We start from the raw sequence: 68,030 nt of genomic DNA, 5'->3' as shown, positions 1-68,030 counted from the left end.
CTTCAAGCTGAAGTCAAAAGACCGATAGAAAAATAGAAAGATCTAGCTGACCTTATAATTGCTGGAAGGTTGTCTGTGTGTGTATCTATTTTTACATGATTCACTTTTTCAGAAGTTGCCTGTAAACCTACCTGGATAAGACAAACAGAATTTCGTCAGTCCATGAAGGCTTATTTATAAGAGAAGTGGCCCAAATGAAACAATGTGGAATAAATACTTTGACTTTGTTGGCAGCGTGGATACTGGTTATATTTAAATATGTTTAGCAAGCATTGAGAATTTCATCTTGTTCCCACTCCAGCATAAGGCATCCTATGGCTGCTTCTTGACAAATTCTTTTTCAGGCTACCCAGAAATTTCATTTATTGACATTGCTTAAGATATCTGGGAATTACCTGGGATTCTCATGTGTTCATGTCTTCTACATGATGGTTTTCCGTAACTTTAGCCTGTAATTTGTGGCAGACCAGCAGTTGCTGCCATAGCTGAACTAGCCTTACAATGGAGATAGAAACCTCTGAACAAGGGGCACACGTCCAGCTGTGAACAGCCACATGTGTAGCCACCGCAGCTTAATATGCCAGAGCCCAAAGAGAATAATAAACATCCACGAAGAGAAAGAAGACAAATGGCTATTGTACTTTAAATTCACACCTGGCTTATTTTGCAACGGCTTCTTCATATAGATGAACATGAATGGGACCCTCGCTAATTTTCTTTTGCTGGAGGAAGGAACCTTTTGCGCCTGGGGGTAGAATGGGTCTGTCTCCTTCAGCAGTTAAGAGCACTACATAAAGGTTTCTGTGATGTGAACCTCCCTTGCCTGTGACTCTTCTGTGCTCGATGTTCTTTAAGTTACATCACTTAAGGCCTTTGGAGGACAGGAACTGGATTTCTTCCTGAAGAAGTTTAACTGGAAATTGCACACCGGTGATTTTTCTAACACACCCTAAAGGTAATTGGAACATGTAATCTTTGGGCTGTTGAGAAAGAATACAGAAGTTGATCCTGTTATTATTTTGAATTGTGCTCCAGCATCATTTCCTCTTTTATCCTGAATAAGAGAAATACTAACACAAAGGTGAGCTTTTAAAGCTTTCCATTGCTGAGACTTCTATAGAGGAGCTAGGGTTTATTTTTTTCGCAATCTGAGAAACTTGATGAGGTTTTTGAAACTGTAAAGAGAAAGACTTTTCAAAATATCTGTGTCATTAGTATGGATGGTGTAAAGGACTTCTAAAAGAGCTACCTAAATCTCAGTGAGTCATTTTTAAAGGGAATTTATTTTTAAATAAATTACCCTTTACATTCTCTCCACTCTAGGGTATATGCTTAGCAACTGTAATACTTGTAATACTTGATATTTCAACTTACCATGCCATCTGTAAATGTCAGAAGACTCCTCTTCCTATAGAACCTGGCACCAAAATTAAGGCAACAAGCAAATGGATGTAGTCTGATGTCTTCTTGAGCTATTGTGGATTACTGAATTCACATGTGCTTGCTGGGATGTCTGTCATAAGCAGCTATCACATCTGACAGCAAATGCTTGCAAGTCTAAATTTGAATCTCTTCAACTTAGTGGCAAGGCTTGGGTCAATAAGCTTAGTAAGTGGTTTGAGTTCACTATTACTCTGCATATACTCTTTTTACAATAGTTTTACAAACACTCAGTTGGGTCTAAACCAGTGTAATCTGTCTTTCTTCTAATACAAAAACAGTAGTGGCCATTAGATCACATGTTGGCACCTGCTGTGTAAACATGCAAATCTTGTTGATAAATGGGCAAAAGAGCTGTGTAGTTGTGGAACTGGCTGTAATTCTAGCTGTAGGAATAGCAGTCAGTGTGATCAGAAGAATTATTTTCTCACATTAGTCCTTCACTGTTTCTTGTGTGATTTTGTAATTTCACATAAGTAGAAGTCTGACGTAAATTTCTTTCTAAACATACACTTACTGAATCCTTAAATAACGAGACCAGGACAGATTGAAAACAGAAGAGATTTGTTAACTGAATAAAGCTGAAAATAAAGCACCAATTTTTCAATCTTATTAATTGGCACAATACACCATCTTTTGTCATTAATGGAATTGTTTTCAATGTGGTCATATCTGCTATATGAACAATTTCCAAAGCTCAAAATGTGCATTACAGCCAATGTGCAAGACCCCACATTCAGGATCATGTAGTGGTGACAATGATGTATGGGAGGTATTCAACATTACTGTGGCCCCTACCTGGCTCCATCACCTCTTATACTGGCACAACAAATAGAGCTTGCCTAGCTATGTCTAGCATGTAGGTTATCAGCACGGAATGGTAGCACTGTGCTGTAAATTACTAAAATTTGGACACCAATGCAAGGAAATATGAGACAAAGACCCATTAAGTGAATGTCACACACAATCTAGAAAATCTGACAGGTCTGTGAATAAATTGAGGATCACAGCTACAGCTGGATTAGGGCAGACTGGGCTCTAGGTAGACTATAGCCCTAGGTCAAGTGCAATTACCCTCTTCAGAACAGTCCTTTGGGATTATTTCTGGGGAAAAATCAATTCATTAATTTTACCTGGTTCAGAATTTTAAAAAATTCTTAACAAAGAGCAAGACTGTGTTTTAAATGATATATTCTTGGAGAACATAAGACATTGGTATAATGCATCACCCTATGCCACAGGTAAACTGGCTCATAGCAACTCTTCCTTAACCTGTCCTGATCAGAATATCGCTTTTAAGGAAGGAGATTTCTTTAACACTATTCAAGTGGGAATTGAGTCCAGCTACATCACTTATTCTTTTTTTTTTCTTTTTTTTTTTAACTCAAGCAAATTGAGACATCTTCTTTCTGTCGAGACACACGCTTGTAGTCACTTGTGCACAGTTTACATGCTAAGGAAAAAAATGACCCTTTGCATCATACAGGGTGTTCTACTCTCTCAGAGGATCATTTATTGAAATCCTGAAGTTCCTCTTGCCAGATGCTTTTAATGTAGAGAAGAAACAAAGACACTTGTCTTTCAGCCACTCTGGCACAGTGTAGCCTCTACTGCAGTGTCACAGAGATCCTGTAATTCCCACGAGACCCTGCAAAATGTTGAGACAGCTCTTACCATTTTTGAATAGTCGAGAAAAATGCTACAGCCTGCTGAGAGACCCTTAAGGCAGAGTAAGGTAATGAAGAACTGGACTGTAAGTCAGTTTTTTGTTCTTCACAGAATCCCAGAATGGTTGAGGTTGGAAGAGACCTCCGGAGGCCATCTGGTTCAACACCCGTGCTCAGTCAGGACCACCTAGAGCCACTTGTCCACAAAAATGTCCAGTTGTGTTTTGAAGAATATTTCCACAGATGGAGACTCCACAACTTCTCTTGGCAATCTGTTCCATTGCTCAGTCATCAGCACTAAAATATGAAAAGAAAAAAAAAAGTATTTCTTGATGTTCAGATGGAACCTCCTGTGTCTCAGTTTGTGCCCATTGCCTCTTGTTCTGTCACTGGGCACCACTGTAAAGAGCATAGCTCCATCCTCTTTGCACCCTCCCTTCAAGTATTTATATACATCGATGAGATCCCCCTGAGCTTCCTCTTTTCTAGGCTAAAAAGTCCCAGCTTTCTCAGCCTTTCCTCCCAGGAGAGGTGCTCCTGTACCTTCATCATCTTTGTGGCCCTTCACTGGACTCTCTCTAGTATGCCTGTGTCTGTCTTGTACTGGGGGGCCCAGAACTGGGCCCAGCACTACAGATGTGACTTCTCCAGTGACAAGAAGTGGTTGAGTCACCATCTCTGGAGGTCTTTAAAAGACGTTTAGATGTAGAGCTTCGTGATATGGTTTAGTGGAGGACTTGTTAGTGTTAGGTCAGAGGTTGGACTAGGTGATCTTGGAGGTCTCTTCCAACCTAGATGATTCTGTGATTCTGTGAAGTAGAGGGGAAGAATCACTTCCCTTGACCTGTGGGCAACACTTTGCCAGATGCAGCCAAGAATGCTGTTAACCTTCTTTGGGACAAGGGCGCATTGCAGGCTCATGCTCAACACGGTGTCCACCAGGACCCTAGGTCCTTTTCTGCCAAGCTGTTACTATATGGTTCCTGGCTCCCAGTTCAAAATTTTAACTGCAAAATAATACTTCCTAAATGAAGGCTGTACCTTGATGTGGTAACTTTAGCCAAATATTGATATATTTTTTTAATTGACAAGTTTTGTTATACATGATGGTACATGATCTAATAAATCAGAAGAAAAGCAAAAATTAAAACTTACACTAAATATGTCTTCTTGGATTTCACCAGATTGATTTTAAGTCTATAGGCTAAGTAAAGATAATATCTATGAGACTGCTGTTTCACAAACATTGCTTGATTTATAATACTGAAACTGAATTGTAGTAGTTGCAAATTTCCGGCAAGCAAAAAGTGTAGATTTCTTGCAGGAGCCAACTACCGGTAAATGGGTAGTGACAAAGTAAATGCAGCACTTAGAGACAGAAAACATAACAGAGAAATATAACATTGCTTTAAAGCTCACAATGTGTTTAAAATAAGAAGAGGTACTAGAAGCCTGGTCTGTATTCAGAAAAAGAAAGTACTGTAAACTGATTTTTAATATCCTCTAAGAATTTAAGAAATAGGAACTGAGATGAGGAAAGGGGAACGTTCCCCCAAGAGGGGAAATATTAGGAATACATTTCAATCCAAGCAGCCAGTTAAACGATCAATTAGACAACATAGCAAGGGCAAACAGATCAATGGTTCTATCTTCCAATGAAAACAAATGTGTTTACTTACCATCATTTGCATCTTTGTTTAGGATAAGCGCAACATCCTTTCGTATTGGTCAAAACCCAAAGTCTTGTTGATGTTGCCTCTTTTTTCCCCTAAACAATTACTTTTGTATTCACCTCTTTTCTCCTTACCTGACTTTTCGTAGAGACGATGTCAGAAAGGAGTCAACAGTTGACACCATACAGCTCTCCTCAGAACATTTTACAGTAGGAGATTCACTGACAGAACTCATTCTCCTTCACCCTGAAGTCACAGATTCAAATCTATTCTAATTGAAATTAAATATAATTAATTTCTTGTGACTGCTCTTCAGTAGCTTCTTATGTGGTGGGGACAGTTTCTGATGGACCAGTGCCTGTGTTGCAGCAGCTCAGTCACTGACAGCATCTGCAGGTTGTTTTAGGAGTGGAAGGAGCCACCACATCCGCTAGGACTAATCCACCACCGTCACAGGAAATCCTGTGATACACCTGTACTTCAGGAGGTTCTGCAAATCATCTCACTTCATGTGCAACAGTAAAAGTTTGCTACGTGTAAAATAAAACTGAACTAGGCGTGAAGTAGAAGGTCAGAAAGCATAAGATCAGTCTTCTTAGGAAGGACGATTTCAGCATGGAATAGAAGTATCTCTTGCATTATCAAAGTACTTAATTCTCTGAAATAAAGGAGGAAGACCTCAGGAAAAGGGAATTGCACTGCCACTTGCTGAGCCACTTCCAGAATATAGTCAAAAAGGACCTACATTTAATATTAAGTCACCTGGTTCTTTTTCTGGTGAATTCCGCAGGAAACTCTCGGTCATAAAGCCTGTGCAATGTAGAGATCTTCTTAGCCTTGAGCTGTGCAAAGCAGGATTGAGCTGTGCAAAGCAGGCATAAAATGCTCTCATTCTGCCTGGTGTACAAGTAGGCAGTAACACGCTGTATTCAATAGACAAGAAAAAACAGGTATGTTGCTCCCAAGCTTGAGAAATCGTGGGAATGCTTCTTAAATTACACTTCTTGTGAAACAGAACTTGTTTCAAAAACAGTAGCTGGTGTGATTGGTAATGATGATGATATACCCTACAATACATTAACCCCCCTCAGAATCTTATTGGGCCATTAGTTTACCCCAGGGAAGAAAACCAGCTGGAGCCACAGCTGCACTGGCAGCAGATGTCACATCCATAATGCTCATTGCCTTTAGGTGTAAGACCTATGAAAAAAAGTATATTCACATGGAGAAGCAAGACAGTAGTATAGGGCTGTCTGAGCTACAGAAACTAGCTTTTGCTCTCTATAGCTGAAGGCCATATTAAATGCAACACAACTTCCTGGGCCTAATAAAAGTAATGGTAACTTTAGCACAAATAAAAGTAATGGTAACTTTAGCACAAAACCATTGGTTCTGCATAACACAAGTGAAAGTTTCAAAAAAAATAATAGTTAAAAAATCTTAATTTTCAAGATTCCGTCTTCCTATTAGTTTGGAAGAGCATAAACAGCATTCTTTGGGTATATAGCATTGTGAAAATACATGCCACTCCAAGTGAAAAATGCTGTCAGTCAGTGCCTCAGTGCTGGCATGCAGTTGCAATATATAGTCATTGGACAAAAATAAGCTTATTGCAAAATCATCCTAAATTCCATGTTCTACTCCTCACATAAAAAAAAAAAAAAAAAAAAGAAAAGAAAATGCCTTTGTTTAATCTTGAGTTCTGGTTTGCGAATTAGAAGTCACAAAGAAATCTACTTTTTTTTTTGTGTGTGTGGAACTTACCTGGCAGAGAAGTGCAAGAACACATATCATAAATTTTCTTGCTGCAAATATGTGGGTGTAAAGGTTAATGGCATGCAGCAGCGCTCTGAGTTCTGGGAAGAAAGGTCTGAGACTCAGCTCGCTGCAATTCAGAGCAGCTGTGGGGTGTGAGCGCTGGCATTCCCTCAGCTTGCTTTCACGTCTCAGAGTTTTTAGCTGCTTTGCAAACTCACAGTTTCAGTGATCGCTGTCCTCAGCTGTCCTTAGCTTTATGTCTTATTGACAAAGCGGCTAGGAAGGAGCCAGGCTCCCTGTTTCTGTCCGCAGCCGTATGGCCCAGGTCAGGGCTCAGAAGGCAAATCGGCTCGGCACTGACAGGAGCAGTATGCAGAGAGTTCATCACTCGCTGTGAGTCACCCGCCCAAGCTGCCAGAGAGAAAAAGATCTTTTGTATTTTCTGCCTGCTCCTGGCTCTTGTTACTGTTGGGAGACAGGAAAAATAAGGCATTCATTGACTCTATTTTTATTTTTAGACGTGTTTTCTCCTCTTCCGTTATTCAGTACTTGACGTCTAAAAAGCACTGAGATGCATCTGACTTTCCTGCTAATTTCAGACAAAGTAGTGTGTGAAAAGAACTTGTGGTCATCATCTGCCCCATCTCCTGCTTCAAGCAAAACTCTTCTGATACTAAATGAGACCAGCCGTGGCTTTGTCTAGCCCAGTCTGGAAAACTTCTGAGGATGAAGGTCCCGTAACCCCTCTGTAGTTACTGCGAGGTAACACAAATGGGAACAAGATCTGACCATTGACTTTCCTTTTTCACAAGTTTACTGCTTGGTAGGACTGCAAACAGCAGAAGTGAGACCGACTACATTGTCTTTCATATCATGGAGCCAATTCTGCAGCAGTTAACCTTGTTGATGCAAAATAAATCACGCTGTAGTGTGTTGCGTGGTTTTTGTTTTATGTTGATGATTTTCATGGAGCATCAACTTTTAGAATGATATCAACTAAGAATCTCATCCTGCTCTGCTTTATGCAGAAGTTTCTAGAGGTCTTGACTGCAGAGATGTAATTTAAAATGTAACTTCAGCATGCTCCCATATTCTGAATTAAATATCTTAGAACTAGACCTTGCCTTGGAGAAGAAAATGGCCACTTGCCACCAACAAAGAGTTTTCCAGCTTTCGGGGGATATTCAAGGGGAAGATGGAGATTGTAGAGTAGTGCTTCAGAGAGGTGTTTAAAAAAGAAGGGCACTAGAGCAGATGGGATTATAATAAAGAAGCAACTCTTGGTTCCACCCTCAGGTTTAATAAGTGGTAGATATACACCAAGTGTGTACCTTTTACACCTACCTTTCCATGATAGGTCTGGAGCCTCTGACACAGTTTTTTATTTTCTTCTCATTTTCTTCTCAGCCCACAGCAAAGCTTTTTTTGAAAAGTCATTATAGTAGGATTGGTGTGAGGTGGGAGTAAATGTACTTGTTTGCAGTGTGACTAGGGAGGATGGAGTTAGGAAAGCAGAAGAATATTTTGTTAGATTGTCTGAATTCTCAAAATTCTGGGTAAGGCCTCACTGAGACAGTTATTTTTATTTAAGGTCAGTTTGCTAATCATAAATTTTAAAATGCAGTAACGCAGAGAAAGACCTGAGGGTGATGGACAAATGAGACAGGAGTTCACAATGTGATGAAGTGGCAAAAAATGTGTACTGTACCATATGTATAAATACAGTATGCCTTTTCAGGATTGGAAAATAATTCTGCTTCATGCAGCTTCCCTTACACTTGGGAATGCCATGTCCAGGTTTAAAAGGATTTTGAAAATTTGATGGAATCCTAGACAGCTGACAGCAGTCCTAAAGTTTTAGGATATCATTTGTGTGGAGATAGCATAGGAATTTGAGTCCAGAAGGAAAAAGCTGAGGCTATGAGCAACTCCTCAGCCTGGAACAACCAATGTTATTTCAGTCATGAGACAATTGCTAGTATAAAGAAAAGGGCATGTCCTGAAATCAAAGTAGCTGTCCTATTATTTAATTCTAAATGAGCTTTTGGTGATTTACCCTGTTTCATGAATGACCTATGTACCATTATGGGCCAGTGACGCATTTCCTCCGTCACAGAAAATTGTCAGATGCATCAAAATCAGAGTGGTGGCAGGCACTAGGCTCCCCTATATCAGCTTGTCTGTCAGCATCTCTTAAAAGTACAAGTTACTCTGTCTTTTCCAGAATTTTACTGCGTGTGAGCTACTCCTGTAAATGGAAAATACTGTTTCTTTCCATGTATAGCCATGCATAGAAATATCAGTCAGAAGCATTTGTGATTTATCTAAAAGGTTGGGCCTAGAGACAAGTGTTAGTAGACTGGTAGGTTACTACGGACCAACTATGCTAGTGCAAGGTATCTGTTCATTATCTTAGTTTGGTAAGACATGAGTGTATTGAAGTTAAAACAGGCAAACAGATGATGATGTAATTAATTAGGAGTTGCCAGGTTGGATGTATCTACTAACTGCCATTGCAAGCAGCTTCAAAGTTTTCACAAGTCACTTGTTTTTTACAGTGCTTTTAGTATGTAGTTCATAAAAATGCTGGATTTGTTGATAAAGTGAGCCACCCCCAGCCCCAAACAGAATTCTTTTATTTAAGTATGTGTATGAATTGTTTAATATTTATATTTATCCAACTACTTTGCAACTATATTACAGGTTTGGGAAAAGCAGACTCTTACCTAGCCCAATCTCTGTCCTTGGATGTTACATCTCTAATTTATCTCCTGTAGATAGCAACATCTTGGATGTCAAATACCACCAGCATGTCAGGTACATTTTGATGCTGACAAATGCAGGAGTAGAGGCTGAGTGGCTAATGCCAAGAAAAAATAACGTTCTTTAAATTGCTTGGTATGATAACCCAAGAGGAGACAAAATGGCTGAAAGGGTTCATAAGTGAAAGTAAAACCTATTGCTTCTAGGGATAAGTAGTTACTAAATAATTATTTTTTATTATATATCCAATGTCGGAGATAAAAGACAATATTATACAGGTCTCTATATGACAAAAGCAGCATGTTTCTACAAAGCTGAAACAAAGTTGAAAAGCTGAACAAATTTTCAGTAGCTGACTGCTTCTTCTTCTGAGGTATTTTTTCATAGAAAACATATATTTATGAATATGATCCTAAGCTTTCTTTTATACTATTTGTAGAGAGAAGAAACATTAAGTTAGGCTAGATGTATTTGATTTTTACTGCCATCCTTTTCCCATCATTTCATCTGTTGCACACAAGGTACAATAAAGCCAGGGATAATGTCATGACATCCATTTCTAGTGATGTGAGTGGGAACTTGCAAAAAATGAAGAGTGTTGCTGCTGTTCAGTGTTTTGTGCCCTTGAGGTGCCTTTCTATCTCTGCTGACGAGACCCAGACAGTGGTGCCTTTTTTAATGCAAGTTGGGCTGATCTCCTGACTTCTTCAGTGCCGTCACAAATATGTCTCATCAAGTAAAGAAATTTCCATGAACACATGTGACCTGTCCTACCTTCACAGTCCTACCTCTCACTGCAAAATAAATATAATATTATGTTTAAGATCACCTTCCTCTTCATTAGTGGACATTTTATGGTATGCATCTGGGTTAAGATAGCAGCTGTCATCTCAGGTACAACGAACCTGACTATCTCACCTGAAGAGTCGATGCGTGAGGCAGAGCTCTCCTGGAGACTGATTCAGGTTCACTTCTGATCTCATTATTTTCCGTGCCACGTAAAAGAAGAACTCGAGGCCTGCCTTCATGTATAAAAACACATATACTTGATGATGAATGAACGCATATGCAACTTCTGTCCTTTCTCAGGTAAAGTAGGATGGGCTCTGTATGTGACAGATGCTGTTTCCCTTTCCCTTTCCCTTTCCCTTTCCCTTTCCCTTTCCCTTTCCCTTTCCCTCCCTCCCTCCCTCCCTCCCTCCCTCCCTCCCTCCCTCCCTCCCTTCCTTCCTTCCTTCCTTCCTTCCTTCCTTCCTTCCTTCCTTCCTTCCTTCCTTCCTTCCTTCCTTCATTTGAAAGCATTCATTGTGTGGCATGAAAACTGGCATAGAAACCCGAATGGTGCTGCATAGCTAGGGCTACTGTTAATGCAATTTTTTTTTTTTAAAGCCTGGTCCAGGCCTGAAGTAAAGGTTTTACACATGCGTATGTACAAAGATCTTCTATATATGTAGATGTATTTTTTCCCTTTTCAGTGTTCGCATCACGAGAGAGAAGACCTTGTGAGATCCCTGTGCCCTGGAAGGCCAATTCACATCAGTACTGCAAGGTTCTACTTCTTTGGCTTGGTGCCTTTTCTGATGTATTTTTTTCTGAACATTAGCCCAATAGTAATTTGTTGTCCTTTGGCACAAATGGTTTGCCAATAATTGGAGCTTCTGTCTTCTCCCTATTGACAGCAGAATTTGATCTTCCTTGGGTGTTTATTTGTTGCAACTTTGCTTATTTCCTGCAACACACCGTAGAAATGGACTCCCATGACCAACTTTTTAGTTGATTATTGCCAAGTCTGACTTTTGCACTGGTCCTGCACAACAGCAAGCATTTTATCTGCTCAGTATCAGTACAATTTGTGACACTTGCTGGGTTGCTTTTAGCCCTTTCAGTTCTCTCTGCCTCTAATAACAGAGCAAAAAACACATTTACCTCAGCCCATGGCCTTGCAATCAAATGAGGAATCAGAGAAGACTATTGACCTAACTGGCTTAACTGCTTACTGTACAGGCTTTAACCTTGGGCAGGAGTTTCTGTTTCAGGTGTCATCACACATGGGAATAGTTAATTACTCCTTCATTCAGTCTGAATGAGAGGTACTTACCAGACCTGTGTGAGTAATGGATTTTGTTGTGGGGCAGGCATAAAAATCAGATGTAAAATTGTTTGGATTTATTCCACATTAAATGTATCATTCTGACTTGAAAAGAAAATTTAATTTTGGAATGGAATGTGTTTTAATTAAAAAAGCATTAAAATTGTTCACTTAATTCAATGTGATTGTAATTCCTTCCAGATTTGTATTTGCTCAGCATAACTTCTGATCTCTGAAAATGTCTTCCACCTCTAGTTTTCAATATATCTGTTTACTTAACTGTACTGGTAAATTAGTGGCAGCCTTTTTTATTAAGACTAACACTAGACTTTGGAGGATCATAGCTTGGAAGTGTCTTTTTCTGTTGGAGGTTAATTTTCAAAGCCATTTTTATTTTTGGGGTTTATTTTCAGGTTTCTCCTTTCATTGACTGCTCTCTCCAAATACTGAACAGAGCAGAAAGCTGTCTAATGCTCTTTTCCCAGCACTTTATCCAAATGTGAAGGTCCTCATGTTTTCCTTTACTTGTATTTATCTGGTTACATTAGCGGCTCATCTTCTCTTACCACATGCTCAGACTTACTCCAGACCATGTTCAATATCATAGTCATTTCTGCATTATCGTTAATTTCTGCCCCGGTCCTAGACCTACTTTTTCATATATGTATTTAGTAAAGCTCTTCATAATCCTCTTACCCATTTGCCCAGCATTGCTAACATGGAATCCTTTTTTGATGTTCTTGCTCTTTCTGAATTCCTTGCAATTCACTTCCTGAAATATAGCCATTTACAGCTGAAAAAAGATCTTTTCATCTTATGCCAAGGAAACTATGATAATTGTTTCTTTAATTGGGATTAATTCTTCAGCAAGTTGGATTCTCCTGTCCTTGAAATCTTTGACTTCAGGATCATAAAATTGTAGCCTATGTAATTTAGTCTTTTCGAAGCTTTGTGCTAGCTTTGACTCATGACTCCAGAAAAACACACAGTTGAAGGACCAACATCTAGTGCCAACTTTCACAAATTTTAATGGAAAGATATGATTTTTAGATGTCTTGATAGATTAAATAGGGCTGTCTTGTGCAGTTAGGGCCTATGATGATTTGGTTATGTTTACTGTTTTCTGTTGATGGCTTATCAAGGGAGCCACAAAGGTTTTTTGGTATGCTGGTGAACTCCCTGTATTTTTCGTTTTGAAGCTTTACATTGTTTCTCTTTTTGTAAATGGTATGACTATATACTCTGAAGATTTAACTGGTACCTCTGCTTATGCACTCAGCAAGACAGGGTTTGGGTCACTTTGCATGTTAAATTCTGTATAATCTTAATGTACTCTATAAACAACTCATAATCTAAAAAGAATTGAGATGTATAACATTGATGTATAATTCATGCTTTCATTTATACAGGGTGCAATATGCACATACTAGCAGCTTCCTCTGGGGCCTGCAAACTGAACTGAAAATTGTTTTGACTTGTGTTCAGTGTAGTGTATAGAATAGTAATTTTACAAGATATATCTTAATTGTCAGAGGAAGAAGTGAATTACTATCCAAAGTAGAAAGTAGGACAAGAAATCTGTGTCATGTCACAGTCATTAGTCCAATCAGAATATGAGCAAAGGGGAGGAATCATGTAAGTGTTAACCTTGTCAGACATAAAGGAGAACAACCTCAAAATCGAGATTAATCTCATAGTGATTATTTAAATATTATGAATATCTTCTTTCATCAAGTGTTGTCAAATCTTAAGAGTGCTGTCTTACAAAATACATTATAAGGAGGGACTCTAATGGATGACTGGTTGGCAATAAGAAGGAATAAATTTTTTTTGTATCGAAATCCTATTAATTTAGTCTTCATGTCTGTGGAGCTAATGGGAGAAATGAATCACCATCCTATCCTAGACTTTATGTGGTACGTTTCCTAGGTTGCTTAGCATGAAGGATGCGTATATTATACCCATATTTGATTAATCAGGTCTTGTGATTTTGAAAGTACATTAGGAGTGGGCACAAAGAGTTAACAGGAAGAATAAATGGTACTGTTGTAGAAAAAAAAAAACTATTGTAAATGGGGACTTTTTATTTCTGATTTATTTCTGGTTTATTTCTGGTTTATTTCTGGTTTATCTGTGTGTGTGTTTTTTATTTATTTGTGTTGACTTTCCTCCTTTTTTTTTTTTTTAATATAATCTACTTTCTGAAAAGGATTTCGTTTTCTTGGCTCTTTTCCTTTCTTAGTTAATTTTGCAAACTTTTTCTTCGTGTCCCCTTTCTGTTTTTGCCTTTTCTTTCCGCTGTAGTTACTTTAACTGGAAAGGCCCTTGTCTCTGTAGTGTTGCCTCCTCAAGGTCGGAGATTACCATCATTTCTTCCTTTCCACTGCTCAATATTTGTAACAATTTAGAAATAATTCACTGATTTCCACTATGATTCACACCTTATCCACCAATGCTAAAGACAGTGGAACTGTGTAGGGTATGTATGACGGGGATTTACTCTATTTACACTGTGATGTAATTACCACGTCAGCACGATGCGGGCAGATACCTGTTTTATAGATGAGGACAGTGGGACAGGAATTTCATTGCTTCAAGTCAGGGGCAGGATCCAGCCAGAGCTGGGCTTGGCGCACAGCTCCCCGTTATTTACCTATCAGTTATTTACCTTTATTCCTTTAGACTGGGCAGTGTCTTACCCTTTCCTGGTCATGACAGAGGTCATGTACAGTCGCAAGCAGCTCCTGGCGGCTTTAGCAGGGAGCATGTGGTGGCACTAACAGCCCTGGAAATTTCCACATTTGGTTAAAGCTGCGTCCAAGAAAGCAGAGAAGTTGTAGCCATCCAGCTACCCTTCCAGCATAGCCTGGCTGCATGCAAGAAAATTAAAATGACAAATTTTCCAGAGGTGAAATGTCTTTGTTAAGTACAGAATATTATGAAGATACAACAATGTGCTCGGAGTGAATTTCAGCATTTCTAGCAACTCAACAACAGGAGAGCAATTGGATCCCAACGAGGGGCTCTGGAAGGAGCAGTCTGGCTTGGGGAGGCTTTGGGACACCATCCTCCCCTTGTGTGTGTGCGGATGCGGCCATGCTAATGCCACAGGCAGCAACCAGGTTTCCTACATTGCAACGGAGAGCAAAAGAACATATCTGAGTGCTTTGGAGATGTGTCTCTGGGGAGGTTTTGTCCCAGTTCTGCTTCTTGTCATTCTGGGTCATGTGAGCACAATCATTACAGTGAGCAAGGTGATAGTGTTTAAGAAAAAAGATCCCCTTGTATACTTTTCAAAAGGGTTTCTTTTGACCGCACGCTTTCTTCCTCCTGCTCACGACAGCACTGGCAGCATGAGACTACCGGTATTAGATAGATACGTTAGTACGGTGCATTAATTTTAATGAGATGGTGAATTTAGGGCAGCATATGACTACAGTAATTTAGATGAATTCCGAGATCTCAACCTCTTTGCTGGAGCCCTCTCTGAGGCTGTCACTGTGCCCGTGTTAGTCAAATGCATCCAGACTAAAGCCAGACCTGTGCTGGCTCCCGTCCAGCCATGTCAGCTCTGTGTCCTACACACTTCTGCCTCTGGGGCAAGCACGGGGGAAGTAAATGCAGATCTGCCCGTGCTCGTCAGAGCAGGAACAGTCTAAGTGAGCCCCTGGTTGGACAAACTGTCCTTTAAAACCTACACTGAGACTGGTCCACAAACCCTGCTCTGGTCTGAAGGGGGGCATCTGAGTCATCTCCCCTTGATGGTGGGTGGTAAAAACAGGTATTTCATAGCTATAAATATGATTCAAACAACATAAATTCACCACCCTGTCCCATAAAGGAAACAGTTTTTGTGTAAAATGAGGCACAACACAGCAATAAAACATTTAGATAGCAGGGAGCACTATTTGGCACGATGGACATAGACGCTACCATCAGTGAAATCAGCTGCTCATCTGGGTCCTGCGGGCTTCGCTGAGGAGGAGAAGTTGTAGGAGGTTGGAAGCCTTTGTAACTTTTATCCTGAAATGTGTTTCACCGAGGAGAATTTTCAGAGGATTTCTGAAGGCTTGGCAGACTTTTATACTGAAATCCACTTGTGCATGAAGGAGGCAGGGGAAAAAAAAAAAAAGCTACATGAACGTGAGACAGAACCATAGAAACACTGCTTACAGAGTTAGGAAAGGGGAGGAAATAAACCCTAGGCGCAGTGATAGAGCAGAGGGGTTCAAGAATTTAGCATGGGAAGAATGTTAAATAGGGGAAGAGCTGGTATTAAATCATCACTTGTCATCTGCCTCTGCCACCAGGAAGGCAGCAGGATGCCAGCCCTTGGCTGCCCGAGGTGCCCTGCAGGTATGCTATGGACCAGCGGAGGAGCGGGCAGGTGGCAGAGTGCCACATTTCTTCCCTCTCCTCCCCTGTGCTGCCTGTGATCTCTGCGGTGAGGACTCAGCCAGCTCTGCACAATGCTCCCACCCCTACTTGCCTTTTTTCACGGTGTGCAGCCAGGATAAGGACCCCAGCACCTGGGGAGGCTTTGGCAGGGTATTTTTCCACTGTTTGCAGCTCTATCTCCAGTCGCAGTTATTGGGCACTCTCTTGCCCCTTTTGTGATCCCTCATTCCTCCCTGCAGAGTGATGTGAAACACTGTCAAGCAGAAAAGCACTTTATACCCACTTTACCCAGATGTAGTGACTGCGCGAAGTCCACAGAAGCAGAGAACAAGTACACCGTGTTCTGAAAAGTAATTAGTCACTGTATGCGAAATATCAGTGAAGCCTTTGAGGGAGAAATTGCTAAATGAATCAGTCTTAAAAAAGTACACCCTTTTAATCAAGTGGATTTAAAAATCAATCTGGTTCATCTGGTGCAAATCTCTAATGTAGATTTCTGTTAATCCTTTTAACCCTTGTCTATATCAATTTTGCTTGTGTCAGTAAGTTACTGACTGAGAGCAGATAAAATAAAGGGCTTAGCACACATGTATTAAGTGCTCCAGTGCCCAAATCCTGAGTGTTTGGTACCTGGAGTAAAATGCAATCAAACAGTAAAGCATACAGGCTCCCTAGACAGAGAATGGGATGAATTAATGGACTGAGGGAGGTTTTGGACCAGCCCTTGCACAACACAAATCTCCTCCATGTTAGAGGCAGGGGATGTTGAGCACAAGGGTGTATTTGGGTGTTTGCCCCTTTTGGGAGCTTTTGTGTCACCTCTGTGAAAGTGCAGGCCTCACATAGTGCAGGTCCATCTCTGTGAACCTGTATCAAAAGATCAACCTCCCATTTTTGGATGTCTTCAAACATTCACAATTTTAGAAATCTTGCCTTCTGTCTGATAGTGCCTCCTGCCTTTTGTATAATAGCTCAGCAGACGGGGCCTGTGTCTAGGGCACGGAGCAAATTCGGGCCCTTGGCTTACCTCAGCCTGGGAACCTGCTTCTGGTGGCTGTCCATTTCACCAGAGGAGGTACTGTACCTCCTGTCCCCTCTGCAGATGTGGGGCTACCAGGCAGCAAAGAGCACAGTTACCACACATCTGAAGAGCAGAAAAGTGGAACCTGGTGTAGTAGCAGGGAAAGTTTTGTTCCATAGCAAAGTATGTTTTTTCAGCCAGTGGTAGTAAAACAGCATGCAACACATGATGTTTTCAGGGAAGAGGGTGTCTGGACGGTGCTTTGGAGACACCTGCCTTTCCCCATGTACTGCACTGATGTCCCTGTGCCTTATCCTACACTGCCTTTTGCAGGCAAAGAGGCTAAGGATTTTGTTTTAATGTGGCCCCGAGTTTCTTCATTTGGATGGAGCTTGGACGGAGCCTTGTCCATGCAGATTTTTGGAGCTGCCCTTTCATATATCTCTTCATGTTGTGCTTCCTATACGTAAAGTCAAGCCCCATCTTTGGTTCTGGCAGCCAAGAGGAAGGGAGTGTGCAGGAAAGGAAACACGGATTGCTGCTACCTGATCTCTTGTTCACCATGTGTGTGTCTGAAGCTCACTGTCAGGAAAAAAAGGTAGGTCTGAAAGGAAAGAAGGCAAGAACAAGGTCAAACTCACACTACACTAGGCAGATCTGCAGAATTTCTGGGTCAGAATGGGTGCGGCATCCAAGTGCCGAGCTGAGCAGTTTATGGGATAAACAACTATGCAGCATTTGGCCTTCGAGGAGAAAGTATAATTCTTTTGATTATTGTAGGCATGCACTACCTGACCTCAGCAAAGCAGTCCGAATTGTGTTTTCGTCAATCTCACGAAGGCTTTTGCTAAGAAGCCTGCTTGGAGAAAGCTAGGTTAGGCTGATGTCTAATTGAGTTACCTGAGTCTAATTCTGTTGTCATAATTGCCCAGGGGAAGCAGAAAGGGCTGGTTACCAATTAAGATTTTAATGTTTTTAATTTAAGAGAGTTTGAAGGGTATATGCAGTCTAAGAAATCTATCTAATTGATAGGAAAACAAGTTAAATATCATACTGCCTCAAACTCTAGCTGTGTTCTCTGTCCAGGGAGTTCAGTTTTCTATTTTTACGTTTGAAAGGTCAGGTCTTCACAGCCTGCGGGAGGTCTGGAATAGCCATGTCATGTGAAGCTGAAATCCTAGCTGCAGCTCTGCCTCCCTACAATGAGGGCCCAAGTGATGAATGGGGAGACACCCTTTTCTGCAGAAGAACAGCTGTAACTCATGTTTCAGACTGATGTGACATCAGTGTTTCAGTCTTCCAAAGATCTAGCTGATGTCTTCTGGCACAAAGGTTAACAGAAGAAGAAAACAACCTACCAGAAATGAACAGTAAGGACCAAAAGATTGGGTTTTGCTTCACTGCTCCTTGCTGATATGAGATCCTAGGAATCCGATGAGAAATACTATGCAAAAGGCTTGATACGAGCTTGCATCCTGTTCATCTTTGTGAACTGCAGCTTGCAACAGAACTGAAATACAGAGAACTGCGTAGTTACACAGAGCACAGCTAAAATCTGGCAACCCTCTCCCCTCTGACAGATGCAGACTGGTAACGATCTGAATGGTTGCTGTAAGATAACACCCAAGATGTAAGCAGTAATGGGGAAAAAAAAAGTAATTAAACATTAAGCAATCTCTTATTAATCCTTTTTAAAAATTCTCTTAAACCTTTTACATGAGAGAGAGAGCATTTTGAACATTTTGAATGACTGCTGAGGTTGTAAACTTATCTCTGAAGTTATATAAGGTGCAATTAGCCTATTAGGTCGTTTGCCGCCTGCGCTAGCTTTCCAGATGCTATGGCTCACTCCAGTAAGTTAGCAGTGACTTTCTAAGGACCAAAATGGCAATTTAGAAGAGAAGCTACGGAGTTCAATTTCCCAGAGTCTCACATAGTGCAGGTCCATCTCTGTGATCCAGAGGACTCTGCTCGTGTGACCCGAAGGGCAGGCCATCATCCACCTGTCTTCAAGAGCACGGCAGTGGCATCAAAGCAGAACTCTGCTTCCTTATGGGCTCTTTGAAGCTGCAGTGGCAGAGAAGGCGAAGCTTCCTTCTCTCCTGAAGAAAAGCCAGCACAGCATGGTTCTCCAGAAGTGACATATATAAACGTAGATAAATGAAACATGATTTTATGGAATATGCTGCCCTTGGTGAGTTCCTGTTTCTGCTGAGTGACCTTATTTGTCATTGAAGTTTTAATTGTAAATCTGTGCTCTGCTTTTGATGATGCTTTTCTTGACTGCAGGTGGAGAAATCTTGTGCCACCTCCTCCACCACTTCAGTCCTTGTGTAGTAACTTGTACAAGCAGAAATTGGTACCTCCTTGGTGTTCACGTAAAAGAATACACAACATGAAAACAATTGAGAAAACAGTGAGTAAAGATGGGATGAGGCTTTAGCTCTCCAATTTGTTATGAAGCTCATTTAGGCTATATTCGTATTCTTGGTGGTCACATTCTGCAAAGATAACAAATTAGCTATTACAAGCGGCTGTCAAAATGGAGATTAACTGAATATTGCAAAATATTGGTGAAGCATAATACTGAATTCTTGTCTTGACGTAGGCAAATGTGTTGTCTGATTTACGACAGTGCAATCAAGTGGAAAGAAAGCCCAGTAAAGACACATGATCAATCTACTGAAACAATTCAATACTGATTTAATGTAGAAATACTTTGATTGTTCAAAATAATTCTTTTGGTTACATTTATACCTGCAGACTTAAGGCTGGTTGAGCTAATGTTTGCTCGTGCTATAATGGTGCAAGTTGTATAAAGGTCTGGAAAATAGATCCTAGCTTGACCTGGAACCAGATTTGTAAGGCTATCCTTTCAATTAACAGCCAAAGCACATTAACAGCCTTTGGAAATTCGACTAGCTGCCCACTGCAATCATAAGCACTCAAAGTTTGCTTTGAATAGGATATTTATACGCCAATAAGGTATATATTATTTCTGTGCTTTTCATAGCTTCATATAGGAGGAGAGTGATGCACCAGGATACTCTATTTCAGACTGGAGTGCTAATGTTCATGACGATGTAGCCCACGCTTAGAAAATACTGAAATTTGATGATGAAAGCGGTGGCAGGTAGGTACCTTGGAGTCACTTGCTTTGTGGGATTCACTTTCATTTAAGCACCGAGGTTTCTTGAACAGTTGCCTCAGGAAAGATACACAAGAGACAGGCCTAAATCTTCCAGTTAAAAAATTACATTTGTTTTTTTTTTTTCTTTCATCTTTGTCTTGGAGGACTTCATGTCATTTAGTTCTCTTATGGTGGGAGGGTCCTGCATCTCCAATCTGTGTGGCAGGGTTAAAAGCAGCTTTGGTCTGTCAGCCAGCACAAGCCTGGCCTTAATCACGATTTGGCTTCTTCCTTGGCCTTCATCTGTCATTGCTCCAGGAGCCATAAGTGCTGTCTGTACCGCCCCATCAGAGACAGAGCAGCTGTCATTACTGCCTGTAATCCGGGTCCTGTGGCAGGACATCCCCAAGTCCGGAGCAGGGATGACGGGGCATGGGGAGGCGCGGTGGGACATGCATACACTTTCTCCAACGTGGGGGCTGTTGGCTCAAACCCTGTAAGATCTTTTGGCTCATGTATAGTTTTTAGACCATCTCTGTGATTTGAGTAATTTCATATATTTTGATATGGCATTAGAAATCCTTAAGCCAGCTTGATCAGTAAGCTGCAGCCTGACTTTGCCCTCCTGTACAGAGCCTGGGCATTGACTTCAGGGCCATTAACAGAGCAAGAAACCCAGCTCATGACCCTACACCTAAAAATAAGGTGCTATCTTATCTATCCTTTTGTGGATTCAGTGCCCTAGAGTCCTAGCTTTTCCTTCACCAATGAAGACTGAATGTAAAATAAACCTACTCTAATTATTTGGTAATGTTACGCTTTTTTTTTTTTTTTCTTTTAATACATCTAATTGTGAACTGAAAACCAAACCTACTTGTAATTTTCTTGGGCTTTTGTAATTTGTTATTGGCTTTTATAGATTATTCAGTAAACTCAAATTGCTTTTTGTCTTAATAGGGTCTTGTCTGCATTCTGCACTGGCCAATTTTCAGCCTATCATCTAAATTGCTTTGTGCCCTAATAAGATTGACTAGTTGATACGAGGAAGTATGACATTTATTTTACACCTCATATTCCCCTCAGCTTGTGTAGAAAAATCATTTTAGAATTAACAAATTTTGCAGTTGATTCTTGTGGATGCCAGTTTTCCAGAGCTAAATATAACAGGGAGAACATTTTTTGGTCAGACTGTTCCTTCTAAAGTTTATCTTTTTAGCTATCACCCATGTCACAGAGAACTTTTCTGAAATCAGCTTTTGGAATTTTAAAGCTTTTCTCAAGCTTGAATCGAGCTTGCCCCTTTTGCAGACAGGGGTGGGTTTTGTTGGCATAGAAATCAGAGGTTGCAGGTGTTTAATGTTTCTGTTTACTGAGCACTTAAACAAGCGTTCAAATATATCTTCAGCTCATTCCTCTCCCAGTCCTGGGTCTGTGTTGCTGGTTTATGATGCAGTTAATTAATTTCATATATTATATTAAAAGTAAATGTTATATAGTGGGTGATTGATAGACATTTTAGATAGTCCTTTTCAATGGTGATAAACCTGCTGATCCTTTTTCTAAAATGGCTGTACTCTCATTTCTACCTTCTTACAGTTCATAAGATATATTAATGTGAAACTCAAAAAGATGTCAAAGTTTCTGTATATGATTTTTTTTCTGGTTCCATTTGATTTCCATAGAAAATATCCAGAGATAATTTGTGTGTGTGACACATAAGAGGTAAGGCATTAGACTATTAAAATTATTATTTACTTGCTCTCAATCATCCTAAAAATATTGTGAGAGTTGTTTTTTTTTTGTTTGTTTTGCAAATGAAGTAAAACTGTAAGTTTACATCATAAATTAATGTTAAAAATAATATCTATATTTATGGGACGAGAGGGGGTGAGAGGTGGATTACACACTGTGGGCTCTGGGGAGGTGGCTTACCTGTTCTGCTTGGTTGCCTCCAGTCAAGTTCAGGTTATCTCCACAGGCACTATGTGCATAAAGGGCTGGTTTTAAATAGGCAGGGTGGGTTTCTCCAGCACCAGCCAGCTGACGTACAGGGCAGCTTAAGCCACGCTGATACCTGCTTGGCAAGGGAAAAACTACAACATCCCCCCCGCTCCAATTTTACTGTGCATGAAGAGGCCCGTACAGCAGGTCCTGCTGCCTGGGACAGAGCACAGCACATCTTGCAGCCCACCACCCCAATGTCACTGCACAAAAAACCAGCTGTCTTTTCCGAGTGTGATCTTATGGGGGATCTGGAGACTGTGCTGAAATTTTCTGTTGTTTCCTGTTTGGCAGCAATTCTGTTCTAGAGGGTAGGATAATCAATGTCACCTGTGGTTTCTACCTCCTGACACATCCTATTAGCTGGGCATGATCTGAGCCTTTACTGGGTCTTTCAGTTCAATAGAAATCTGCATGTGAAATCTTTCTTTTTTTCCAGCTGTGATTACATGGTAATGATCAGATATCTGTCCTGACATCACCTTTCCTGCTTACTTGTGGGTGTCAGGTTCTCCTTTCTCACTTTGTTTCAGCTATTAAACTGTCAGAAAAAGCTAGTGCTTTGTTACTGTAATGAAGTCATATTGGGGGTTTTGTGTGAATGTGTTTGTGTTTTGCTTAACTGTTAAAATTGCAACATTTATCTTTCGATTTCCTTTGCAGTATCTTTTACTACAAATTAGTTGGTGGTTGCATGGCTGCATTCTTCCACAACCTTGTTAGGAAACATGAAAAATTGAAAATCTTGCAGTAATAGTTCATTAAATCTAGACTCTAATTAAGAGTGAGAAATGAATATGTAATATTCATAGTACTATCAGCACCACACATTCATGAACTAAGAATATATACATTTTTAAATTGGTGCACACAATGTACATTTTTTTTCCTGTTTATATATCCCTACAGTAACAAAATGAAGCGTGGAAAGTAACATTATTAATGACCTGTAGGCAAGTATAAAGGTTATATTTGTATGGCCCAGAAACAGGATTAAAAAGGAGACCTAATTTTATAGTGCTGATATGGAAGAAACTCTCATCTATTTTTCTATGGCAGTATACCATCTTTATGTAGATTCATTATGAAGTTATTAAAACAACGCTATCTTATCGAAAAACCTTCAAACTAAGGAAACGTCTAGGCTTTATAATTACTACCAGCCACTTTAATAGAATATAAATATCATATACAATGTCATCATGGTACACAAAGCCAACCATCCTATAAACCACGGTAATATACCAGGGAATTACATCTGCGTATTTTATAGGAATTGTCATATGAAAGCTTAAATTAAAACAACTTGTCTTTCTACAATTAATATGTCAAAGTATGTGAGAAACTGAAGTGCAACTGTAAGAGCAGAATTTAAAATAATATTCTAAATTTCTGTTACTGTTCTGAGAAAAAATATTTCATGAAAATGTTGTTTTTAAGTCTCTCCACATCCCTTGTTTTCCTTTTTTCCATTCTAGTCCTAGAAGGAACAGCTATTTTTGATTTTATTTCTTGTGTTATTATGGATTTTTTGTAAATATGGATTCATCTTCTTCCACGTTGTAGGAAATTTGCACTAGTGTAGTATGGAGATATTTGAAGAGCATAAGGATTGTCTGATGGTGTTTTCCTTACCCTTTTATGCAAGTACTAGGCACATATATAAAAACAAGATGCCCTGACCTGGAAGAAGTGTTGATTAGATGATGAAAAACAATGGACCATATTTCTCCTTCTAGTTCAAACTAATTCTAAAACTTCATGTTAGAACATACTGAAAATATGGTTTTCCCTTTGAGGAAGCAGAGATTAGATGTGGTGCTGAACAGGCTGCTTTGTGACCTTGAAATTACAAGAAGCTTCAGTATTCCTGAGGAAAACATGCTTTTACCCTTGTATGTGTTGTACCTGTGAAGGGGATTTTTCCCAGCCTGGACTTCTAAATTCCTTTTTCAGACAGTTTTGTTACAGAGTTAAAGCTGATATCACTATGCAGAACCTTCCTGTTAACAATGAGCTATGTAAAGGCTCTGCATGAGAGGGTGAACCTATTTGAACAGCTTAAATTGCAGCTATTTGTTACCATTCAGATTTTGCAGAGAAGCCTGTCGTTTTGACCAGACCTGTGTTTCTGCTTGGCTCCTGTGCATGTGAGAGAGGTGCCCCCACACTGGGGCTTCTCCCATTTCCACTTTCCAGCTTTAGCTCATGCTGTTACAATGCCTTGCTTCATACATCAGACATGAAACAGCATAGCACGTAACTATCTATCTGGTATTTTAATCCCAGATTTAGCTGTGCTGTGCTTAGAGGAGCGTTCCAGACCCATCAAGTGACAGCAGCACACACTCAAGCTTGTTTTGCCCCTGCCTTCTCAGCATGTATACTCTTGCCTGGACACTCTTGTTTTTGAGATTCATTTAGTTTTGAAGTTGACTTGCAGCTTTTGCAAGTATATCTGTCTTTTCTGTTACTTTGCTTGTCCAGTTTTCCTCTGGTATTTTTGGCCTGTGCTATAAAAAGAAGACAAGTTTTGAGCTATTTAATTAACTGTTGATCATGAATGGTAAGATAATTTTGTTTGGCTAAGCATTACCTCTTGCTAAACATTCTCTGTTTTTCAAATGTGAAACTAGGTGCTGTGTGTTTTGTTTTATTATTTTTTTTAAAAGAAAGCAGAAATCTTTTCTGTGGGTAAAGTAACACCTGTTAGTGTCTTACCCTGGGATTTATCATTACAAATAAGTAGAACACTTATTCCCTTGTTCCCTGTTAGCAAACTTCAGCTCTGTCACCCAGCTTCCTTAATCGTATAATACTTGCTTGGTACAAAATGAGTGTGGCTCTACTACTGAAGCCATGCAAAAAATCTGCCCTATTTAATAGCTGTTCTCTGGATATTATTTTTATTGTGCGCTGAATGAAGAGGCACTCCCTTGCTGCTTATTCACATCATTCTTTATTTCTGATTGAATTGCTTCTGTCCTCTGAGCTTCATAAAGGATTGAACAAAATTCAAATATCAATTGCATCTAAGGTGTATATAAAGTATTTGAATAAAAACAAACAAAAAGTGTAGAAATAAATACTGTAGGAGCTACCAAATTTCTGTAGGGAATTTTTGTAAAGGATCTATTTTTCAATTGAAGATTACAATACAGTTTTAGCTAATCATCCTCAGACATCTTTTTTATTATCTCCTCTACTTAATGACAGCAAGTGCAGCTGTGTGTGACAGTGTTAATTCTCCCTTTATTCCTGTGACTCTCAAGCTTACCGACTTTTTCTGGCTTTCATCCATTTTTTTGGTATTCTGGAACTTCTTCAGTCCAAGCTCTCAAATGAAAGGTTGTTTGTCGGCTCCTGAGGATGGCAATATAATAAATATTGGGCATGGAGGCTGTGAAAGCCTGACAGATCCCGTTCTTTGATCTGCTCAAACTTCTATTGACTTCTCATCCTTCTCCTGCCTGACAAACAGCTGAGGGTAGAGAGAAGCCACTGAAACAGAAGTAGGAAGGCAGGAGTTTATACTGCCCTAAATTGAAATGTACAGAAGTATAAGGATACACTTTTTTTTTTAGAGGTAGCAATTAAGGAAAGAAAATAACTTTCAGAAAAATAAAAGGAAAGGCTAAATAAGTGATCAAGGGGGAAACCTGTTAAATGACTGATGTGCTGCAAACAGCAGAGGTCTTTGAAAGAAGTTACAAGAATGCTTGCTTGTCTTGCTTGAGGTTTTGTGCTTGTACACCTTGTTGTATCATGTTGAATTCCAATAAAATTGTTTTGTTCAATTGATTTTTTTTGCACTATTATGTCTTGTTTTACCAATAAATTAAACAGAAAATAGCTGGGATTTTAAGAAGTGCACATCTCTCTGTGAGCAACTAGAGCAGAAAATCTTTGTAGTAATTGACCTGCTGAGACTAATTCAAATATTCAGTGCCTCTAATGTGATCTGCCTTACTTCACCAAAGCCTGAATACAACACTCTTCAGGAGTAACTACAGGAACTTCTCCTTTTTCCAGGCAATTATTTTTGGGTGAAGGTAGGGAGGGAGGAATGAGAGGCAGGAAAAATGTTGTACTTGAGCAGAAAGAACCCATTTTCAAGCTTGTTTTTGTTACAGAGCTCTGGGGCAAATCTGTTTTGTGTTGAAGAGCGGCTGTTACATTTGCGTTACCACAACTTCCTTTGTAAGAGGAAAAACCGTGCTGGAGCGCTTCATCTGGGATGGTGTGTTTTTGGCTGCTGCTATAAATTGTTTCTGTACCTGCTTTTATGACTTTTTGCAAACCCTGAATAGAGCAAGATTTTTAACTGTTTCTTAAGGCCTGAAGCCAGTTATATTTTTCTCCGTGACCAATTTCTCTTTCTAAGGAAATTGCAATTTAACGTATTCATTGCTCTCTCTCCTGACATGGTCGATGGTCAAACTGGGGGCCCTGAGTCCCCTGGGAGTTGGTTTCCCAGAGGCAGGCATGGAGGCCTGAGGCCCCTCCTGCTGGCATGTCACCCCTTGAGCTGTGAGGCACCGCGGTCCCTCAGCAGGGAGGTGGTGGAGAAGGGGAGCTCTGCCTGCCATGTGTCACCTGAAAAAGCCCTGCGGAGGAGCCCTCAGCTGTCCCCGCAGGGCCATCTGTGGCTTCATGTCAGTGTCCCATCAGCACAACGCTGTCACTGGTGGTAGCAGGGGCTGACTGCCACCTCCAAAAGCGTGTGTGAAGCGTTTATGACAAGAGCAGCTGACAAGACCTTCATTAGCTCTTGTCAGTGGCCTCATTATGCTGAGCTCAGTGAGTGCTGGACCTGTCCCTAAGCACAGCCCCCTGTCCTGCTTATCCTAGGGTGCTGCTGCTAGCCAAACCGAGTGTATCAGTGAGTGGTTCGGTACACCTCGTGGGAGTGTGGGCCCAAAACTGTCCCTGTTGCAGCTATAGCGTGTGTGGGACCTGAGGGTGTGCTGCCGAACCCACGCAGGGTCCCCAGGCTGCCTCCAACATGTGCTGGCCTTGGCTCCTGCCCTTCTGTGGGTTTTCTGCTCCTGCCTGAACCCCTGCGTCCCTCCTATCCTGTCTGCAGCAATTTCTAACATCACTCCTTAGTCTTTGACCTCCAAATTGTTCATTTTGAGGTCTTATCAGCCACTGAATGCACAGGCCGCGTTTGGAAGAGTGACTCAGACCCTTTAAATGCCTGAACCAATCTTCATCTTCAAGTGCCCCTTCAAGACTCAATTTTTCAAGGTTTAGGTTCAAGGCACTGGTTTGATAGGGCCTGCAAGGCAGAGGAGCTTTTGCTAAGGTTGCCAGATACCAGAGAACAAGTAAGATTTCTTGTACTGCATGTTTGAATACCATGCGCTGTGTGAGAAGCATACGGGACATGGGACATTTCCCTTTACTTCTGTAGTTGCAAGGCAGAAAAGGAGCTTTTGTACAAGTGCAGCTAGGTGACCTTGTACTACATACATAAATTAGTTTTGCCTAACCATGGCTGATCTGTGTGCCAGCAATAGTGGCTCTTCCAGCTTTATACAATAAATCACAGGTCTGTGAGGGACTGTCCCAGGCTGTCCCATATTATCTATGTCCCAAGACAGCAACTCCCAATTTGCTAAGTATTCGCTGCTCCAACAGATTACAGACAAACCAACCTTTGGTAAGTAATGTACAAATTTATACTATTCACCACAAGCTTTCTTTGAGATCTCCAAATTCCAGCTTGTGTCCCAGACAAATCTGGACGTTGGGAGGCACACGGTCCTGACAAATTTCAGGTGGGATTTTCCAAATTCTTCCTGCTTGATATCAGACACTACACAAAGAGCAAGTGTTTTCATCATGCAAAGGACCATGAAATGAATAGAAGAAGGGATAGAGGTGATGTAGTTATTTGAGTGACATGGAACAGCTGGCTGATTTTGCACTGATTCAGCTGTAATTGTAATGAACTTCTCTTTCCTATGTGTAATTTTAATCTCTGGTTCTGTGTTTTTATCCCCACTTCATATGATGTTCTCTGCTTACCTTGGCTCCCCCGAACCATCTTTTGATCCAGTGCATCAGCATTAGCCATACTTGACAGTGTGGTATTTTTACAGGATTTAAAGTTCCTAGAGTGGGCCAGCACACAATATGCTTTGCTTGAAAAGCTTTCCCCTTCCTGGTCTGAGCAGAGCAGAGCAGTTCTCCTTGTCTCATGTTGGACACACAGGGACAGAAGGTCCTCAGTGTCTCGGTATCTATACACCCCCAGCCATCCCACCCTCCATCATACTGAAGTGTTGCAAGTGAGAGGTTTAATCACAGAATAATAAAATGGCTGAGGTTGGAAGGGACCTCTGGAGATCATGTAGTCCAACCCCAAAGCCAAGCAGGATCACCTAGAGCATGTTGCACAGGATCGCATCCAGGTGGGTTTGGAATATCTCTGGAGGAGACCCCACGGCCTCTCTGGGCAACTTGTCCCAGTGCTCTGTCACCCTCACAGCAAAGAAATGTTTTCTCATATTCAGTTGGAACTTCCTGTGTTTCAGTTTGTGTCCTTTGCCTCTTGTCCTGTTGCTGGGCACCAATGAAAATAGTCTGGGCCCAGCCTCTTTATACCCTACCTTCAGATATTTAACAGAGAAGAAGACACAGAAAGAAGCTAATAGAATTCAGTTGTGAGACAAAAACAAAAAAAAAAAAAGGAAAAAAAAAGACAGCCATTCACTCTGCTGCTTATAAATGGTTTCTTTTCATTTCCCCTTATAAAAAAACTCACTTCATTTTTTATTGTCTTCCCCAGCTCCTTGTGAAACTCACAGACACAGTAATCGTTCCTTGTTTCCTCCTGTCAAACAGAAGGTGACATACTGAACAGTTGAGGGGTTTTGTTCATAATAAGCTGCAATGTCTAAAATAAGAGAAAAAGACTCAATTTTAAAGTAGTCTGGAGAGTAAGAGGACAGTTTTCTGTCTCAAAGAAACCCAGTCTTAATTTGTGTTAAAGTAGAAGCTTTTTTGTTAGGACTTTGAAATAAATTGTACCACTCATGGCTTCTGATTTTCAGTATTAACACTTGCTGTGGGATCTAATCTAATCTAATCTACTTTCTATTGTCCCAACCTGAAATAATTAGTGATATATCATTAGCTAAGACTTTTCTTTTTTTAATATTGAAAAACCCATCCTCAATGAATACAACCCTTTTTCAATGAGCTGAGTCTCAATAGCACCCTGGTTCAGCCTGCCTGCACCTTGTGCCATTCTAAAACCAATTATAAAGCTGTCATCAGGAGACAGGCTGTGAAACAAATCTACACGTGTCCTGGTAATTTTCTGCACCTTGATACATCTTGTAGCACTGGCTGCTTCAAAAACTCCCATGCCTGACCTGAAAGGCCAGTTTTGCTTATTGTTCACTTGACTTCAAGTTTCAAACAGCTCAACACAGTGGTAACAGCTTAAATGAAGTTATATATAGGAAATAATATTCCATTGAATAGATTAGTTATAATATGTTTTCCAGCTCCATTATGAATATTTTGAGGCTCTTTTTTTTTTTTCCTCAATTTGAGCATGAAAGGTGAAAAATCACTAAACTTGAAGTAACCTTGTGTGAATGGCAGATGAGATGCAAGTTAAACATGTTGCAATAAATAAATATACACTTTAGGTTCTATAATTTTCCATTGCATTAATTTGTCTGAATATATTTAGATCAGTAATTTAGACTGGAAATTAAGGCTGTTTATGGCAACTGCTGTATGTCGATGGAAATGTCGTTTGATGTGCTATATTTTAAAACCATGTCATTGACTTTTGAAAAGTGCTTCAAAGTTAAACACACAAAATTACTTTGACAAAACACTATTTTACCATACAATTAAAACGTAAAAGATTAAAAGTTAAAGGTCTTGCATATTTTATGTATAACATTTAATTTTTCTAAGAGCAATTTAACTGACCTGGAATTACTTCTATAGAAAGACATTGTCTGATGTAGTCAGACTATCTTATACAAATCTTTCTTTCTCTCTTTAGTTTTTAATTCTGCATTTATTAATATATGCACTAACTTAATGTTTGGCATTTTAATTTTTCAGAGCCTAGTTGAACTGTCCTATGGTGACAGAACGAAAGTGGAAATTTCAGGAAACTCAACGGGATCCCTGAATTAATATTCCTTTCCTAGGAGAACGTGCTGAAATTGCAGGTTTTACTTCATAGCATCCATAGGCCACTTATGAACGAGAGCATCCTTTGCCTGTGTGCCTGTAGGTGGGTGTCCTTCGTTCTCCCAGCTAGCTGCCCAGTTTTTGGTGAGCAAGCCCAAAACCTACACAAAGTCTTTACTTTCCAGAGGGGCCAGTGTTAGTGCCAGAAATAACATCAAGGATATGAGTCAAGCTTTGCCAGTTTTGGGTGTCCAGAGCAACCAAAAGAAACAAGTGAGAACTTCCTACGAGGATATCTTACCTCAAGAATGATTGCCCAACTTCAGGAGAAGAAATACATGTTTTGCATGCTTCTAGAGATGTGTACTGGTGGGGGGAAGTGAGGAGGCATGTAGCAGGGATGATTGTTCCTCCTGGTCTTTGTGCTGGAAACCAGCAGGCTCCAAACATTGCCTACAGGGGCAAAAGGATGATTCTGGCAGGGAGGATGGGACTGTCTTCAAAGGGAAGAGCAAGAGGATGGGTATATGAGAATAGGGAAGAAAATTTAGCACAGGTAGTTGGGAAAGAAGGCCAATAATAGGAATAATAAAACACTCAAAATGAAACTATAATAGTTGTAAAATTGAAGGCAGTTTTTAAATTAACAAGTAAAGCTTTGACACACATAAAAATTCCATTTCACTCGGAAAGAAAAGAAGAATGGAGAAAGTAAACTTCCATTAAATACAGAGAGAGCTTTCATTCTGTATTTTCTATTGTTGTCTCTGAAGGGGTGCTTGGATGAAAATGAAAACCTGGATGACTATGTGAATGCTTACTGAATCCACCTCTCCTCTTTCTAATTGAAAACCATGCATGACAAAGCCCCTGTCTGACTGGCAACATTTTGAGAAGCAAACACTGACTCTGCGTGTCCCTGTTGTTGATTGCCTATTCTGATATGCTTTACACTGTGCAATGACAATAAGTAAGTAAACAGGCATGACTGGTAACTTGCTTGTAGATCCATAAGCTGCAATTGCATGACCATTGCGCTGTTTGTAGACAGTGGCTTTCAACATTTCCATCCAGTTCAAGCTTAACAGAGACATTCCTCATCCTAAATGTTTCCTCAATTTTTTTTTGACAGTGAGAAGTGAGAACTCTTTTTTCCCCTCTTTTTACATTTAAAGGTACTTAAAAATGAGTTGAGCCTGTTTAAAATACAGCTTGTTTGTAATAAAATGGAGATCCTACATTAATGCTTTGAAAATCTTTAGGAATTAAAGGCCTTCAAACAGATTAAACTGTCAGATTCTGTCCACTGTGCTTAAAAGCACCCATATTATAAAATTCCTTCCTTGAACTGCATTTTAAAAGCTTCCTTAAGCTATGATATTCCCGTGGAAAGACTGTTCCAAAACTTCAGTTTGGTTTAGGTCTTTCTTCCAGTCCTTAAATGTGTGTCTACATCTTCTTTCTAATTTCAAGGGTGTGAGCAAGCACTACTCGCTTGTTTCTGTGTCAGTTTGTTTTGTGGCTTGGTATTTCTTTTCCCTTCCTGTTGTTTATCCCTGAGTCATATCCTTTGGTCTAATTACCAAACCAATTTTTTCTGATATGATAAACTGGGCTTCCCTAATCATCCAGGCACTCTTCAGACACACATCCATCTGGTGGTGCTGAGGACCCAGTGCCCATACATTCAGGAGGTCTTCATTTGGATTTAATTTAGTCCTTTTCTATGAACTGAATGCCCATGAGCAGTCGGTGCACTCTAAATGTGCCTGTGGAGCTTATTTTCCAGTTTAGATTTTCCTGAAATGAATCTGGCGTGTATGCTCTATGACCAGTGTATAGTGTGAATCAAGGCATCATGAGCAGTGATTCACCTAAAAAGCACCCTCCTCATCCGGACTAAAATGCTGCTGTAGACAAACCCTGATAAACTCCACACTTCCTCACTTCCTTGAGGAACTGGGATTTATTCCAATGTCCTTTTCCAAAATTCTTTTCATTTTCTTTATACCAAGGGTCATGCAGGACAATTGGTTGATGTCCTCCATTGTTGTCCATTAAAATAAACACTAAAATTTTTTAAGAAAGCTAAAACAGAGAGTACTGTAGGCAATTAAAAGATATGCTACTTCTTTCTATTCCAAATGTCTTGATATGATTTTTTTCTTGTAGGATAAGACAATTAAAAGAAAATACATTTTTTATTATGAAATAATTTTAAAATGCAAGTACTAAAAATAGTGATCATTTATACACTTCAAATAAATGTGCTTCTGTGTTTCTGTTTTAACGGCTTCTTTTTTTTTTTTTTTTTTTGGCTATTCCAAAATGGCATGATTTTACTAGGATCTAAATGTGTTGAAAGGCACATTAACCAAGAGAGGGGAAAAAAAGGAGCTATATATAGTTTTACTGTCCCTTTAGGGAACCATTGCTTGAGCTTCATTAATATGCATTTTAGCACAATCTAATTTACTCATATGGCTGGCCCCAGGTGTTTGGAAAGGCAACCAGAGGAAAATCAGATCATACTAAAATTAGAGACAAGAAATATTGAATGCCTTCCCTTTTAGGTCCTTGAAAGGCACATATTAATTATAACTGGATGAATTTATGAAAACTAATACTATGAACAGCTCCAATAGCAATTATTTTTGAAAAATGATATCTACCAATATGTGTATTCAGATCAAAGTGCAGAGAAAATGCTCTGTTAAAGAAAATATGTATACACTGCCCCCTCAAAACATTAAATATTTAGTGCAGTGCCCCCGTGTCACTCTTTTGATGTAGATTTATTCACTGAAAACCACAACACAGAGCCTCATATCTTATGTGATGTTTCTTGCACAGCTTTCAATGGGGCAGAGCATTAGATCTTGATGGATTTGCCCAATCCTCCTAAAGAGCATATCTCTGCTGGGTTACAGAAAAACAAGGCCAATGACACTGGTGAGCAAAAAGCCACAAGGTGTGGGGAAAAAAGGTTAAAAAACTGTGCTCCGCGCTATCACTGTGTCAATAGGAGGGTTTGGCAAGCAAGCGTTCACAGCTGGTCTCTGAACTGCTAACAGGATGTAGTGGTGCGATAAAGGGGCTTTATATATTAATTTCCTAAGTGTCTTCTTGATTTGCAGCAGGAAGCATAAGCAAAACAATGTCAAACAAATTAGCCCTGAAGGTGCCTTTGGAGCAGCGCTCAGCGATCTACCCTTGCCCGGGCGCTCTGAACTCTTCAACCAGGGAGATGCTTGCCCAGGGAAAAGACTATTTCAGAATACATCTTTAGGGCTGAAACAGCCTGAATTACAGCAGTGGCAAGCTACTGAAGACTGCATATGTTATGGAAACACTTAGTCATCTCCAGTGAGATTCTAATTTGAAATATCTGACCTTCCTAGGTTTCAAAAATAGTGAGACTTTGGCACAGAGAAAGGTAACAACGCACGTAGTAGGACAGGGACCTGTATTGCCTGGGCTTGGAGGATTGCTCGGGTCTTTCCAGGCTTTGTGAAGACTGTGCAAAAGAACCAGGAGGGTATCTCCCACTCAAGAGCTCAAAATAATTTTAGTCTTCTTACCAGAAATTTAGTGAGAGATCTTGCTATTTCAGCTTGGAGCCAAATCTACTTCTTCCAAAAGAAGCCAAGTTAATGCTGCTTCAGAAGGGTTTAATTTCAGAAGAAACCACACTGAAGCATACTCACATGCAAATCATCTGATGTTTGTCAGATATACTCTTCATTATACCTCAGTGAAGCACCACAGACAAACATTACTTTGATGTGATAAGCAGGGTGATATTAAAGGTGAATACTAGAGTGTGCTATTAAGATGGAGTTTTAAAAATGTACTTACTGAAAGGAATAAAGTCTCCACAGAGGGTGCCTTTTAAGAATAGTCCATCTAAAGAATATTCTCCTAAAGCAAAACATCAAAGAGAGGATAGAAAATATGTTTTAGGCCAGGATTCTTGAAAGAAATCAAAGACATACGAATTTCATTAAATCACCAAGGAGTTTAGGAGAAGTGGATTCAAAATCTACATGAAAAATATTGCAGCAAGTGAAGAGGGAAAATAAAATATCCAGCAATCTGAGAAAAAAATATAATCTGAGAAAAAAATGGAAATAGAATAATTCAGAAATACCTTAGAGAAAGTTACACTGATAAATGGAAAAACATACGAGATACAGATTTTGATCGGACCACAAAACAAAACAAAACAAAAAAAATAAGCAAAGACCATTTCCAGAACCAACCTGTACATAAACATGATCCTTCAACCTTGAGAAACTGATTATGAAACCTTCTACAAAGGAAAAAAGGGATGGTTGAAGCCTTCTTCTCATTGTATCTCCTAGACTGAAACAACGAGCAAGTTCATAGGAATGAAAATATTGCCTTTAATCATTTAACTACCTGTTAGCAAAAGTACATGCTTTTGCAATATGGCAGTAAATCCTCCTCCTCTGAGTGTCTCAATAACATTGCCACATGGGCAGGAATGACCATGGACCTTAATGAGACGATGTTTTGCTCTGCCCTGGCAGTCCAGGAGCCACTGTGACATTGTGTACAGGAGCAGCTGAGGCTCATGGAGTTAAAAATCAGCAGCAAAAAGGATCAGAGGGAACAAAATAAGTGCCTTGTAAACATTTTTGAACTCATGGGCTTCCGGCAAGCAGTAACTTGAGCAGCGGCATTGTAACGTGGTTTCCACTTTATCTCCTGTTCAGTTCATTCCTTTATCATTTAAATTACTTCCTTTATATCGCAGGTTTGAATGCTTATTTGCCTGTTCTTTGAGTCAGAAGTTCGTTTCACCTTGGTTGAAAGTGGGGAGTATTTTGTACTGGCAGTGCTCTAGCTAATGCTTCTGCAAGGCTCCTCAGAGGTGTGGGGGGACCCCACGGAGAGAGAAGAGCCAGGCTGCTGCTTCCTGGCTAAGCTGTTCAGGCTCCTTCAGTGCCTTTTTGTTAAACAGTGCCAGTTAAGGTGCTGTGAATGCTGTACAAAAATACATGAGCAATGTTAATTATATCTATTCCACATGACATTTTGATGAATGAAATCATAGAAAACCAAGGGTATCATCCAAATGATATTCTATGTGTCTTCATTACAGTTAGTTATACAGTGCCACTGATAAACGTGTTTCTGTACATAAAATTAGATCCACTAATAAGTACTTTTACCTGAGAGTGTGTCAACAGCTAATGGGTCAGGGACTTGTGTACATAAAAACCCCGATGAATTGGACTGTGGATGCTTATGCCGGACGGTTAAGTGTATGTAATCCTGATACTGTAGTTTAGCTAAGGATGCACCATCAAAGTAAACTGTGATTAAAAATAGGGATATTTAAGGAAGTCATGACATGGACAGTAAAGAGGGAGAGTTTCGATTCATTCAGGGACAACTTCAGAAAGGAGCTGCCTCTGAAACAGGATAGAAGAGCAGACCGGGAAGATAAGGTAAAACAGATAGGATTTGGGTATTTGTGTTACTCAAATGTGGAAAAGAGATTGTGCCTGAATTATACCATATTTAAACCTGAGTTGTTCACATTTAAATTGTTGTGCAGGCTTGGGTAAGACATTATCTGTTTATAATTAACTGTGTTTCTTGGCATACATAACTGCACAATTTTGCTGCAGAGCTGGGAAAAGAAAATGTGTTGAGTTCTTGACCTTACTGACCCTGAGGAACCTATGCAAATTTATGCCCATAAATAAACTGTGCAATTGTTATTATTAGCTAGTTGCACTTCACTGAAGTCTAAAATTCCCTGCTTGTCACATGCCAATATGCTGTGAATGATATTACCGTGCTCTGCTGTAAACTCTGTGTCCAATAAACCTTTGCAGAAGTGTCTCTGTCCTTGCGATATCCTGGAGATGTTTGTGAGGTCTGTCTGAAAGTTCCTTGGGCATCTAAATACAAGAAGCATCTTCACTTGGGCATGTGCAGAAGCTATTTCCTGATGAACAGCTGTTGTAACACAGAATTTGAATGCTTTTCCACCTCAGAGGTTCACCCCTTATGTGTGCTCTGAGAATCCTAATATCACTAAAAGTGAGGGCTGGGGGTCATCTAACCCTCTGCTAGGCTGGACGAGTCTGTGGCTGCATCCCACCTGTCACTTAAGGCTTCTGGTGATGGAGTTTGTACCTTCTCCTCAGGTGGGCTGTTCCGGTGCAAGAAAATGCACCTTAGTATCTAGCTTAGATATGCTTTCTTTGATTAAAGGCTACTATTTCTTGTCTTATCACCACAGGCATGGATAACAGATCCTTCTTTCTTAGCAAGAGCCAGTCTTTTAGCTGTACACATTTCTGATCATGTCCTCTACCAACAACACTAACTCTTCCATAACGTTCCCTTAAGTTACGGGTTTTAGACCTTGCACCATTCCCACTGATACTTTGTTTTCTCTGTTTGGTTCCTGTCATCCATAGAGTGTGGTGTCAGCAACTTGACACTGCACAGAATAACTCAGCTTAGGCCTCCCTGATATTGAATACTTGAGATTGAATCCAGAGGCCTTGCAAAAAACATTGCTGTTTAATTTATTAACTAATGTGGTTCTACTTAGAGCTGACATTTGGGAGCACCTACCCAGGAACAGGACACTCTGATGTCTACCCTTCCCTGAGCCTCTGAGTGTTTGGATCCACACTGCCCCTGTGCCAGGAGAATGCCCTGGTTTCTAGGTGATGTGGGGAGCTCTGCCATCAGCTCCAGTTGATCTGCTCTGCAGCTAGAAAAAGATTTGCTTAGGCAGAGAAAAAAAATATCAGGAGGGAGAAATGCAACCAAATGGTTATGGCACTGAGATGGGAATGGCCTCTGGTGTTAATTGTTTTTTATGCTTGATAGTCCTCACTCTTTTATATTTTCATTGCCAGTCTACTTGAAGGAACTATAATATAGGGCAAACCCAAACAGAAGAATAAAATAAAAATTATAAGGGTTTGCTCTTCTTTGACAGACAGAGACAAGATTGGTGTGCTTAGGTTCAATTTGCACCATTATTCTTATTCCACATCACTGAGATGATGCCTCCATTTCCTAGAACCCACAATAGGTATGGTTCATGTATAAAAATAAAATTCAAACATAAAAAAAAACCATGCATAAGTACTTACAGGGTAAAGACCTGAGCCTTGGCCATAATGAATTCACTAGGAAATACCTTTCTGCAGAAGAACAGCCTTGGAATAACAAATCACCAAATAAAAATGTCTGTTCAAAGCAATGGAAAATTATATCACTTATACTGTGTACATATATACAGGCAGGAAGGCGTGTATGTCTGAAAGAGAGACCTGAATTCTAACCTGAATTAAAATGTTAAAAATAGTAGGATCCTGTTGAGCAGAGGTGACATAAGAGGCCTCCTTAGTCTCCTAGTCACCCAGTAGAGCACATCATTCTTTATTGGAAGACTCCTCTATTTTGATCACCAGTACATCATCATACATTACAGTGCTTCATATCTGAATCTTCATTGATTCCTCAGACATCCCACTGCATTATTGTACATTCTGGGACAGTCATGCTGCTTTTGCACATCATCCATAGATACTCAGCTAAGATGATTTATTCATGCCGAGATAAGGAATTGCATGTTCAGGGTGGGCATGGAGTGTGACTTACCAATACAGTGCCCGTGTGCAACTCGGTGTTACTCATCTGTGTAATGTAGCAAATAAATCAAAGTCAGTCTGATGTCAGGACAAACAGAAATTTTCATCTTCCCTTCTTTCATCTTGAAAGTTTGCTGATGGTTAGATTTTCTTTAAAATCTGTGATTTCTCTTGCTCAATATTTTAGCTAGGATGGCATTGTGTGATGAAAGTGAGGTCAGGTGTGCATAAGAAAGGACAAACCATACATGAAAAAAAATTGCAATGCAATGCTTATGTAGAAGCTTAACCGTCACTAAAATGTCTGAAGTATGTGAGATATTTTTGGTGCCAACCAGGTTTCATAGAGTTGGGTGATTGGACGGCAATGCCCTGGGGGCCTTCTATCATCAAATTCCTACCACATTTGCCAGGATGTTGGATACACAGACTATCGGGCTCTGTTGTTATGTGTCTAGGAAGCATAAAAATGCTCTGGTAAGGATGGCAGCTGATACATAATGCTGTCTCCAACAGTGGGAGAAGAAAGCCCTTGAAAGCAAAAGTGAGTTTGTAGACTTAAAGGTCCCTTTATATAACCAGGTGGTGTAAATTGCCCTAGGTAAGAAGAAAATTAAGGTTTCATTTTTGTAATATGCCACTGACTTACTTGGAGACAAATTGGGACTATTTTTGAGGTGTTTCTGTAGCGGTGTGCTACATAAAAGGGAAATATATGAATAGGGAATGTTATATCTTTTGCAAAAATGTGTATTTAACATTTTTTTCAGTGGTCTTTTCAATGTTATGCAGATTTAACAGTAGTTTGTTTATCCAGTTGAATTGGTATACATATAATTACTAGAAAAAGAGATATTGTTGCTCAAACAAAAACTTTAAGAGCATATTCGCTGTCCAGATGAGCTGAGAATCCACCAGCATATCTGTAACTCATGTGCAACATCAAAAAACTCAACCAACCAACCAACCAAGCAAACAAAAAAGCAAGATCGCGCTTGGCATGGAGATGTTAGCCACCAGAGGGAGTCGTGTGAATACAGTACAAGTGGTTGCACTGGCACAGAAAAGGTCATTAGATATTCCAGAGGTAAGGCTCAAGGATCAAACATTTCTCTTTGTCCACAGCTAATTCCATAACAAATCAACATGCAATTAAAATCAGCTTAAAATTTTGGCTTTTGGCTAAACGTGCCTGGGTGAAAAATTTACTCGGCAGAAAAGCTGTCTTGATGTTTCATACTTAACCTTCCTAATTTGTGCAAAGTATGTGTTTGCTCAATAAAACAAAATTGCTAAGTAAGCTATCCAAATTTTATGCTTGAAAATACAACTCTGGGACTGAAAATCAAGATGTGCTTTAAATACCACGGACACTTTCACTGAATTAGTATAAAAATCTCAGTAATCTGAAATTTTCCTGGCAACTGCTTTGCTGGTGATAAAGCAGATTACTTCTGATTGCTGTAATGGCTCTGCATTGCTGACAGCAGACTGAGCTGGAGAGCATCATGCGATGAATACTTTGGCTCTGGAGTTGAATAGAAGGTGGAAGAAATACAGTGTTGTTTTTACAGAATTATTCTTTTGATCAGATCCAAAGTTTAAAGAGGTATGGGATCTATTCCAAACAATACTGAAGACTTTTGTCCTGCCAATGTGGTATAAAAGTGCCTTACAACAAACAAGAACAGAAGTTGATATGATCTGATGCTACAGCAAGAAAAAGAAGTCCTCTGGAGAAGTTAGTGCCTTGTTTGGTTTTACTTACTGCACTTTAATTCACATTAAATCTGATAGGTACTTTAATATGGAAATGCATGTGCATCCCTCCCTAAAGTAACAAACATATTAAAGGTTTAGGAAGCTTTTCATCACTCACTGAAAACCAGGCTCTTGTTAAGCATAACTGCATAGGGTTAGACACTGCATGTCAGGAGTAGGAAGAAGCAGGAGAATGAAAGCACTGAAATAGATGAGAAGTTGCAATTCCAAGCCCTGGGGATGTCATAGATCCCCCACAATGTTATGTGGAAGGTAAAGGGTAGTATTAGGACATATAGCATAACATAACGTAACATAACATAACATAACATAACATAACAACATATATTTCTATCCATATTTTTTCCTTTGCTTTTCCCTACCTGCCACCTATTCCCCCTTCCTAGTAACCCACTCACTGCGACCCCTCTATAGCACCTACACAGTTTTTCTGCATGTTTTTGTCCAGAACAAAGTGCATTTTAAGGCTAAAATGTGTCACTGAAGGGTGACGCTGAGTCTTTACATACTCTACTTTTTCTATGTGGGTGAATTTAAGAACTTACAGATTTCCTGCCTTTTGGGAACTGTGACATTTTTCATTCTACAGACCTAACATCCTTATGACCTTTAAAATTTCCATACTCCCATTTCCCTTAAACCTACAATAAACCTAAGATATAAAACTTGCAAAAGTCAAATCCAGACCATGAGGATCTTGCTTTCTAGCTTCCTTCTCATACACAGCAGAGAATTACATCAGAGAAAGGAGCTCCTGTGGCAGTAACCTAGTAATTTTTTACTTTAAATTATTGCACACATAGAACACCATCTGTTCAGAAACACAAACATAATAATTAGGTTAAAATGTTTATAAAATTTTTTTACATTGTTTAACATTTTGCAACTTTCATACTTTAAGGCAATTTTTTAAAGTAATTAGAAAAAAATTAATTTAGAAAAAGATAAAATGTAATATATAGTTTAGTTCAGCTAGGTTATTGCACATATTTGAGACTATTGACACTATCCTCGTTCATTTTTATGGGGTGCAAACATGGAATTTCATCACAATTTACAGACATGGCTGTGAATCTGCTTTGCTCCTGATACTACACTATAACTCAAGCAAACTTTGTAGGTGTTGTTTTGCTAGCACTTCAGACTGGAGAATGACAGAATCTGCAAAGATTCATTGATCCTGCTGTATATTCATCTCTATTTTTCTTTTCATGTTTCACCCCAGAAAACTGTCATGGGATTTTTCTCTATATCACAACTCCTGTGCTTGGTGTTTGTGAGTGCTCTTATATGATATGTAGTGGAGCTGCAGTGTTGTGCCTTCTGGAGCCCTGGGAGGCACAGATATTTGTAGAGGGAAGGAAAATATCTTGTCTTTTTCTTTAAAATCAATTAAAATCAATTCAACATATCCAACAATGCTTACATTTACCATAAAACAATGGTAAATACAATTAGTACCTTTACATGTCCCTTTGGAAGAAGAGAGGTGCAGTCACACAGTTTTAAATTGTCCACAAGCAAAATTGTGTCCTTTTTCAATTTACAAGTTTTAAATATATGCTGAACTGCCTGGTGGAGTGGGTATTTCAATGACTATTTTACTTTAAAATTGTTCAGAAAGATTATTGGCTAAATTTCTGGCTACAGTTTTATTCACTTTTAAGTGTTAGTAAAACAAGTTTCTCCATTTTTAACAGATATTTTATTTGAATTGATTACATTTAATTAAGTACTAGAAAAGAAAAAATGTCTCATTTTTAATGAGATAAAGTTCTTAGTTCAACAAAGATTTTGATTCACTCTAAACTTCAGTGCTAGAGTATCAGATTGGATATGATATTGTTTCGTATATACTTTAAAAAATCCTTATATAAAATATTGTGTTCAAATATTAAAAAAATCATCGTACTTCAGCATAAATACAATTCCAATTTCACATTCTTATCCCAGTTTGGAGATAAGTATTTTGAAATATTAGTTTTTCTGCAGAAATGAACATTCTCTTTTCTTACAGGTTGTATTTTACTTGCTTTAGGAATACTGCTACAAACAGTTCAAGCATGAAAACTAATGCATATAACAAACAAGAAATTCATAATGATGTGCTTGCTGCCACGTTAGCTTGGAGACATTGAATCAGATTCTGTAAAATGCTTAGATTTGTAAAAAGTTCTTAAAAACATGACTAGGCCAAATCCTTTATCTTTCGTAATATTTTAGGCAACAGAAGAAACTCAGCAATTAAAATGTTGTTCCCAAAGCTAGTTATTTCCCCAAGTCAAATGAGAAATATATGGATTAATTTTTTTGTGCATTTCCTTCTAATTTAGCAAGGAAAACAATGCGGAAGATGGGACATCTTCAGAGCTGATTAAAGAAACCTCTGATGTCAGGGAGTACAGAGCTCTTTTAAGAATAGAAAGAATATTAAGCAGCTTTTGAGCAGCACAGCAATGTGACATTTTTACAAGGGACTCATCTGGAAACAAAGTAAAGAGATACTCAGAAGAGACTGAGAAGAATGGTGCTGTTTTGCTTTCATACCATTGAAGATGGCAATGACTTATCCAATGGCAAGTCTCATCCTCAGGAAAGTATCCTTCAGTAAAACCAAATCTCAGAAAAATGGGGAGTGTAGATACTGTCTGATGTGACTGTCTTCTTAATTCTCTCCCCTTCTTAAAGTAACATCTGTGATTTCTAGGGCCTTGATTCTAATCTTGGAAAATTAACCAAGACGTTAACAGGTGAGAAGATACGAATGCTCATGTGAGGAAACAGGAGCACAGTCACAGATCCACTCACAAACAGTTCTTGGATACGAAGGAGCGATTTCCACAGGCAACAAGTTGAACACCAGTATATCAAACATTTTTATGAGAGAAAAGCCTCTGTAATATTTCAAAAGTATTTCTACCCAAAAGGCTACCTGAAAAAAAAAAAAAAAAGTCTCCACAAAGCTCTTAAGGGCTTCATTGCTGGTCTTTCCTATGGGTGCTGCTCTGAGCATCCAGAGGAACCGACCCCGATTCTGGCAGGTCTGTTGGGATGTGCAACATTCAGTGGAGAGATGGTGACCTTCCCTAGGCCCCAAGACTGGGGCTTCCTCCCCCACTGAAATGCTGCTGTCACCCCTGAGAGAAGCTCCTCTTGATCCCACCTCCTAAGAGAAGGACCTAAGAGAAGAACAGACCCATCTGTCCTTCTCCTCCCCTCCCTCCGTTGCAATACCTCCCTTACTCCGACTGATATGTGGATGTATAATGAATATAAAGCAGCTGCGTAGGATGCCCTGAAAAGCACGCCTGTTTTCAGCAGTGTGGAAAGCAGAGCAGTTTATTTGGATTCATCACTGCTGTGTGAAATCATGGGTTTTGATTCTCATTCAGGGTGCTCTGAGGTGAAATCCCACTGGAATCCTTTTGAAAACTGGGTAAATGCGAGAAGAATCAGGCTCATTTTATACAGTTATTCCCTGAATGTAGATAAATGCAGATCACCTCAACTCTTTATAAATTGCTTTATTCAGCTGATGTATAACTCCCTTGTGGAAAGCCACAGCCTGCTGAAGTGAGTCTAGATCCAGACTCAGCTGTTTTAATTTGCCTTGCATCTGTTTATTTGCAAAGATATTAAAGGACAAAGTTTTATGAACCTCAACCTATACATGATGGCTTAAGGAAGAAAACCGTCTCTGGGTCTATTTGCCAACTGAACTGGTAACATTTTCCCTATGCACACCTTGAGAGCATTATGATGGGGAAATTGCCATCCCTACTCAGAAAGTAAACCTTCTTCTAGTTAGGTACAACCAAGGCTACTCATGGCTACATTTCTTCCCTTTGTTTTCTTATTTCGTGTCCTCTCTGTTGTGACAGGCTGCACTATCTGAGCAATGAGCCGTGAAACTGCATTTGTTCACAAAATGAAGCTAAAGTGATTTGGTCCCAATGCAGCAGAAATTCAGCCATTCGTCTTTACCTGTAAAAGAAGCTTTGTCCCAAGACTTACACAGTGAGATAAAAATAAACAACAAACAAATACAAGTGCCAAAGACCTGGAATCCCTCTGTGGTGTACAGTAGGGATCTGTAAATCTTTATTTGTTCAAACAAACAAACAAACAAAAATGCAAAAGAAGATGAACTCTGAATTTTGTGGCGCACCTCTAAGTGCAAATAATAAAATCATTTCAATAATTATAGCCATATAAGAACTGCTGGAAATCCAGAAATAGCTTGTTTTCCATATGAGGAAAAAGACTATGACAGAACCCCAATTAACAGAGGCTTGGAGCAGAACTGGTCAATATCTTCTTTGAGGTGAGCACACCAACATATCAGAAGGCTCCCAGCCTTCTGCCATAAAATGGTAAATGAAGGAGGCAGATTAAATACAAAGGTTTGAAAACAAGTCTTCCAGCATCCTTGTGGGACAAGTCTTTTCTTCCAGAAGAAGCAGCTTCTTGTTTTCCAATCCAGCAGCTTTCAGTGGCTCCCTTTGTGGGGGCTCCTCAGAGTTCCCTGGAAAGCTTCTTGCTTTCCACAACCCTTGAGGTTGACACCATTCCTGTGGCCCGCTCCTTTCAAGCATCTCCTTCAGCTGAACAAGCACAGCTGCATTTGAGGAAAGCACAGTGTTGTTGTGTTTGTTTGTTTGTTTGTTTTTTTCTTCTTCTTCTTTCTTCCCTTTCTCTGATTCTTCCTCACCTTCTGGTGCTTTATCCTCTGCCACGTAGCCACTGTATTATTTTAGATAAAACATACACTGTACAGTACCATTCACTGTAAACAAACAAACAAACAATAAACCCAAAACACTAATAACACACAAATCAAACAGTCATAGCCTCCACCACATGGGACAGAAAACAGGACAGGGGAACCCTATGCACCATTGTGAACTGCCAAATATCCTGCTCCTGTGGAAGAAGGGAGTGTGGAGGCACTTAAAATGAACAGGCGTTTGATGGAAAAGAATCCTCTTTTCCTCTTGTGGAGTTTCCCAATGCCTGGCCACATTCCTCAGCTGGATGCACAAAAGACGTTTGCCTTAGGGAGATAAAACAAAGAAATGTTATGGAGACACCACATTAATGGAATTTAAAGGTTAAGACTGAAATAGCTTTCATTCTAATCCATTTAGTCCCTTTAATTTTCTGAGAAAATTTTGCATTTTAGCCCAATTGTGTTTCCAGGCAAGCCAAACGAGTTTGCTGTTTGATCTACGAAGACAAAGGTAAACCATGTGGAAGCCTCTTGCATCCTCCCAGATACCCACCAAGTGCTGTGCTCTTTCAGGGTCACCAAGCAAAGGCATGCAGTAGTTGTGGCAACCTGATGCAGGTCACTGACTCTGCGCACGATGCTCCTGCATTTTCTTTACTTTGAAAGTAGGGGGGTGTTTGGAATTACTTTCACCTGCAGAAGATTTCTTCTGGGAATGGGACAGTTTGTTCTGTATCAGAACAACATCTTCGCTTAGCACTGGGAGCAAGCCTACCCTCCAACCTCATTCTGAGAAAGGGGAGAGACACAAGATGATATTTGCAAAGCTGGATGTCAAAGAAAAAAAAACCAGACCTCTGAGTAAAAACAACCCAAATGACCCAGCTTTCATAATAACGAGGAAGCTACACCTCTGATTGCCTCTGGGGTTTTATTTAGTAAACAATCCCTGGCAAAAGCCTGACCAGTGCCTTCATTTGACCACTTATATTTTGGTAAGGTTTGGCAGGTATTCAGCTTAAATATTTTTTTTGTTGCAAAATTTTAAACTTGCCAAGGTGACAAGTTAGTTATGAACATTTCATCAGCTCTAACACTTTTTAAACTCTCAGAGAGATTTCTCCCTTATTTTATTGGAGGATGCCTTGGGTAGAGTGGAATAAAGGATAAGGTGTTAGTGCAGCTAGCTTGAGACCCAGGAGAACCACGTTCAATTTTCAGCTCCACCATAATCTTCTTGTATGACAGTTCATTGTTTCTGCTTCAGTTCATCATTTTTATTACTTTTGAAACAGAGCTGAATATCTTTCTAGATTTCTTTTCTAACCATGAGTTGTTCAGCTCTGTCTAGTAGTCATTAAATGAAAGTGAATGGCCTAAAAATATGGGATGCTAGAATGGGAAGTTTTTGCGTCTGGGAAATACAAACGATGCTATTTCCTAACTCAGAGCTGTAAAACATACTGCGATGTCAGTAGTTAGGCCATTAAAGTACAGTAACTAAAAATAAAAAAAAATGTTTCTTTAAATATCTGATACAACAAACATAGGTGGTTTTTTTTTTAATGGAAATCTCCAGTATTTGCTATGGAAGGGGGAAAGTATACAATTTTTCCAAAATTTGGAAATACTCTGTCAATAGTGATAGACTACATAAGACATCTGAATACATGATTATGTAAAAACATAAACAAATACTGACAAAACAACACAGCTGTATTGCAGAAGCTTGGTCCAAATTTTTTTTAAGAAAACTCACATTTTTAATACACTTGTGTGGACATAAAATGAATTTGCCAGTACTACTGGATAACAGTATGAAAGCAGTCACTGAATCTGCAAAAAATTAAAGTAGAGTTCTTGATTTTAGTGAACGAATAACAAATTGATTGCCATTGACTCAATAGGCCCCAAATTTCACTCAGAAAATTTTAATTCTTCTCTGGTCTCTAAAGTTATAGATGAGAATGGAAGTGTAGCAGACACAGATATTGTATTGGAAGGTTTTTCATTTACTCATATTAGTGACCATAAAATATGAAGTCTGAAGTTACAGGTTTTTTTGTTTGTTTGTTTTTTGAAGGGTATAAAATGGTTGAAAGACTTTAACACATCTAACACTCCCAGGGTTAGTAGGTCTTTAGCTGAATTTGACAACCCATTTCACACTTTATTTTCCCTTATATTAGAGAAGTGATGCCAGTGAGTTTAAAAAATGCTAAAACTTATGTCTAAAACTTGATTACTCAAAAAGAAATCAATGAGGATTTATCATACCGAGGCCTGAGAATGGGCTGTAAAACTGAATTTATTATGATGCAGTTCATAACAAATAGATTGCTTTGGATTAGAACTGAGAACTAGTGACTGAAGATCCCATTCAAGCATTATTTTTGGAATAATATTTAATATGAGCATGCTTGTTACTTATCAGTCAGAGAAAAAATTATTCCTTAAGTTTTGAGAAGAGAGAAAATTCATTTTAAGTGTATTGTATTTCCTTGGGCAAATCTGTAATAACTGTCTGTTTTACTTGTTATTAACAGCTGAATGGATAAAGGTGCACGAGTCAGCCTTCTTCCTCTCTACACTGTCTGTTGGTAAGGATAGTTGTTCAGTTCACTATTTTTTCGAGAGCTCTTGATGATGCAAATGTACAGCAATGCTCTCTCCATGTCATCGAAAGAGACCAGTTTTGGCAGACCACCTTCCAGAAAGGATTAGAGTTTTTTAAGGATCAACACTTAACTTTATAGCTGTTGCCAGATATTTTATGTGATGCCATGTTGACTTGTTTGGAAAAAGGATTTTTAGAAATAGGTCTATCTATCTGTCTATCCATCTGTCCGTCTGTCCGTCCGTCCATCCATCCATCCATCCATCCATCCTAGTTTGAAAGTCAGGCAGACATTTGAGGTGGGAAAACTATAGAACACAAATGAGTCTTAAAGATGACATCTCTGTGTAGTAAAATGGAGGTCTAAGGCCACTGTGAGACATAGTCTTCAGTCATTCACATCATTTTAATGACTTTACATGATTTTTGAATCTATTTGTATGCCTGTTAGCTTAATACAAATGACAAATATGTAGCAAGTTTTAACTGTTTTCAGTATGGGAATTAATTAATTTGTGAATGAATTTGCAGTCCTGACCTGTTCATGGCTTTGAGATAATTATGCTGTAATATGTAATCATAAATTATAAGAGAAAACAAATTCCAAGACTAGTCAAACCACAATATACAACATGATTTGGTTAAACAAATTTGACTAAACTAAAAGGTACTTACCTGAAGATGGAGAAAGTTGTTAGAATAAGTTTCCTAGATGTGATTCTGTCTTGAAAACAGGCTAACAGTTATGTAGCGTCATGTAGATAGGAGATACACAGACACTGCCTGTTCTGATGAATCAAAATAATGGGTTATCCTGCTTTTCTCAATATCCTATTGATATTAATAGATATCAGTTAAATCATTCCAAAGATATGACAAACTCTGCACCTAAAGGTAAAGTTCTACAGAAGTTAATGCTAAGCATGTTTACAGACTTTTTTTTTTTTAACCAAATGTACGGAATTTTGAATGATTTACTGCAGTCCATTACATTCTGAACGTTTGTAGAATCACTTCAGTTGGACCATATTGATTTTCAATGGTTCTCTGGATTTCTAATTATACAGTTCTACAGGACTTGACAGCCCCTATCAATGACAAAAAACAGCTTCAATCAGACACTGAAAATGGGACAATCTTGATGAAATAACATGGTTTCATTAATGTCTGCTGCAGAACAGCATCCAGATGCTGTCCTTAGTCATGACTGACTTGCATTTAGAGTGATATAAAGACATAATAATAACATATAAAGACAAACAGTAAAATTCACCTACTCTTTAGCAAGATTGAGGCTTTACTCAGAACTTTTTAATGAACTTGAGCTTACCAACTTATCTTCAGGCTTTTGCAGACTCCCACCAGCCACAAATGGCACAATTCCTGTGCCACTACACAGGAATTTCTGCAGCAGGTAGCAATACAAGGGTGTAAGACAAAATAATGCAATAGATGTAAATATCAGTGGCCCCTACATTCTTTAAAATTTAAAAGGTGCATAAATCCATCTCTTTTTAGGTCAACACTTGTACACGTGCTTTAATTTACTCTTGTTTTTGAAGCCTACTGAGTCCAATAGGGTTTACCACACTTGTGCTTTCCTGAGCAGGAACCTGCAAGAAGTGTGTGAGGGAAGAAGTGAGCCAAGCTGCTGGAATGTGCTGCTGCCAGAATGTAACTGTAATTTTCATGACAAAATTCTACCAAGCAAATAAAACAAGTAGACAGCTGTAAAGCTCATTGCCTACACAAATAAATGAATATTGTTAATAGAAGCAGTAATGCATACACAGAGAACTTAAGAACTTAGTTAAAAAGAAATATGTTCTTTGAAAACTTCATGAAACGTGGCCTTTACCTTTTGGCCATGATATATTTTATCTTTATACTATCACATCTTGTGGAATTAAGTAAATTGCTGGCCTTAACATCTTGATAATGTGCTTCTCTATGGAAATATTACTTCCCTTGGAAAAGGAGAAAAGAGAATTGGATTTTCCTGAGACTTTTCGAGATGTATCCTCCTTAGTCCAGGAATAATTCATCTGAGAATTTTAATGAAAATTAAGAAAAGTCATAGAATCAAGATTTGCTGAGTGTATGGCTTCATTGAAGCTGATATATATATATTTTTTCTCTGATCTCCAAGTAGCTTGACTTTAACAACTTAGGCTATTTTACAGGTCTCGCTAAGCATCATTTAATAGGAGTTCTATCGTGTAAAATAAAGGTTGTTCCCCTACACTCAACATTTAAGAGACATTGAGGGTTAAAACCAACACTTTTTTTTTTTTCTTTTTCTTTCAGTGTTGGGCAGATACTAAGTAGGGAGGGAAATGGATGGGGTCCAAAGCCTGGGACCTACAAATAAATGAAGCCAATTTAAATGTGAGAGAAAATGTGTTGACAAAGGACTTGAAACTAACTGCCTATGGAGAAGGGCTCAGGGAAAAACCCAGCATTCACGTGTCCAAGCTGGGTAACAAGAATATGACATTCTCAGAATCCGTGGCTTTTTTTGAAAATATTGACTCATTTTCACAAGTGTGTGTTTTCCTTCTCTCTAGAGAGCACGCTTAAAGATGATTCTATTTCTAGACAGACAGATGCCAGTAACTTAATTTATTCTTCTTAGATTTCACATCTTACACTGTTTGTGAAAGTTGTGCCCAGCTCTTTGCTGTTTTGTTACTGCTGGAGATACTCTAAAAATAACATGTGTGAGAGTGATATTTTTAGTAATCATTTTAAATTACCTTGTCATTGGTTGCAATCACATTAATCATGTTGAAAATTTTGGGTGCTCAAATAAATGCATGTACCTCCCTAGGAGCATCATTATAATTTAATACTAACATCCTTTCAATACAAGTGGTAGTTTCAATGAGAGAAGTGTAAGATACTAGTTGTTTGTGAGACTAAGGTGAGTTTTTGGAAACTAAGAGATTAACTTCTATTATTTTTCTCAAATAAGACTGATAGGCTAAACAATAATATGAAACTGAAGTGGTCTAGAGGAACAGAAAGGAAGATAAAAGTCTGACATCCGGATCTGTGGACAGATGCAGTGATGAGATTTATAAATCTTGGATCCTGAGACCATTGTCTACATTTCCAATCTTCACCTCTAATGGTGACACGCCATTTTAGGAGGGATGGAGGTCCCTGGGCTGGGAGATGTTCTGAGTTAGTGGCCAAGCTGCTAAAAAACCTGGATAATATATATCTTTTGTCCCTCTGAGGACAGTGACACAGCTGCTGCCTGCCATCATTGGAAGAATCGATGGCCCGCCAAGGAGAGCAGCTCTCACTTGGGGATACAATTTGCATATAAGCACTGCTCCCATGGGTAAATTGCCATTATGTAAAATAAACCTTAACAAAGTTCTGCCTTGTGTCATTTTCTTATACGGTAAATGAGTATTACTAAAAGCTCTCTCCTTAAAAAAGGCATCTGTTTGTAGCCCAGCTCATCACTAAGCCATAAGCTTCTAATTTAATTGAGGTTTTCCAATTTAACAACATTTTCTTATTTAAGGCCAAGGTGGTCATTTTTTTTTGTCTTGAAATTGTCTCTTATTGAATTCCTTTCCCATCAGTTAGGAGATAGTTTTTGACATCTTTAAGCCACTCAAATAATAACTTCTGACAGCATCAGTGTGTCTTAGTCATGGCATCCTGAAATGCTACTATTTCTAAAAATATAAGGGAAGATGCCCATGATTTTTATAGTATACTGTAGGTAAATAAATATATAGATTTATTTTTAAGGTATTTTAAAAGAGCTTAGAAAATGCTGCTAGTACTTCAGCATCTTTTGTTGTGAGAAAGTGAACTGTTATTTCTGTCGCTTGTTGAGAACTGCTATCTTAATGGTTTGTGCTTTGTGGCAGTCCTGAGCCTCACAAAGGCTAGGTTGAAAAAATTCATGTCCTTTTTGGAATTCAGGAAACCTGACTGTCTAAAAATTATAGTAAATTCTGCTATTAAAAAATACTATAGCAAAGAGTTTTCATGCTGCTTTATTTTATTTAATGTAATATTAAAGTTGTCCTTAAAACTGCTTTGCAAATGCTTGCACAAGGACAGTATTTTTCATTGCAAATATGTTTTCTAAGTAGGAGTCCTCCAACAAAACATTTTTTGTTGTTTTACACAGATTTTTTTTGTTGTTGTTATTTGGGACTCTTATTTTTTTTTAATGAGCAGAAATACTAAATAAGCAAACATGGATAATTATATATGATATATAATATATATCATATAATGTATATATATAATATATATTATATATAACTTATTCTGACATTGTTTCTATCAAGGAAACAAGTCCGTCCATCAAATAAATCTTAAGCATTTATTGGGAGCTGGTAATCACAATGGTTCCACGATCATAGGAGCTCTATGAATTTTTGATCTACTAATATAGAAAAACAAATCTAATTCTCCTTGCTTGTATCACAGTGCACAATACCATGCATAAATGCTCAATAAACTCCAAATTTATGCTTTTTTTTTCTTGCTGCAGTATGTTAGATATCAGAAAAAGCTTCATCTAATTACAGCATTCCTACAGAATATGTTATAGGGCATCACCTTCCTCTGAAATCCACTGCATTTTGCTGCAGTGATAGGATTTCTTTTTTCATATTATTCATCTCATGTAACACACTCCCCCATCCCACTCTCTGAAAAATATCTTTTAAATCAAATCACAGTTCCCAGAAATGTATTTTCAAAGTCTTCTAAAACATTTGCTCCAGGGCTGAAATCTGCATCTTACCAAATTTCATCAACATAGCACTGCTTGTAAGCCTACAAATCTAAATTATTTAATAAAAGAACTCTTGAAAGAAATTTATATTTATTATGGTAATCTGAAAGTTTGAGTGCTAAAAGGTAGATCTTACCATGAACTGATCACAAAAATTATTGGAAATTAAACTGCTTTACTCATGAGCTCCACAACAGTGTTCAAGTGGAAACTGTGACATCAATGCCTGCAATGACACCGTAGGATTTTCAGTACTGTATTTCATGACTGTGCCCTACAGGCCATCTGAAGTGAAGGACTATGTTTCAGCAGCACACAAGGTGTTTTTGTGTACAAAATAAAAGGCAAAGTTTGTTCCAGACCCCTTCTCGTTATAACCTTATGGGCAGGATTCCAGTCTCCCCCCTCTCTCCCAGAAATCACTGTTGCTGATCCTCTTAATCTTCACCTTTTATTTTGTGAAGGTTAGCTCAGGATGTGGACTAGAGATGTACAAATATGGTTATTATTTTCTATGCCTTTCTATGCCTAAGCTTTCTTTTTTTTTTTTCCTTCCTCTTTCAGTTCTCCAAAATAAACAGGTGTTTTACCAGGACACCTAGGTGTTCCTCTTATATGGTTCCAGTTAGTCTAAAATTCATCACTGTGGCTTTTTGTTCCAGAGTATTCTGATGAAAGAGCCTTGAACTTCCAAAAAATGAGTCTTTCTCCCAGAGTCAATAGTCCAAACTTACAGTAATGCTAGTAGATAAACAACTATCAACTGCTCCTTAAAATAACTCTATTAGATTTAAAAGTGTTTTGTTTTTCTTTGGTGTGTGTGATTTTTTGTTTGTTTTTATTTTTAATTATTTCTTGCATTTAGAGTGACCTTGAATTGGATTCAATCTTATTGATCCATAACTCTTGGGTTCAGTTTGAGTATCTTTTTAAAGGAGTAGTAGAACATTTTCCATACTCTAATTCTCCAGCAAAGATATTAGCAACAGACTATATACCACTGCTTACCTCTCCTCTTCTTAAACACTTGCCTTGATTTTTATCAATAACATCGGATCTCAAAAGTATTTAACAAATAAGGCAATGATTTTTATCAGAATTTTGGAGCTAAGGAAATAGAAACACGAGGTTGTGAAGTGACTGCTTCAAAATCAGTTGGAAGATCAGTGCCAGGGCTGAGAACTCAGCTTTCCATTCTCACTGTGGAGGTAATGCTGTCTATCTCGACTTCCTTATTACCAGTGTTAGTAAGAATTCCTTCTAGACTGTGATACTAGTTTCCCTGTAATTTATTAATTTATTTTAGTGCTGTTTTGGATTTTAAAGTTGTCTAGTATTTATCAGAATGAGTAGGTGCTTCTATATTCTCCCTGATGAGCTTTGATATAAAGAAGTATGTCTTGTCAGCAACATGTGTATGCTTGTGAGTGGTTTCCTTTAAAACTCTTTGATAGTTTAGCTAGATTTCCTCCAAAGTATGACCTATTATATGGATCCAGCCTGCTTAAACTGTTTTCCTACCCCACAACCTCCTCCTGGAGCCTCTTTTCCAAGTGTCTGCAGGCAGGAGCAGGGAGTGGGATGCTGGTTGAATTCACTGGTTTGTCAGCCTGTGACGTGTTCCCTGCCTCCTTCTTTCCGTCTCTCCACAGCCCCTTCATCAACAACACATGGCTAGATAGATGTGCCTCCAGCACATGATAAAGATAATAACATCTCCCATAATATTAGGAGTGTGTTTCTGGCCCTAGGAGTTCCCTTGTAGATGTGGCTGGATGCTGTTTGTGTGTCATGGTGCCTGATAGATTTATTTGTCTTTTCTTTTTTATGTCTTGATGTCCTTCTCCTCTGATACTGGAGCCTGCTGATGTTACTTGGTATAGTGCCTCCTTTACCTCTCAGATACAGGGCACGGTACTTACTGCTCCATTATTGACAAGACGCCTCACATGAGAAATAGGTCTTACAGGATTTGCAAGGTAAACCTGATATGAAGACATTTGCTTGGCTAACTTCATAGAAAATAATAAATAAAAGTATTAAGTCAGATCTCTCATGTAGATTAATATTCCTGCCTGGATCAGAGCAGATGGCTTGTCCTTGCATTCTTACAGCGAAGTCCTGGTACTGCAAAATAATTTCCTACCTATATTGGGCTTTGATTCTGCAGGTCTTTTTAGTCAGTATACTCTTGCAGTTTAAAACTTGCTTCAGTGTTTTACTTTTGATATGTTTATTTCAGTCTATAAGTGGGGAAATGGACATTTTTATTAGACGACCTACTCAAAATGATGACTTATTAAAAGAAGCTGTGGTGCATTTTTCAGATAGTCCTTACTCCTTTCATAATTAGTCCTGTTCCTTGGAAAGTTTCTCATTCCCCTAGTCCCACCTGCCACTTTACTTACATGTTTCTGGAAGAGGAGAATTGTGTCCTGAACCAGCAAACTCAAAGACTCACTTTTGCAAATCAGTTCTGTAAACAAGGGTGGGTTCAGTTGTGCGTTGAAGTAATTCCCTGAATTTCATTTATCTGAAACTTTTGCTTCAAAAGAGACTATAAGATCTTTTCTTTACTGTTTCTTTGTTTACCTAAGAAATTAAACATATAAACTTTTGTTGTCATTAATTATAGTGGTTCCCATTCCATCTTTAAAAATTGAATGATAATTTTAAAGTTAAAACAGAATTGAAATTAAGTATATACATATATATATATATTTATTTTTTTCTCATACTAGCAACTGTTTTCTCTGGCACCTTGCAATAAATCAACTACAGATCATGTCTGTAGCCAACACCAGTAGCAAAGACTACTATTGCCAGGAGTAGGATGTATCTTAGTAAATGGCAGAATTTGTTATGGACTCATTTTACCCACACATAAACGGAGCTAACATATTTTCAAGAATACAGATCTGTTTAATTTGCTACTCTTTGCAGAGAACTTTTGGAGCTCCCAGAACATATCATCGACATTCTATAGAAATGTGAACTTATTATTTTTCAGAATATATAGTAAGCCTTATTTAAAAGAGTCTTGTGGAATTTGTAGATTCAAAGTGACAAATATTCTACATATATTGTGTGTTAGAAAAGATATTTTAGAATGTAGAATGACTTAATGAAATAATATTGTTAATATAAATTTTAAAGTAATTTTCAAAGCAAATGATCTGTTCTTTATCATGGCTGAGCAATCCTAAGGATCAATTATAACATTCCCTTAAATTTTGTGTCACTTTTCCTATGGGAATGATGGAACCATATCAGAATTTTGAAGCCCAAAAGGCCTCTAGGGAACAATTGTGATGAAGATTTCTCTTAGAAAAATACACAGATGGAAAGGTTTGTTATGATCACAGTTGGATGAAAACCATCCTAGGGATTTGCAAATGGCAGTTGGCAGAAAATATGCAAATTATGATTCTGATATAGTAGATCTAGAAATAGATTTGTTATGAGTTACTAATTTTTATAGATACTTATTCCTTACTGTTTATTTGTTTTAAGTTGCTTTTGTTGGAAGTCATGACATGACAAAAGAACTTTGTGATAGGGGCTGAAATTACTGCCGTCTTGAATGGAGATGGGACATTGTACTTTCTGTTAAATAACTGAAATAACTGAAAAGGAAAACAGGCAGAAATATTTCTTGATGGAAACAACTACTCCTTCAGTGGTGTAGACATGGAATAATATCAAAGATCATTTAATGATGAGTTACTACTTCAGATATGTGAAATCAGTAGGAAGCATTGGCAAGCTACAGTGAAATCTGCAACATTGAGAGATTACTACTGACGGAGAAAAAACATTTCTTTTCCTTCTGTCCCTAAAGCGTAATGAAAAATATGCACTAATTGATAAGAAGAGATCCCAAGTCTGGAGAGAGCCATACTGGAAGAAAAAAATGACTGTGATGAGGGATGTTACATGCATAGGAGGAAGGAATATTTAAGACCAGATCTTAAGTCAACATCTGTTAAATATGCAAAACATAAGGAAAACAGTAAAACTGACATTTCTAATGACTGACATCACTAAGGAAACACACGTCAGGGCATGGAAAGCCAATGAATCTGTGTTTGTAATGCTCAAATGTTTATTATAGTTCTACAAATAAATTATTCTCCTGTAGAAATTTTTACTTTGTCTTTTGGTTGAGATCTGTACAGGCATGAAAAGTGTAAGTTTTACTAAGAGGTAGGATGCATGAACTTCCCACTGCTTCTGGGACAATCTCAGTCTAGCCAGGAAGAAGTGCAAAACTGTCAGCAATTTTTCTTGTGATCCACAGCACTTATGGCACCCAAGGAAAGCCACTGCTTCTCTTGCTGTTCTTTTTTTTTTTTTTTTTTTTTTTGTCTTAAAATAGATCAAACTCATACTTTTGTTTTAAAATAACGGGGACACATATCACAGTCACTGAGCAAAATACTGAATCTTTGCAGAAGTCATCAAAACTTTGTTCTCTTGACTATCTCTAACCATAGCAATAGAGTTCTGGTTCACAGAATTACAGAATTGTTGAAGTTGGAAGGGACCATCTGCTCCAAGCCCCTGCTCAAGCAGGACCATCCAGAGCAGTCTGTCCCCAGGTGTGGCCTCACTGGTGCTGAGTAGAGGGGAAGGATCACCTCCCACAGCTTGCTGACAGTGCAGCTCAGGATACCATTAGTCTCTGATGCAAGGGCACGTTGTTGGCATGTATTAAATTTGGTGTCCACCAGGACCCTCGGGTCCCTTTCTACATAGCTGATTTCCAGTCAGTTGGCCCCAGCCTGTACCAGTGCGTGTGGTTGTTCCTCCCCAGGTGCAGGACTTTGCAATTTTCCTTGTTGAACCTCATGAGGTTCCTATCAGCCCATTTCTCCAACCTGTTGTGGTCCCTCTGGGTGGCAGCACAACTTCCTGGTGTATGCACTACTCCTCTCAGTTTTGTGTCATCAGCAGAATTGCTGAGGGTGTGCTCTGCGCCATCGTCCAGATCTTGTTGACTAGCACTGCACACATTATTGACAAAGCTATCTTGAACCATACACAAAACACTATGCAGGTGATTTAAAATAATCTTCCAACTTCTCATTTAATATCGTGCTTTGGGCATCGACTGAAGTCTTCTGCTTCCAAATAAAGCCGAATGTTCTGCTTAAAATGGTGACTTTCGGACTAACGTTTGAAGTACGTGCAGATCACTTCTCTGTTTGATCTATTCCATTTCCAAGTCAAACCCTCCATTAGTGTGTTCAGAGTAAGTTAATATGATGGTTATATTACTTTCAGAAAGGACAGCGTGATATTTTTAGGACTATGAATTGTGATTATGGGATGCCAGTCTTTCAGATTTCATTTAGACAGACAGTGCTATCTTCCACATAATCATTGTTTTGGAACCTAAAATTCTTTCGTCGTAGGATCTGCTGTCATTTCCCCACTGACAATATCTCAGTATGAATGACTGTATAATACACAGTATAATATATTATTAGAATTAACGTATGTGCTGGGTACTGTGGGGTATAATGAATGCGTGCAAATTTGCCCAGTTCAGTGAAAGACCACATACACAGGGTACCAGTGATCCCTGCTTCAGGTAACTCTCACCTATAAACTCTACTAGGCTGATTATGGGATTTATAGTTGTTTTGCACAAAACAATGATATTTTGAGGGCAGGTATGAAATAAAAAGAAGGTAGTGTGTTATTTATCAGCAATGGCAGCATAGCCTATGTGCTTCTTGTGAACAAACCAAGAATCTGTAATGTTTTGCTGGAGAAAAATGTGAACTCTATGTAGGCCAAACAGGATTATCTTCTTAACGACAGCAATTTGCATTACTTTTAATAGGATTTATTCTTAGTGGCTTGTAGCAGAGAATGAAAGAAACATCTCAGCTCTTTAAACAAGATGTTCCCTAAATGAGTTCACAGGGTTACGTGTAATACTGGTATTGTATAGGCACCACTGTGAAACAAGGCTAAATTCAATGACACAACCAAGAAGAAACAGAGAGGAATTATTTTAGCCCTTCTGAACATAAGCAAACATTTTGTTAGTGAAAAGAAATCCTTAGATAATTTTGGCGTGAGATGAGGCAAGGAGAAATAAAGACTATTAAATGTGTTCTTTAGTGCATTAGAGGAACTTTTTGTGAAAAGCAGAGTGGAGCATCTACAGTGGGTGCAGAGCGAACCAGAGAGGATCACAGAATCATTTAGGTTGGAAGAGACTTCCAAGATCACCTAGTCCAACCTCTGACCTAACACTAACAAGTCCTCCACTAAACCATATCGCTAAGCTCTACATCTAAACATCTTTTAAAGACCTCCAGGGACGGTGACTCAACCACTTCCCTGGGCAGCCCATTCCAATGCCTAACAACGCTTTCAGTATGAAAGTAGGATGGTTTTGCTCAGACAGCAGAGCCAGGCTGTCTGGCTGGGTTCTCAGAAGCTGCTCTGGTAACCTCCGCAGTGAAGGTGAGGGCAGATGCACAGAGCCTCCACTACTGACATACAAACTGCAGAACAGCAAATGTGCAATTTAATAGTAACAGTTTTTCATATGTCATTTCACTCTTGCTACGAACCCCCACACAGTCTTTGCATAACTTAGGCCAACGTCTTTAAGTTGTGTCAAAAAGCAGATGACACTTTTGTGCTTCGCACTGGGGATGTGTAAGCTGCATAGTAAAACAGCTAACCAGATAGCCTTAACTACAAAACCTTGCTGATTTGTGAACTATCATCCCCCTTTACCCTTTTCTTGCATTTTATATGCTGTATCCTTGTGCATTTTTAAAGATAAAGGAGATCAAGCCCAACATTTAACACAGTGTCATATGGTGTGATATTATTAGTAGCTAAAATAAATTTAATTTGTGTCATTGAAGAAGCTCTAACAGAAAACTAAAGCTATCTGTAGGCATTTTGGTATAAACTCCTCCAGCTGTCTCTATAATCTGACCACAGAATACTTCAAATATTGAACCATGTTAATTTGAATAGAAATATGATCTGCATCACACTTACTTCCCAATAATTGAATAGCTGATAAAGTATCTGCTTTGAATGAATACATTTAATTGAAGGAGAAGCCAGTATGAAATACGAGCCTTTACGAGGAACTAATTGTGTGGCTTAAGTTACGGAAAGATGTGACTGGCTGTTGACTGACTCTGAGTTCCCCAGAGGAAGTTTTACTTCCAAAGTAATTGTAACAACCCTACCAGTGTAGCGTGGCGATAATCAAGACTGATGCTTTCCCAGATTACCTCCTGTTGTTTGATTAACCATGCAAAATGTCAAATGATTTCATGCCTTAATAAGGAGCTACATGAAAGTATGGGGTTATCAAGAAATATAGAGGATGTTACGTAAATACTCTGTAGTCCTTGACTGCTCTATAGTCAGTTTTATTCACTGTAAAAATTGCTTGAGGCAATGGCCTTGAGTTACCTTCATAAGAGGTGAAAGAAAATAGTATGGGAGGGCAGGCTATTGACTGGTGCTAACGTATCAGACATTTGGGATAGGGCCCAGAATGTTGTACACTGTGATGGCACCAGCTATTGTGCACAAAGAAACACATTTTTCAAAGTTACAGAAAGAAATAATGTCAACACTTAGTTTTCCCACCAAATGGTAAGGAAGCACACAACTTGCAGACTGCAAATGGGAAACCTGTTATTTGGCTTAGTGAAAATGCCCCTTGAATAGCAAAGACAAAACTCCTGCTGATAAACAGGGCACTGTCTTTTAATGTTTTATCACAACAGAATGGGACAAAACTGTGTAAGAGAATAGCAACACAGTTGTAGGAATGTGGATAACTCTCCTGATTGAACTCTGACAAACTCATCAGTGCAACTATGAAAATGAGATGAAAAATGCCCCTTCACATCAATTCCAGCTGGTAAACTGAAAGTCACTTTTGTACATGTAGTATTTACCTGAATAATAACTTGATTAAGTACTCCTCATCTGAGTCGAGAATCCTCTGAATAACTAGAATGCATGATCTGTACTTCTATTTTGCTTAATAGAAAGCCCAGCAATTACGTCGGTCAAATTATGCCAGTCAAATTAGACTATTGAGAAGAGAGAGAAATTCATTACACCAAGAAACTATGCTTCTGTACAGCATTACTGTAAATGAGCCCAAGTGGACTAAACCCGTGAATCACTCATACCTCATGGTGAAGAGCACAAACAGCCACTTAGAATGAGTAAGACTCTTTGACTTGGCCTGAAAGCTAAAAATACGACCCTGTATCTCAACCTTCGGATAAAGTGCCAAAAGAGCTCAGGATACTGACTGAATTCCAAGGAAAGGGGATTTTCTTTAAAATTATCTACAGAATGCTGTAGGCTTTTATGCATGATAGTCTTGCATATATAAATGAAAAAAAAAAATGTGGCTGTAAGGATTATTGGCTGTTAGTTGGCAAATGCAGAGGTTGGGGTCGGGAAGTGTCATAAAGCAATAAAACCAGGCCCTCATGGGGCGCAGAGCACATACAACTATGCATGGTATTAATCTTGGGGTTGATCCCCACTTAGCAGATAAGGTCATTTTGAACTGATCTGGTACTTTCTGAGTACTAAATATCCTGTATACATTCCTAATATACTCAGAACAGCACAGACAATCCTGCAACTCCACTGGCACAAAAGCTTGACTGGCGTGAAGCAAGGGCCTGTATCAGAAAACACAGTCTCATTTTAGTAGCAAAATCTTTGCGTGAAGTCAGCAGAAACAAAGATGGAAATCTGAATTTGCAACAGAATTGTGATAAGACTGAGCTGAGTCATTACCTTTTGAAAATATTAATGGCAAGCTCTAAGTCTGCAGTTTGCTTGAAATTCTTGTCTGCTTCAAGAACTATTTTAACTAATGCAATTCTCTACTGCGCACTCTGACTAAAACACAGAGATCCCAAGAATGATGAAAAAACTCAAAGTGATCAGCCAAATGAGCTGGATGGTGTGGTTTAGATCTATTGCCCCTCTTGGATGCTGATCATACCCCATCTCCCATTACTGCAGCTGCATGTGCACTCCTGGCACAACCCCTGTACATCAGGAAACTTCCCTCATCACAGCTTCTGCCTTTGTGGATAGGTGAGGAAAGAATATTTTGGTTTGACAGGACTTCTCTTCCTTAAGCTCCTGCCCCAGGTGGTGTTTGCTGCTCCTTGAAGAGTTTTTGCCTGGTTCGACTGCATGCAGCCAAGAAAGTATTGATGACAGAGCCTCTGACAGTAACACAAAATATACTCAGTACAACCTCTGTGGGCCAGATTGCTTCATACGTGGCTGAACAGGACAATTATGCACTCTGTCCTTGGGCAGGATCAAGCAGCAAGCTAAAATCCAGTATCACTAAGTGGCAGTAGTGCGGTTTTATAATACTGAATAGCAGAAGCAGCTGTGGAAGCTGAGGGCTTTTTTGGTTTTGACTGCAGAAGCAAACTGGGACTGGGTATAGCACAAAAAGAAGAATATTAAAGAAAGGTATGCTAAAGTCTAATGCCATTTAGCATGAGAATGGCATAAAAAATGTAAGATAGAAGACATCTGTGATGTCTCTTTGTGTGTATATTACTGAGGATTCCTCTCAAAAGCATACAAGTATACAAATATTCACGTTTTCTGTAGTTGTAAGGATGCCTGTAAGAGAATTACCTGTTTCATGTTATCTGTGGAAATGGTTCATTTTTAATAGTAATGCTTTAAATAATGAATCACTTCCAGGGCTGGGAGTAAGCAAAAGCATTTTCCATTTGGTTATTCATTCTCTTTATTTGCAGAGGCCATGTAGGAATTCAAATTAAATGAATCTAAAGTGGATGTCTTTTAAGATGGAAAAATGTAAAAAAAAGCCATATAAAATTATTCTTTTTATGGCTTAAGAAGACATATATCCATACTGAAATTATACAAATTCTGTCTATTTTTCTGCGGCTATTGTATTTTTTTCCCTTCTGATGTGAGCCTGAGAAAAAATTAGATTTGCTTTCCCAGTACAGCTTGAAATTAAATATTAAATAGCTGATTTACCAGGAAATGTAAGGTGTTTCCAAACAGTCTCCTTTTGCTTGAAACAAATTTATTGCAGGAACAGAAAAATGCATATTAGTCATCAAAAGCTGTTTATAGATGAGTTTAAAGTGCTATCAACTAAATGATTCTCATCATGTAGACTAAATTCCAGACCAATAATGCAGACGAGAATTAGTGGAGGATGGATTAAATAGCCAGAGGTAAACTGAAAATGAGGAACAGTAATAATTTGCATTTGGCTTGTGACATAAATCCAATAGAAAGGTTTGTATTTTCTAACTTGGTGTCATCCAAATCTTACTTTTGCTACTGAGGCCAAAATTTAAAAAGTGACTGCTTATTTTAGATCTGTATTTGATGGAGGCCAAGTCTGATCCTAAATATGTTAGGTTCTTAAGCTTGGAAATAATCCTGACTTTGAATACTACTGTAGAATGCAGCGTCCTAGTCAAAGGAGATAAATTTATTTATTTATTTATTTATTTTTAAATGGGTGAGGCATGAAAGCTGTGTCTGGACTGAGGGTGGATGTCTTCTGCTCTGCAACTCAAGGTCCCTCTTCCTCAGCCCTTCACCTCAATGGGATCTGCTCAATGGCATAGCAGTTTCCTTCCTGCCTCTCTATCCAGACTGAGCTAAACTGCTGCCACTCGGCCTTAAGCTTGACCTAAGCCTGCTTCATGGAGTTGACCTAACAAGGATGTAAGTGGGGACACTTAATGTGTGTCTTGACTGGGTAAGGGTGTGTAATAAACATTAAACTTTTCAATCTAGGCAATATGGTTGAAGTTCTGGGTATGCACAATATTGGTATTACTGATAATTTTTCATCATCACCACAAGCACAAAAATGCAGGAGTTGACAGCCTTACTAAGGAGCCAGGCATAGCTTTGTGGCCTACACTGCTGAAATTCATCGCTTCGGCTCCACAGAGGTCCCATGTCAGGTGCCAAGATACTTTGTGGATCTGGGCACCACCACCTTCCCCAGGGTCCCACAGGAAACCTGTGTGAGTTTTTTGGGTGTGGGGGGAATTTAACAGGGAATTTAACCTAGCTCTACATCTGAGACTAACCCTCCAAAATGCAAAACCCTCTGCTTTAATCCTGTGTTCAGCAGTCACTTGTTAAAATATCAGGATTTCCAGATTTTGGATACTGCCTTTTATATTGAACTGAAAGCTACATTACCTGTACAGTACTGCTGTAAATTTATAGCTTGCAGAGCTTGTTGAAATCTTTTGGGATAAAAGGTCTTGTATAAATGCAGGTGTTTTATTAGTACGCCAGGGGAAAAAAACTGAACTACTGAGTAAATATCTGCAGGGTGATAAGAAAAGGTGAACTGTCACTGCCAGTCACACCAGGACAGTGACAAACGGCCTGAAAGAGATGCTTTGAGGGCAACAGCAGATGCTTTAAAACCGGATGAAACACTGAAAACAGACACTTGGACCCTTTTGTTTTATAGGGTCTTTCTTAAGTATGGGAGTGAAAACACCAAAAGGATGATAAGCTTTTTCTTCCCTCAGAGTCCTCTTGGCAAAGGAGAATTAAACCTTTAGAACAAAATAGTTTGTCCTAATGGCATGGGAAGAGGAGCCAACGGCTGATATGCAACAGAGAACACATTAAAGGTGGCTGGGATTGCAGGAATGTTTGGGAATAGAGGCAAAGCGGGTGGTTGAGGGCTGGGATAGTTTTGTAGACTTCAAGTTATAAATTGTCCTTTGTGGTTTTGCCATCTAATATCTCTATTCAAAATTGTATTGGCTGTAAGTAAATTAGATAAGGATACAGCATCTACTATTGTGACAACGTTTTCTTGTGGAGGCCAAACCTCTCTCATCAACAAAAAGCTTTGCCAGAATTGCTATTATATTTAATGAACCAGAAAATAATATACAGCCAGGTTAATATTCTTCCAAAACTTCTATTAGAGGCCACAGCCAGGGGAAAGGACACTGTATTAGTGACATGTTGCAGGAGGTCAATTACTGTGCAAATTCATTTCACCTGGTAATATTTAGTGCTCAAACTTTCATCTGGCTTGCATGGATTGGAAGGCAGCCTGCATGGGAAATGCTCTGTAAAAGCAGCGTTGCTTTCAGTGGGTTACTGCATTAAAAATTTACCTTTTGCATTTTTGTCATTTACAAGCTAACAAATGGTGACAGCTCTGCCCTTTTAGTCATAATAACCTGTTGTCCACACCTTAACACCCTCCTCCCTAAGGACTAAGTTATTTTAATAAAGAAATTTAATTAGGATTTCCCCCCATCCTCATTTTTGCAAGCTAGTGCACTTCTAGACTTGGTGCTGAAATATAATGGAAAAATGCGGTTTCCCCAGGAATTGTTGCTTGACTAGATGTGATAAATATTAAATGTTTTAGGACAGTTTGTTCTAATGAGGCTAGAACCTAGTTCTGCTGATACAAATGATTAAGGTAGGATATGATAGACATAAGGTTCAGATAAGCACCAAGACTGTAAGGTGATTATCTAACCTGACCTACTCTCTTTCTCTTGTCCACCTGGTAGAACAGTGACAGCAGCCGAGTCGTGGGATCCTTTCTTTAATTTAGACTGCCTGTCCTTATAAGCTTTTGCCAGAGGAACAAGTGCAGAACCACTCACTCCAACAGGGCCCAGCACTGAAGCACCACAGTCCTAACCCTCCCTGTACACATGCCACCAAGCCACCAAGGACTTGTGGTAGAGTCACTGTTTCATCAGCCTTTCTGCTGGCCTGTATCAGGCTAATCTTTCAGCAAAATGAATTTTTCTTTCCCAGATGGGATTAAACAGTAGCCCCAAATAAAACAGTTCTTTTAGTCTTTCAAGCTAAATAGTCTTTTCATGACTTTCTTTTAAGTGCTGCTGTGGGATTCCCTAAATCTTGATTGGCTTTTCAGCATTCACCAGGACAGAAACTGGTCACAGTTGTTCGGTGGCAGTCACATCAGTACCCAATGTGGAATGACACAGCCCCTTTACTACTGTTCACACAGTTTTATTTGTGTACTGAAGGATTTCATTTGGCTCCTTCAGCCACACCTGTGCACCAGAAGCCTACACCTGGCTGATATCTACCAGGACATCAAGTCATCCTTGCAATGACTGTTGGCTAGCATGCTGTTCTTGTTCTCCAAGAACAGCTTCAGCTGAAGAAAGATGTATACTGTTTGTTTGTGCCTGGTCAAAAGCACAATCTGAATTGTATCAGTGATCTGTCAGCTTCATTATTCACTGCCTCCTCAATTTCTGTAAACTTTCTCGGTCATGATTTTTTTTTTCTTCCAGGTCACTGATAAAAAAATGAAATCATCTGAGGCCAAGAACAAATCCTTGAAGGCCCCCATAAAAAAAATCCTATTTGATGCAGATTCCCAGTCTACAGTTTCAGGCTGAGTTCTGTCATTTACCTAGTTTTCAATAGCTTTAATCAGTTATTTTTGTATCCTGCTTCTTAAGCAGAAAGTTGTACAGGTCTAGGTCAAATGATGCACAGAAGTTTAAGTATGTTATAATCTCAATATTGCTTTTAACAATCATATTTGTAATTTAATCAGAAATATTGAAATCTCTATTTATAGGTCAATTAAAACTTTTTTGATTGGCACTAATCATTCATTAACCATTCTTTAATCCTATCACAAATCCCATTATTAGGACTAATCATTTTTTTTTTTCCAACTGTTTCTTTATCTGCTCTGATATCGATACCAGGCTAATCAGTTTGTATCTTGAGTAAATCTTTAGAAGCATAAATGCTTTTTGCAGACACTGGTCCAAGATTATCAGCAACAATACAGGAGTTTGTTTATCAGGAAGGCAATACCTCTGAGCAAAGAGGTATATTCACTGGGCTATAACATCAAGTTCCCCCATGTTTGCTTTCTTTTCGGTTTCATCAGTCTCACAGCACTGATCAAACAATGATTCCATTTCAACAGATTATGTCGTAGTCCAGTCTTGGAGCATGGCATGAAACAACTGAAGGTTTGAATTCCTTCAGCCTGAGGAGGGACTGAATTATCAGGTCTCTAATCATTCCCAGAGTCCTATTTTAAAATCCTCAGGAGAGGATTTTGTGTTCTGGATCTTGACTGGACAGGAAAGCCTCCTGGTGCTGAAGGTCAGAAGAGGGTTTCTGTGCCCACTGTGAGGTTCTTACTAGTGAGCTTTTATTTACTTTGTTTAGTTCGTAGACCTTCTAGGTTGCCCTCTGAGTAGGCGCCCCCTTCTTGTTAATCTGATATATCCTCTAAGGGTATGCTGCCACTCCACTGAATCAACATGTATGACATAGCTGCCTTATAGTCAGGCTTTCCAGTGTCTGAATTACAGGCATCTCAATAGTCATTTTGGTTCTCTACTTCATATTATTGAAGTCAAGGGTAAAGAGTCATTCACTCTGCTGGCAGTGTGCCTGGATGATAGTCTGAATCCCCAACTGTATATTGATTTCACTAATATCAGAGGACTTACAACGAATAAGGACTTGCTTTTAGCCTATATTTTGTAAATATTTCAATAATTGTTCTATCTTTTCTAAACATTGCCATTCTATTTATAAAGAAAAGTTGTAAGTTGTTTTGTATGAGTTTATTATTAATCTTTCATCTCATGTCACTTAAGTGTTGCATGCCCATATTTCCTAGTCAAATGAAAGTATAATTTAATAACTATACTTAAAATTGTACTTAATTCTTTTGTGTATTGGGGATCTCAAGATTAAATTCAGTGGGGCCAATTCAATTAGATATACTGTAGACCTCAGTGAAGATGCCAGCTTCTGAAGACCATAGTTATTAATCACTATGAGCCACATCATGTCCTCTGAGTTAGCTAAATACATACACAGAGCTGGAGTTAAACTGATATCCTTGAGGACAAGACCTTCAGCTCCTTTAAAGATTAGACGATGATAACAATGCTATCACTTAGCCTGACTGAAGACAAATTTGACTATACAAACCTAGCAATGAATGCTTTAAAGATTTTATATCTGAAGTTATTTAAAGTAGAAATCATCCTAAAGATCTCAAGTAAAAAAGCTGTCATCCACTAAAATGTGTCTGGATGATACAGAAATACTTGTATAATCAATGCAAAGAAACAAAGTAAGTCCTGCGATGATTTCTGATCACTGTTTTCTACTTTGTCATTTATTTATTTATTTTTCTCTAAGGACACTCTGAAACAAGAAGTTTATCCTTTCTACAGTGCATCTGTACACTGAATATACAGGGCTTTGCACAGGGAGCACGGGAGGCAAAGAGCTCTTCACCTTGGACAGAGATTAGTTTATCCTCCCATCTGGTGTTTTAAGATTAATTATTTATGAAAGAGTGAAATAAGTAAACTTTTGAATGCTGTATAGGAAATTTAGATTTTCTAATAAAATACTGAAATGAAAAACAAACATCTCAGATTTCTGTGATCTATTTCTACTTTAGGGAAGGTAGGAATGGACCAATCCGCTTCATAAATTATCTTCCAAAAGCAGCCCTAATCCATGATCCTAAATTCAAATCCTATCTCACACCCAACCAGGACATGTGTTCTGCAAACTTTTTATTCCAAGTTTTTACAGTGAAGAGGAAAACCTATTTGAATTCCAGCTCCTGCCTCATATTTACAAACTCACGTATTTGGAAAAGTCAGTTTTAAAGGGAAAAACAGTCTTTAAGAGACATTTACATGCACAGATACACAAATCAGCCAAGCTGACCCCATGGTATCTGGTTGGATCGGAAGTGAAATTAAACATGTTATTAAGCTATTAAACATTTGCACTAAGGATGAAGTCTGATAACTGTTACTTTCTATTATATACTGCAATGTTAGCATCAATATTTCATAACTAGCATCATAGGATAAAATGTATAATCATTTCTCTTCACTTTTTTGCACTGTGGTCAACTCCATAAAACACTCGAACGTATTTAAATCCAGTAGTGCCAAACTAGATTTTATTCCCTAAGTAACGGAGAGAGGACAATAGAATTTGTGTTATCATTTACTTTGAATATCCTTCCCCATATATGTATCAGTCCTGCAAACATTCATGTGCATAATTAATTATTTGCATTGCAGAGGTACCACTGAGGCTAACTAAAGCTGTACTTGACATTTTTATATTTTATTACTCTAAATTCAGTTTATGAGGTGTCTTCAGAATTTCCCATTGTTTATAGAAGCTCACTGTGCTGCCTGCTTGTTATTAGCAGGATAGGAAAAAAAAGAAAAGAAAAAAAAAAGATTGTTATGCAACTTCTTCCTTTCTTCATG

General features: G+C 38.8%; 1 long non-coding RNA gene across 1 annotated transcript; it reads right to left on the bottom strand.

Annotated features, from left to right (window-relative positions):
* Nucleotides 1-14,264: 14,264 nt before the first annotated feature.
* LOC308199380 lies at nucleotides 14,265-22,499 on the bottom strand. Its single transcript, XR_013954595.1, has 3 exons — nucleotides 21,872-22,499; nucleotides 18,168-18,319; nucleotides 14,265-16,021 (listed from the first exon to the last, which is right to left on the bottom strand). It is a non-coding gene; the product is annotated as an uncharacterized lncRNA (long non-coding RNA).
* Nucleotides 22,500-68,030: the final 45,531 nt, after the last annotated feature.

This window comes from Anser brachyrhynchus (assembly GCF_964034855.1).
Source record: "Anser brachyrhynchus genome assembly, chromosome: 1".
Taxonomy (NCBI): Eukaryota; Metazoa; Chordata; class Aves; order Anseriformes; family Anatidae; genus Anser; species Anser brachyrhynchus.
The sequence above is the reverse complement of the archived record's forward strand: the minus strand, read 5'-3'. Positions and strand labels throughout refer to the sequence as shown.